At 43.3% G+C, this 71,881-nt stretch overlaps 3 protein-coding genes and 1 pseudogene across 3 annotated transcripts; all 4 read left to right on the top strand.

The window, feature by feature from the left end:
• Nucleotides 1–20,709: 20,709 nt before the first annotated feature.
• Nucleotides 20,710–21,072, top strand: LOC115846508 (V-type proton ATPase subunit F pseudogene; annotated as a pseudogene).
• Nucleotides 21,073–38,855: 17,783 nt separating this feature from the next.
• On the top strand, nucleotides 38,856–39,896 carry LOC132594551 (melanoma-associated antigen B1-like). The gene has a single exon (XM_060292789.2). The coding sequence runs from the start codon at nucleotides 38,856–38,858 to the stop codon at nucleotides 39,894–39,896; it is 1,041 nt and encodes a 346-aa protein (XP_060148772.1).
• Nucleotides 39,897–49,642: 9,746 nt separating this feature from the next.
• Nucleotides 49,643–50,701, top strand: LOC115848357 (melanoma-associated antigen B4-like). Its single transcript, XM_070044734.1, is given in 3 exon segments — nucleotides 49,643–50,500; nucleotides 50,544–50,655; nucleotides 50,658–50,701. Coding segments are annotated over 3 exon segments (1,014 nt in total).
• A 16,462-nt stretch (nucleotides 50,702–67,163) lies between these two features.
• On the top strand, nucleotides 67,164–68,198 carry LOC115850113 (melanoma-associated antigen B3-like). Its single transcript, XM_030851861.2, has one exon. The coding sequence runs from the start codon at nucleotides 67,164–67,166 to the stop codon at nucleotides 68,196–68,198; it is 1,035 nt and encodes a 344-aa protein (XP_030707721.2).
• The last annotated feature ends 3,683 nt before the right edge of the window (nucleotides 68,199–71,881 follow it).

Genomic DNA, 71,881 nt, shown 5'->3' with positions numbered 1-71,881 from the left:
TTCATGTGCCTTTTGACCATCTGTATGTCTTCCTTGGGGAAATGTCTAGGTCTTCTGCCCATTTTTTGATTGGGTTGTTTTTTTTTTTTTTGATATTGAGTTGTATGAGCTGTTTGTATATTGTGGAAATTAATCCCTCGTCAGTTGCATCATTTGCAAATATTTTCTCCCATTCCGTAGATTGTCTTTTCATTTTGTTTAGAGTTTTCTACGATATGTATATTGTAGTCTACACTAATGTGGACCTGGGAAGAGAAGGAAATCCTGAGAAACATAATTTTAACTTGGCTAAGTTGACACAATGCAAATACACCACAGCCTTTAAGTGCACTTGCTTAGGTGCCTGTCTCTGCCCCTAGAATGTGGGCTCCTGGAGGGCAGGGACCACATCGTACTTATAATCTCTCTCTAGTGCTTCATACAAAACCTGACACATAATAGGTGCTCACATATTTTTGTTGAATGATGAATGAATGAATGAACAAATGAATGAATAGGAAGAGATGATGAACACCCTCAGACATCACACTGTAAGTATTAAATATTTGGTCATATAAAAAGGGAATAAATAAGCAGGAAGAATCACTTGTTTCCAAAAGCAAATACTTAACATACCTTATATCGCCTAATCCCTTTAGGATGAGGTGAATATATTTAAGCCTATCAAAATTTTATCATGTATATAGATCTTCCACATTTAAAGATTGTGTTTATTGAGGTTCATTTGATAACTTATTATTTAGTTAAATATAATTAAGTCACCACTTTTCTGGATATATATGGCACAAAAATATTCTTTAAAATAAGCCTCAATTATATTATAAAAATAAGAGTAAATGTTGATTACTAGTTAAATACCAATTTAAATTTAGTTTCTTTTCATTTATATACGTCATATTTCAGAATCCACTAGCACAGAAGTCACTGAAGATAAATATCGCCAACCTGTCTCTGTCTGCATTTCTATTTATCACAGCTTCTCCTGGCATCAATTCAATCCCAAGTCCTGTTTTTCAGAGTGTTTTGGCCTGGTTTAAGCTCCAAAGCATCACTACCATGATCATTCCTTAATTTTCAGTCTTCAAAGGCATCATCATCTATAGCCTATACCCATCTGTAATCACATGATTAATAGGCTACAGCAGGACAGAGCCCAAACTCTATGTAGAACTGCATCCTTCATAGAGAGGCTTTAAGAATAAGTAGCCAAATTAAACTTATTCTGATCCTTATGGAAGCAAAAGTAGTACCTTGCCTTGCTGTCATTATGGGTAAGATGCACATCATGTCTCACTGATAGTCCCCAGAATATAAGTAATCTTTAGCTTTTGCTGTTTGCTGTTGGCTCATAATAAAACAAAAATTTAAAACAATAATAAAACACTTGATCCTTGACTTTCGTTGATATCTTAAGGTATGTGAAAACTTTTACAGATATGACAAACATGAGAAAGTTCTGTTTTACTAAGAACAGACTAACTGTAACCTTGGTAACTGTGGAATCATTTTTTTTTTATTTCTCTAAAAGCCTGTTGTATTTTTAATTTAATGAATCAGTTATTCTAACCCCTGGACAACTTTTCAAAATTCTTAGCAAGTAAACTTCTTTTCTAAAAGTTTGTCTCTGCATCTTCAAATAACAAGAGGGAACTAAAATTTAATGAGTGGCAACTCTGTGCTATACATAGGTTATGATGCAGTCACTCTTATTCTCATTTACAAGTGAGAACATTTAGGATCAGAAATGTTAAAAATCTCCTTAAAACTAAACAGCTAATAAATTTGAATGCCAAGACTTTAACCAGTTAAAGAGGGCAAACCTTTTATTCCCTCCATTATGTCATAATGCTTCCCTACCCACCATTACTATGGGATGGTTTCAGGATTTAGGATAAGTTTTAAGAAAGCATAGCAGTTCTTTTCCTGGTGCTTTGCATTATCCTTAGGCACAGTCATTATTCATTCATTCTTTGATTCAACAAATATTTATTGAGTACCTTATATATACCAGTCACTTCTCAAGATGCTAGAGATATAGTGATGAACAAGACAAAATCCCTATTCTTATTGAATTTCCATTCTAGTGAGGAAGACAGATATAACCACAGAAATAAAAAATAAAATGCATATAGTTTCAGGTAACTAAAGTAAAACATCACAGGGTTAAGGGATGAAAGATGATAGAGGTTAGGGGACAAATTGGGCTTTATAAATAAGGGGAAATGGGGTGCCTATAAATATTAAGCTTCTCCAACTATATAGAACTAAGATGAAAAGGATATTCCAAATAATATTCTCATCTATGCTTAATTGGCTTAAAAATAGGGATTGATTACTGTTACTATGAAATAATCAAGAAAGACTAGAAAAGAGTGAGATTTCAGAGTAATAATAATGAGAAATCTTTCAAGACTTGTATTGACCTGTCAGTATTCTGCCTCTAGTATCATCTTAGATCATACTGAAGTGTAGGAACTCTGGCTTTCCAAGTTTAGAGGTCCTCTCTCTCCAACTTTATGACTGTCTTTCCCATTGATCCTGTCCTGAAATATGATTCCCTTTAAAAACTTTAAGGACACCTTCTTTCTACTTCTGTTACAAATGACAGACTCCTAAAAGTCAGTCATTTTTTATTTTCCTTTTTTCTTTCCATAACATTCTAAATATTAACACAGAGAACCACATATGAATTAAACATTTTCATCATGACTGGGTTGAAAATGGATCAGCAAGAAAAAGAAAAACATAACCTTGACACTGTAGAGGAAATGAGATTGAAGACAATTCTTATTTTAATGTTGTTTACCAGGAAGGCAGTATAGCAAAGTGATCAAAACTCAAGTGAGTCCTAAAGCCAAATTACCTGTGTTCAAGTCCAAGGTCTGGTGATGACTTGTTATATGATTTGAACAAATTACTAGACCTTTTGGATTCCACATTCTCATCGTGATTATACATGCTCCATATGTTCATTTTAGTAAGTAAGATTAAAAAGTAATATTCTTAATGCAGCACCAGGCACTTAATAACACACTACAGATAGATATTAGTTAATATTATTTTCACCACTGATAAATAGATAGATTTAAGGACAAAAGATATCTTTCCCATCTCATCTGGGAAACTCCTTTGTGTATTTCAAAACTATGATTTAACATTCCCTTTCCTGTCAAGCCTTCTGTGATTCCTGAGGAAGACTTAGGTGTCATTTTCTTGTGCTCCCATTGTACTTTATTCCTAATTCTATGTTAGAATTGTAAAGGGATACAGGCAACTCTCTTTTCAGTGGCTATGAAATCAATTGTCTGAAGTGAAGTTTCCTAAATGCAAACCCTAAGATAAAGATTTAAGTGCAACTGATTTATTTGGGAAGTGGTCCTGAGAGAGACTGGAAAAGGGAATAGGGGAGATCAGAATAGACAAAGCCAAAGAAAGGTATGACTTCAGGTGAAGTCCCACTCAGTCTGATCCCACAGCAAGCTCTGGAGCTTACATTATAACTCAGAGTTTGTCATCCTATAAGGTGAGAAAGCTGGGCTTTCATACTACCCTATCAGTCAGTCACTGGCTAAGGGGGTGGTATGGGGCATAAACTCGAAGGTACTTCCAGCTCTCTGCAGGCAATGCTTTGAGAAAGGTCTCAGGTGGGAGCCATCAAAAACAAAGCACACAGAAGATGGGACATAGGCGCACACAAGTCAAGCAGGGAAGGAATCTGGGTGTAGTACCAGCAGTATCCTGACTCACAGTCCTTTCTTAATGAACTCCCACTATCTTAATGACTTTATTCCCAGCTCCCCTGTACTGCCGTATTACTTCTGGTTCCTGTCTCAGTACCAAGAGGGATTGGCCTTAGAAGCCCTTTTGTATAGTAAATAGCATTCTACCTGACGGCAGTAACCAGAGTGCCTTTGGCCTTAGCCTTAGAACAGTGTTGACACACCATGCAGGAGCCTCTGGTGGCTGACTTTTCTGTTTGTGTTGCTACTGAGCAGCTGCTATCGCCTGGCATTATTGCCCAAGTGTCACAATCCTTACACAGGCACTTTGCCACTCCTCCTGCCGTACTCCGACTCCTTTCCAACCTCTGTATCCGATTCTGTGGTAGCTGCTGCCTCTTCTAATCTACAGTAGCTTACACAAGGCTGTAAGTCTGGTTTCTTTCCAAGCCTACTAACCACATACACCTAGATGGCCACTTGCCTCATCTTTGTTTGAAGACTTGCTGCCCCATACTTCTTCCTAAATCATTCTATCCATTCCACTCTAGCGGTTCCACTGGGGAAAGAGAAATTGCCTTTATCCCTTCCAATTAAAAATTGAAAAGTTCTGTCTCCTTCTCTGATGTTCTTGCCATTCCACATGGGGTTGCATCATCAATTTCTCAGAGTACCAAAATCTGTCACCCGTGTCTTCTGTTTCACAGTTGGAATCTGTCCTATAAATAGAGTATTCTTATTGTTAGACAACATTTTAGAATTGAAGATTTGTGTTCAGAATTCAACAGTGTTATTTTCATATATATTATATCCATATTTAAAAATTTTTTGTCAATACTATGCAGGATTCAGCGACATTTCCCCACTATATCACCATTCTTTATTATAAAATTAGAGAGTCTCCCTAATAGTATGTAAGAAAGAAAAGAGCTGCTCAGTGATTGAAATTTATTGTATAATTTTAAAATGCCATATAAGAGAGATCTTATGTGATACTTTTGCTTAAATTCAGACTCCCTAGTCAGAAATAGATTTCCATAGGTAGATGGATAGATTAGATAGATGGATGATAGATAGATGATTTATAGCATAGATTATAATAATTTCCTTCTACTTTGTTGCTCATTTATTCTTTAATATTTATTGATTTGCTACTACAGTACAGCGGTAGGCCCTGGGAATAAAAGATGATAAAGAAACCAGAACTGCCCTTAAGGCATCATAATCTAATGGGAAAAACAGACATGAAATAATTACAATGCAGTGCTAACGGTGCCATTGGGGGGGGGGGGGAACAAGGGCAAGAGGTAGGAATGGCAAACATTTTCCAAACTACCTTTGTCTTGAATTTGTACCATGCTCTGTTCAATTAGTGAACTTATGATTGATCCTGAATCAGCTCAAGCCACACAGGCTGAGTTAGATTCTCCCTCTTTGTGGCGCCCTTAGAATTCATCACATAATCCTATATTTCTCTGCTTGTCCACCTCCCTGACTAGGCTTGGATTATCTTGAACACAGGATTTTGTCTAATTATCTTTGTATCCAAAGCATCAGTCATAATTTTTGGTACGTAGTTGCTCCTCAATAAATGTTTGTAAACTGAATGAATGACCGAATGAATGAACTAAACAAAAGATGGGGAAGAATTTCTTTGAAGTCTTTATATATAAATTTATATTTAAACTACTAAGCATCTCATACTGTCCAGCTAAAATTCTGAAACTGCAAGTGAGGTTCAGAGGATCACCTAATGTCATGGGCTGGTCTCAATTTTGTTTTCTTGTCCAAAGCTCCAGACTTCGCAAATTCGATAGAGTTGTCTCCATTCACCATGCTGAAGCTCCGTAGGGACAGAAAACAGCTGCACCTTCCAGAGCAGCTTGTGAGATGTACAGAAAAGAACTGAATATTTCCTATATCAAGAAAATGGGCTTTTAAACACTTGTTGCATCTAATTCTGGTAATGTTTGCTTTTTAAAAAAATCGTCTACATAGTTATTATTTGCTGTCTCTGCAGTACCATTACATGACTGCTGCCTCAGCCTTTTGCAAGCAGTTATGGTGAGTTTTAAAATCAAGTAGCAGTGCAGGGGTGCAATTCTCCTGGTTCTCTAATGTAGCTCGAGTTCATGCCTTAGTATTTTTTAATCCATCATTATGTGATTCTTGATGGGCTTTGTTTTTTTTTGAATTTTATTATATTTATTTTTTTATACAGCAGGTTCTTATTAGTTATCTATTTTATACATATTAGTGTATATATGTCAATCCCAGTCTCCCAATTCATCCCCCCCAACCCCCCACCGCTTTCCCCCGTTGGTGTCCATACATTTGTTCTCTACATCTGTGTCTCAAATTCTGCCCTGCTAACCGGTTCATCTGTACCATTTTTCTGGGTTCCACATATATGCGTTAATATACGATATCTGTTTTTATCATTCTGACTTACTTCACTCTATACGACAGTCTCTAGATCCATCCACGTCTCTACAAATGACCCAGTTTCGTTCCTTTTTATGGCTGAGTAATATTCCATAGTATATATGTACCACATCTTCTTTATCCTTTCGTCTGTCGATGGGCATTTAGGTTGCTTCCATGACCTGGCTATTGTAAATAGTGCTGCAATGAATATTGGGGTGCATGTTTCTTTTTGAATTATGGTTTTCTCTGGGTGTATGCCCAGTAGTGGGATTGCTGGGTCAAATGGTAATTCTATTTTTAACTTTTTAAGGAACCTCCATACTGCTCTCCATAGTGGCTGTATCCATTTGCATTCCCACCAACAGTGCAAGAGGGTTCCGTTTTCTCCACACCCTCTCCAGCAATTGTTGTTTGTAGATTTTCTGATGATGCCCATTCTAACTGGTGTGAGGTGATACCTCATTGTAGTTTTGATTTGCATTTCTCTAATAGTTATGTTGAACAGCTTTTCATGTGCTTCCTGGCCATCTGTATGTCTTATTTGAAGAAATGTCTTTTTAGGTCTTCTGCCCATTTTTGGATTGGGTTGTCTGTTTTTTTTAACATTGAGCTGCATGATCTGTTCATATATTTTGGAAATTAATCCTTTGTCCACTGATTCATTTGCAAATATTTTCTCCCATTCTGAGGGTTGTCTTTTCATCTTGTTTGTAGTTTCTTTTGCTTTGCAAAAGCTTTGAAGTTTCATTAGATCCCATTTGTTTATTTTTGTTTTTATTTCCATTACTCTAGGAGGTGGATCAAAAAAGATCTTGCTGTGATTTATGTCAAACAGTGTTCTTCCTATGTTTTCCTCTAAGAGTTTTATAGTGTCTGGTCTTACATTTAGGTTTCTAATCCATTTTGAGTTTATTGTTGTATATGGTGTTAGGGAGTGTTCTAATTTCATTCTTTTACATGTAGCTGTCCAGTTTTCCCAGCACCACTTATTGAAGAGACTGTCTTTTCTCCATTGTATATCCTCGCCTCCTTTGTCATAGATTAGTTGACCATAGGTGCGTGGGTTTATCTCTGGGCTTTCCATCCTGTTCCATTGCTCTATATTTCTGTTTTTGTGCCAGTAGCACATTGTGTTGATTACGGTAGCTTTGTAGTATAGTCTGAAGTCAGGGAGTCTGATTCCTCCAGATCCATTTTTTTCCCTCAAGACTGCTTTGGCTATTCAGGGTTTTTTTTGTGTTTGCATACAAATTTTAGGATTTTTTTGTTCTAGTTCTGTAAATAATGCCATTGGTAACTTGATAGGGATTGTATTGAATCTGTAGATTGCTTTGGGTAGTATAGTCATTTTCACAATATCGATTCTTCCAATCCCAGAATATGGTATATCTCTCCCTCTGTTGGTATCATCTTTAATTTCTTTTATCAGTGTCTTATAGTTTTCTGCATACAGGTCTTTTGTCTCCCTGGTAGGTTTATTCCTAGGTATTTTATTCTTTTTGTTGCAGTGGTAAATGGCAGTGTTTCCTTAATTTCTCTTTCAGAATTTTCATCATCAGTGTATAGGAATGCAAGAGATTTCTGTGCATTAATTTTGTATCCTGCAACTTTACCAAATTCATTGATTAGCTCTAGTAATTTTCTGGTAACATCTTTAGGATTCTCTATGTATAGTATCATGTCTTCTGCAAACAGTGGCAGTTTTACATCTTCTTTTCCAATTTGGATTCCCTTTATTTCTTTTTCTTCTCTGATTGCTGTGGCTAGGACTTCCAAAACTATGTTGAATCATAGTGGTGAGAGTGGACATCCTTGTCTTGTTCCTGATCTTAGAGGAAATGCTTTCAGTTTTTCACCATTGAGAATGATGTTTGCTGTGCGTTTGTCGTATATGGCCTTTATTATGTTGAGGTAGGTTCCCTCTATGCCCACTTTCTGGACAGCTTTTATCATACATGGGTGTTGAATTTTGTCAAAAGCTTTTTCTGCATCTATTGAGATGATCATATGGTTTTTATTCTTCAATTTGTTAATATGGTGTATCACATTCATTGATTTGCATATATTGAAGAATTCTTGCATCCCTTGGATAAATCCCACTTGATCATGGCATATGATCCTTGTAATGTCTTGTTTGGTTCTGTTTGCTAGTATTTTGTTCAGGATTTTTGCATCTATAGTCATCAGTGATATTGGTCTGTAATTTTGTTTTTTTTGTAGTATCTTTGTCTGGTTTTGGTATCAGGGTGATGGTGGCCTCATAGAATGAGTTTGGGAGTGTTCCTTCCTCTGCAGTTTTTTGGAAGAGTTTGAGAAGGATGGGTATTAGCTCTTCTGTAAGTGTTTGATAGAATTCACCTGTGAAGCCATCTGGTCCTGGGCTCTTGTTTGTTGGAAGATTTTTAATCACAGTTTCAATTTCAGTGCTTGTGATTGGTCTGTTCATATTTTCTATTTCTTCCTGATTCAGTCTTGGCAGGTTGTGCATTTCTAAGAATTTGTCCATTTCTTCCAGGTTGTCCATTTTATTGGCATAGAGTTGCTTGTAGTAATCTCTCATGATCTTTTTTATTTCTGCAGTGTCTGTTGTAACTTCTCCTTTTTCATTTCTAATTTTATTGATTTGAGTCCTGTCCCTCTTTTTCTTGATGAGTCTGACTAATGGTTTATCAATTTTGTTTATCTTCTCAGAGAACCAGCTTTTATTGATCTTTGCTATTGTTTTCTTTGTTTCTAGTTCATTTGTTTCTGCTCTGATCTTTATGATTTCTTTCCTTCTGCTAACTTAGGGTTTTGTTTGTTCTTCTTTCTCTAGTTCCTTTAGATGTAAGTTTAGATTGTTCATTTGAGATTTTGCTTGTTTCTTGAGGTAGGCCTGTGGTGCTATAAACTTCCCTCTTAGAACTGCTTTTGCTGCATCCCATAGGTTTTGGATCATCGTGTTTTCATTGTCATTTGTCTCTTGGTATTTTTCATTTCCTCTTTGATTTCTTCAGTGATCTCTTGGTTTTTGATAACGTATTGTTTAGCCTCCATGTGTTTGTGTTTTTTACATTTTATTCCCTGTAATTGATTTCTCATCTCATAGTGTTGTGGTCAGAAAAGATGCTTGATATGATTTCACTTTTCTTAAATTTACTGAGGCTTGATTTCTGACCCAAGATATGATCTATCCTGGAGAATGTTCCATGTGCACTTGAGAAGAAAGTGTAGTCTGCTGTTTTTGGATGGAATGTCCTATAAAAATGAATTAAATCTATCTGGTCTGTTGTATCATTTAAAGCTTCTGTTTCTTTATTTATTTTCATTTTGAATGATCTGTCCATTGGTGTAAGTGAGGTGTTAAAATCCCCCACTATTATTGTGTTACTGTCGATTTCCTCTTTTATAGCTGTTAGCAGTTGCCTTATGTATTGAGGTGCTCCTATGTTGGGTACATATATATATTTATAATTGTTATATCTTCTTGGATTGATCTCTTGATTATTATGTAATGTCCTTCCTTGTCTCTTGTAACATTCTTTATTTTAAAGTCTATTTTTATCTGATATGAGAATGCTACTCCAGCTTTCTTTTGATTTCCATTTGCATGGAATATCTTTTTCCATCCCCTCACTCTCAGTCTGTATGTGTCCCTAGGTCTGAAGTGGGTCTGTCGTAGACAGCATATATATGGGTCTTGTTTTTGTATACATTCAGCGAGCCTATGTCTTTTGGTTGGAGCATTTAATCCATTCACGCTTAAGCATTTAATCCGTTCACGCTTAATTATCGATATGTATGTTCCTCTCACCATTTTCTTAATTGTTTTGGGTTTGTTTCTGTAGATCCTTTTCTTCTCTTGTGTTTCCCACTTAGAGAAGTTCCTTTAGCATTTGTTGTAGAGCTGGTTTGGTGGTGCTGAATTCTCTTAGCTTTTGCTTGTCTGTAAAGCTTTTGATTTCTCCATAGAATCTCAGTGAGATCCTTGCCAGGTAGAGTAATCTTGGTTTTAGGTTCTTCCCTTTCATCACTTAAATATGTCATGCCACTCCCTTCTGGCTTGTAGAGTTTCTGCTGAGAAATCTGCTGTTAACCTTATGGGAGTTCCCTTGTATGTGATTTGTCATTTTTCCCTTGCTACTTTCAATAAGTTTTCTTTGTGTCTAATTTTTGCCAGTTTTATTACTGTGTGTCTCGGCGTGTTTCTCCTTGGGTTTATCCTGTATGGGACTCTCTATGCTTCCTGGACTTGGGTGGCTATTTCCTTTCCCATGTTAGGGAAATTTTCGACTATAATCTCTTCAAATATTTTCTCGGGTCCTTTCTCTCTCTCTTCTGCTTCTGGGACCCCTGTAATGCGAATGTTGTTGCGTTTCATGTTGTCCCAGAGGTCTCTTATGCTGTCTTCATTTCTTTTCATTCTTTTTTCTTTATTCTATTCCACAGCAGTGAATTCCACCATTCTGTCCTCCAGGTCACTTATGCATTCTTCTGCCTCAGTTATTCAGCTGTTGATTCCTTCTAGTGTATTTTTTATTTCAATTATTGTATTGTTCATCTCTGTTTGTTCTTTAATTCTTCTAGGTCTTTGTTAAACATTTCTTGCATCTTGTCAATCTTTGCCTCCATTCTTTTTCCAAGGTCCTGGATCATCTTCACTATCATTATTCTAAATTCTTTTTCTGGAAGGTTGCCTATCTCCACTTCATTTAGTTGTTTTTCTGGGGTCTTATCTTGTTCCTTCATCTGGTACATAGCCCTTTGCCTTTTCATCTTGTCTATCTTTCTGTGAATGTGGTTTTTGTTCCACAGGCTGCAAGATTGTAGTTCTTTGTGCTTCTGCTGTCTGCCCTCTGGTGTATGAGACTATCTAAGAGCCTTGTGCAAGTTTCCTGATGGGAGGGACTGGTGGTGGGTAGAGCTGACTGTTGCTCTGGTGGGCAGAGCTCATTAAAACTTTAGTCTGCTTGTCTGCTGCTGGTTGTAGCTGGGTTCCCTGCCTGTTGGTTTTTTGGCCTGAGGCCACCCAACACTGGAGCCTACCCAGTTCTTTGGTGGGGCTAATGACAGACTCTGGGAGGGCTCACGCCAAGGAGTACTTCACAGAACTTCTGCTGCCAGTGTCCTTGTCCTCACGGTGAGACACAGCCACCTCCCACCTCTGCAGGAGACCCTCCAACACTAGCAGGTAGGTCTGGTTCAGTCTCCCCTGGCTTCACTGCTCCTTCCCCTGGGTCCCGATTCACACACTACTTTGCGTCTGCCCTCCAAGAGTGGAGTCTGTTTCCCCGAGTCCTCTTGAAGTCCTGCAGTCAAATCCCACTAGGCTTCAAAGTGTGATTCTCTAGGAATTCCTCCTCCCATTGCCGGACCCCCAGGTTGGGAAGCCTGACGTGGGGCTCAGAACCTTCACTCCAGTGGGTGTGCTTCTGTGGTATAAGTGTTCTCCAGTTTGTGAGTCACCCACCCAGCAGTTAATAGGATTTGATTTTATTGTGATTGCGCCCCTCCTACCGTCTCATTGTGGCTTCTCCTTTGTCTGTGGATGTGGTGCGTCTTTTCTGGTGAGTTCCAGTGTCTTCCTGTCGATGATTGTCCAGCAGCTAGTTGTGATTCTGGTGTTTTCACAGGAGGGAGTGAGAGCATGTCCTTCTACTCCACCATCTTGAACCAATGTCTTCATGGGCTTTTGAAAGACTATTTAGGAATCAGAGTGTTGTGCTGTTGACTTTCAGGTATTGGAATATTTTTCCCCCTTTTTGAAATACAGTCTAAAAATTCTGACTGCTCGTTAGAATTGACTCTAATAACTTATAGATTCCCATCACAGAAGTTAGCTCTACAGATAATCATCCTGTTCTGCTAAGTTCCATCAACTATATTTGCCCCAAATGCCTCTTTAGAAGGTTCTAGAAAAGTGTTAGTTTGGAAGACAGATGCCTTCCTGAAATTTTTTTTTAATGACTCTAAAGGGGAAATTTAGGTTGAGAATAACCAGATAACACTTCTTTCCTTTTCCTTCAAAATAATCAGGATGTGTTTTCCAAAATTCTGGAAGTTCAGTACTCTCACCTGGAGACAAAGCTGCCTTGTGTTCATTCTGAAGCAGCTGCTCCTGGTATACCCATATGTGCAGTATCAAATGGAGCAGAAATCCAGCTAGCTTGTCCTTGCCTCATTCTCCTGTCAGTTCTGAGTGCTTCGTCTCCTTCTCTCTTTCTCTGCACTCTGGAGCACCTTCGTTTGACCCTGCCACTCCCCTGTTACTAAGCTCTTGCTGTCTGTGAAGAAGCCTGTTTGACGCCTTTCAGTTCTTGTTTGGCAGAAGAACTTCAAAATGTTCAAAAGAAACAATGGTCTAACTTGCCTAGGAAGTTAAATTTGATCATTCCCCTTGTGAAAGTGGCCTGTGATTGTATTCCAAGCTGCTAGGCTATCTCTTATTTTTTTTTAGTGGCTCAAAATTAGTAGAAAAATAAGGAAAGATCCAAAAGTTGTACTCAGAGTAAAAGTTATTTACGAGCAGCTGGTGTTCAAATGGGGGTTTAAAATGCAGTTAGCACCTGTCTTCTAAATATCTGGTAAGCATAAACTGAAATGTGTGTCTCATCTGTAAAATGGTCTGTTGCTTTTTGTGAGAAGAAATATAAGCATAAAAATACAAATAGAAAAGAATTAATTCAGTGATGATATTCTTTATTGGCTTTTTAAGTAGAAACATAACATGTAACAGGTTTTACTGAAAGGGACCTAAGATATAATTTAGACTCATGACCTCTAAGAAGATCATAGTATTTCTTCGTGATAACACAGCTGAACTGGGAACAGTGAAACTACAACTCAGGACTCCTCATCCTACTGTGCGCTTCTCACTTTAAGCATCAGGTTCAATGAATTTGCAGACTGTTTGCTAAGTTAGGGCTTCTTACACTGGGATCTTTGGAAGGGATTTGTAGATCTTCTCTAATTTCATGTAATTTTCAGTGTGAATGTGCATTTTCTTCTGGGGGGAGCATAGCTTTCAAAAGACTCAGAATAGCCCATCCCATACTCCCCCTCGCCCCGAAAAATGAGGTATAAGAACCTTTAAATTAAATAAATATTTGTTTTCTCTTAATGTAAAAATCATGGATAAATGTTTTAGTGCTGTATCTTCCTTCTCTCAGCTATCCATATATGAAGTTAGTGTAGTTTCAGTTCTAATTCAGTTGTCCATGGAGAAGGCAAAGGACCACCAAGTGAAAAAAAGTGAATCCATATACCTTGACCTTACATAATCAATCTGTTAAGAGATCTTTCATTTACACCCTCTGCCTATATATATGGTTCCCATTTCCTCACCACTTAGCCCACTAACCTCCCCCCCACCCCTCCAACTCCTTCCTGGAGGAACTGTCAAAATATCTAACTTATATATCATAGTAAGGCAGCTCTCTTAGGCAACTACTAAAGACCTGTTGGAAAAAATTAGTAAAGGGGTTTGTTTGCTCTTTTTAAATTATCCATCTAAATTCTTTATTATATATTGTTCATTATTGTAGTAATATGGTTCCCTTTTTGGCAATTTTCTTTTCTCAGCTAGTATAGCACTATTTTCTCTTCAGCTGGCTCTGATTCCACCTTCTTCTCCCACCTTCTGACTCCAGATATCCAAAAATCTTTAGTTTTTGACCTTCTTCATATGCATAATATGTTATACACATTTCCTCGGGGGTCTCATTCATTCTGAAGATTTAAATGTGTTCTCTCCACCTAGGAATCCCAAATCTTCCTCTCCAGCTTCTTTCTTAACATCTTATATTTCCAACCAGTTAGATTTAAGCCCAGTCTATTTTATATTCCTCCATCAAATATGGACCATCCCCATATATTCTCAAAGGAAATGAATCTCTCATATGCAAATTGAATCTCCCTTCTGCATTCCAAGTGTCTGACAACAATACCAACTTTTTCACTATCTCCAGATTGAGACGTTCAAACTAGTTTTTGACATCCTATTCTTTTTTATTGACAGCATCCAAGAACTATCTACATTCTGTTTGTTTTTCCCACTGGATAGCTTTTGCTTTCAGTTTATTTAATAAATAAATGTTTTTTGAGAATCCAGTAGGTACCAGGTGATTTGCTAGGTGCTATGGGGAAACCAAGATGAATAGGCTGTGTTTTAGCCCTGTAAGGAGTCACTAACGACGAGTAAGAAGCATATTTACAAATAGCTACAATGTAAGGCCTTCATAGCATTGGCAGTGGCTACCCCAACTCCAATTATGCCTTGCTATTATTGACTTCTGTCCAAATCCATAGCCATATATAGGGTTTATTTCAGACTTTTCCATTCTGCACACCTTACTTTATTTTTATTTTCTTACTTTTTCACTCATGGTCATTCTAACTACATGATTTTGATTTTGATTTTGATTTTTTTCTCTCTTTGATTTTTCCTCTCTTCTGGGTCTATGTGTAGAAGGTTATGACTCCGTAATCCTCCTGTTGATCCAGTAGAGGGTTGTTTTTTGAGCCGTGCCCTTTGGCAATCAGCATGAACCAGAGGATAGCCTGGACATTCACATTCCTACCTGAAAAGCTGATTTTAATTAACTGACGCTCCCTTTCTCCAACTCTCTTTGGATTTGAAAAGCTGAGATCATTTACTGCTTCAGCTTGGGCTGTGTTTTTCTTACTGGGGGAGATCTGCCTTTTGCAGTTATGCTAAGGATGACTTTCAAGGCCCAAGTCACGTCTGAGTATCCTTCTCTTCCCACCTGGAACACTTTGGTATGCTACAAGTGGTGATAAAGTGATCACTAGGCCCAGATTGACAAAAGGGGACCTGACTGCCCAATAAACAAAAAACTGGGCCCAGTGTTTGGTTGCCCAGGCAAAAGGCTGCCAAAGCAAAAACCTATTCTTAAAACTAGGCATATTTGTTTATATTTCTTCTGCCATTAATTAATCCATGAAAGCATCATTTTCACATCCTTTTTTTAAAACAGGAAATCCGGGCTTCCCTGGTGGCGCAGTGGTTGAGAGTCCGCCTGCCGATGCAGGGGACACGGGTTCGTGCCCCGGTCTGGGAGGATCCAACATGCCGCGTAGCGGCTGGACCCGTGAGCCATGGCCGTTGAGCCTGCGCGTCCAGAGCCTGTGCTCCGCAACGGGAGGGGCCACGACAGTGAGAGGCCCGCGTACCGCAGGAAAACGAAAAACAGGAAATCCATTTTATTCAACTCTTCTAAGATCTTATGAGTGAACAGTCGTTGAAACATGATTTTATTTTTAGGATAAGATTTTACAGATTATTTGTAAATAAAGAAGAAAAGAGAGGTAATAGCCACATTCTTGCCTTGATCTTTTGCGGTACGCGGGCCTCTCACTGCTGTGGCCTCTCCCGTTGCGGAGCACAGGTTCCGGACGCACAGGCTCAGCGGCCATGGCTCACGGGCCCAGCCGCTCCGCGGCATGTGGGATTTTCCTGGACCGGGGCACGAACCCGTGTCCTCTGCATCGACAGGCGGACTCTCAACCACTGCGCCACCAGGGAAGCCCCTTGCCTTGATCTTGTTTCTAACCTGAAAGATTATCCAATTGACTAATGAAACATAGGTGGTAAATGTAATTATCTACCTTTGAAAGCACTCCCTTTGGGGGTGGCAGGTGTGTGCATGTGCGCGCACCTGTCTGTCTCTGAGATTGCTGCTTTGCAATTTTGTATTTTATATTCTGGGAAATCTCACCTTTCAATTCTCTGTTTAGAAAACAGAAATTCAGGATCTCTTCAAATATTCATTCCTGTAACTCTGAAGTGGGGGGTGTGGAGGGGAATGAATAGGTCACTGCACTGAGAGGAATTATAAGGGTATAGTGACATCTACAGGTAGCATGTATATTGTCAAATAGGATGTGGTTACCATCTGCTGAGGAATGGACTGTTGTTAACAAGCCTCTCTCTGCCTTAAGTTTGTTCAAACATGCCTTGCCCAAGGTAATCAACACAAAAGGTTAGGACAATTAAACTGGAATAGATGACATAAGGCATCTCGCTAAAATTAAAATTTCTGTAATAAAGGGGCCTTATTTTACCTACTTTCTTATACCTAGTCTATCTTTGTTTTTGAAATGGGCAAAGCATTTTGATTAGCAGTTCATTCTGAAAATGAAATTATATATAAGCCATACCTATATAGTTGATAAAAGTAGTCACTGAAAATTCATGGAAATCACAGAGAAAGAATATGCCAATTAGAAATTCAAAAAGTCATTTTTGGCTCTCAGTGACAAAAGAACCAAAATAAAACCATTCTGTTCCAGTAAATAACCAGAAGTAACAACTCAGGTTAACATTATGTCAGAAATTATTCCTACGTTTTCTTAAGCAAAGGAGGGAGAAGAACAGTAACAGTAGGGGGTGTGGTTAATAATAAATTATAATTGAATTAGGCTCATTAGTGTCAGTTATTTTGCTATCTTTGCAAAAACAAAACAAATCAGGGAAAGGAAAAAATAAAATTTAAGCTCCTTGTAGGGTGAGATTATGTTACAGATTTTGTATTTCTCATGGTGGCTAGACATACATAGTGAATAGTTGCTCAACTGAGAAAAAAATAGAAAGATGTAAAGCTGCTTTCAAAACTCCTTATTCTAATGTCTATTAATTTAGTAGAAAAGAATGAGATGTTTAAGCGTAGTTGGGATTTAGCAGTCAAGTTGCTAAAACATCTTTTTCAGTATTCACTCTGTGCAAAGTGCTACACGAACCTACTTAAAGGTGGGAAAATCCAACTGCTTAATTAGTTCTTATTACTTCTTCATGCCTTCTTTTTATTCTTGTATCTTTCCACTTCCAATATTTACTTTAACATCAAAGAGGGATACACTAAAATATATATCTTTTCCCCAACAATTTCAAGTGTTTTTTTCCATTTCATCGCTTTTGTTTGTATGTTTTTGTTTTATAATCTAGAATATCTTTTCTTTCTCTGAATATACAACTCCTATGCAGCTCAAATGTTCCATTCTCTAAGTCTTTCCTGGATAAATCAAAATAGTTATTTATTCCTTTTTTGAATTCTCTTAACACTGTCTTATGTCACCTGTCATCTTTTACCTTGAGATTAACAATATTTATCTATTTCAGCTCTCCTTAGATATATTGAGGGCAGGAACAATCTTGAACATTTTTATTTATGCGCCTTGCATACCTTGGGTACTCAATAAATATTTGTTGAGTAAAGTAAAAGATTCATCCTGTGGAAGTTGAGTAACAATTTGAGAATTAGAGGATAAGGTAATAGTTACAAAAATGAGTTCACAAGCCTGTTAATTGGTCCCTGTTTTAAGGGGTCTTCTTTATTCCTGAAGATCTCTTTTGACATAAATCAAAATCTTAAACATAATTTAGGATTTCATTTGTGTACTTATCTGAGAAGGAAGAATAGGCTTAAACACATATGGATGACTGGAGAGAGAGGGAGGGCGATAGAGCAGTCTGAATTCCCTCCTTTTGGCATGCGAAAATATATGAATTTCCAGTGGTCACTACCAAGATTACCTGGCTAGAGCAAGTTTGCTAATAGCCCAATCAAGGAGGCTGGCTGCCAGGTGAGGCACCTTAGCAACAGGCGGCTGTAGGATGTTCTGCTAAATGGGGACCTCATCTGTCAGGGAACAGCATAGTAGAGAGGCTTCTTGGAGACCCACGAAGAACCTAGATGTATGTCCAATGATCAGATCGATATTTCAGCATTGCCACACAGAGGGCATCTTCAGCCCGTCAGTATTAGAGAGGCAGGAATAGCCACAGAGAGGGTTATTAAAGAGAGAGGAAAAAGGTGTCTCAGAGCCAGACCCTGCCAACACCTTCCATCTCAAATCTCATAGTCAGGACTGCCACTCAAGCCTGACCTGAGGATAAGGAAAGGAGATGAGATTTAAAACAACTTTGAAATTAATGCTTTAATTTGAACTAAATTTTTATACCCAGAAGTGGCCACAAAGCTAGGGAATCTTCATAAGATCATATTGCTGTACTGGAAAGGGAGATCCAACAGTACACGAGAGAAGACAGTAATTGGAAACACTGAAGCCACTTTATCTTGATTTTGCACCAAGCTGAAACTTCTCAGTAAACCCAGTTACATTAGTCAACAAAGGACTGTCTTGGTCTTCTACGGCTGCCATAACAAAATGTCATAGACCGGGTGACTTAAACAACAGAAATTTATTTTCTCAAAGTTTTGGAGGCTGGAAAATTCAAGATCAAGTTTCCGGCAGGGTTCAGTGTCTGGTGAGAGCCCTCTTTCTGTCTTGCAGATGGCCACCTTCTTGCTGAGTCCTCACGTGGCACAGAGAGAGATGGAGAGAGATGAGATCGATCTCTGGTGCTTCTTCATTTTTTATAAGGACATCAGTTCTATCAGATTAGAGCTCCACCCTTATGACCTCATTTGACCTTTACCACCTCCTTAAAGGCCTTACCTCCAATAGAGTCTCATGGTGGGGGGGGGGCGGCTAGGGTTAAACATATGACTGTAGGGGGACACAGTTCATTCCATAGCAAAGACTGCTTGCCATGAGGCACAGACTGTTTAGAGACAGAATAAAATAGAGAAAACCAGGCTAGAAAATGATTCTCGATTCCTTCCATTCCGTTCCAATGTCTGGATATTGCAATTACAAATGGAAGCAAGAGCTTTCAGGCTTCATTAAATAAATCTTGGTTATACGATCATGATTAAGATCAAAGGAACCAAAAAGCTGATTGGAAACTCAGAGGCTCAACTCTTTGTCCCCAGTGCCAGAGGTAGTTGATGCTTCCAAATCCTGGGGGACTTCTGGGGTGGGTGGATTTTCACAATAATTCAGCATGGCATAAAAGTCAAATATGTTCTTCAAAAATTGACATGGGCCATTGGTAGTCTAGAACTCAACAGTAGCAAGCCTAAACTTAATCAACAGTACATTGGAGAATATAGATAGTAGGAATTATATTGGAAATTTAAGGCCAAGTACCAAAAAAACCCCAAAGATTGCATCTGAAAACTACTTGTTAAGTCAGAATAGAAAGTCTACTCTTAAAAAAGAAATGGTCCTGACTTCCAGTTTTAGGTCTGACACATAAAGAGCTTCGAAGTACTCACAAGAAGAGCTTTGGACTTCCCTGGCAGCGTAGTGGTTAAGAATACGCCGGCCAATGCAAGAGACACACGTTCAATCCCTAGTCCGAGAAGATCCCACATGCCGCAGAACAACTAAGCCCGTGTGCCACAACTACTGAGCCTGCGCTCTAGAGCCCACGAGCCACAACTGCTGAGCCCACATGCCACAACTACTGAAGCCCGTGCGCCTAGAGCCTATGCTTCGCAACAAGAGAAGCCACCGCAATGAGAAGCCTACGCACTGCAAGGAGGAGTAGCCGACGCTTGCCTCAACTAGAGAAAGCCCGTGCACAGCAACGAAGACCCAACACAGCCAAAAATAAATAAATTTATTTTTAGAAAAAGAGAGAGCTTTCCTCAAGGTAAAAATCAACAATTCTTGTATTCATCAGAGAATGGAGCTCATAGGGAAACTCCTGCCCTCCAAACTAGAGAGACAAACAGAAAAAGCAAGGACACCAGAGGAAATTTTAGCTTCTGACACCACAATTGCAACAAAAAGTATACACAGTGTACCTCCTAGTCAGATAAATTTAAACCTCATACTACCTCAGTTCCTTTTACCCAGTACATCATGTTTGGCTATAAAAAAAATCACAAGTCGTACTAAAAGACAAAAAGCACACTCTGAATGAACAAAGGAAGCATCAGAACCAGACTCAGATATGGCAGAACCAGACTCAGATATGGAATTATCAGACTGAGAATTTAAAATAGCTACAGTTAATATGCTAAGCATTCTCAGGGAAAAAGTAGACAAATGCAAGAAAAGGTAGGTAATGTAAGCAGAGAGATGAAAACTTTAAGAAAGAATCAAAAGAAAATGCTAGAAATCAAAAACACTATAACAGAAATGATGAATGTATTTGATGGATTCACTCATAAAGAATCAGTGAACTTGAAGATAGATCAATAGAAACTTCCAAAACTGAAATACAAAAGGAAAAAAAATGAATGAAAAAGACTGAACAGAATAGTCAAGAACTGTGGGACAATTACAAAAAGTGTATATACATGTAATATCAATACCAAAAGGAGAAGAAAGAAAGGAACAGAAGAAATATTTGAAGTTTTAAAGGCTAAGAATATAAAGCAGAAACTAACACACCATTGTAAAGCACTTATACTCCAATAAAGTTGTTAAAATAAATAAAGGCTGAGAATTTTCCAAAAATAAAAGACAGACACCAAACCACACATCCAGGAAGCTCAGAGCACAACAAACAGGATAAATGCCCAAAATTTGATATCTAGGCATATCATATTCAAACTGCAGAAAATCAAAGACAAACAGAAAATCTTGAAAGAAGCCAGAGAAAATAATGTCTTACCAACAGAGGAATAAGAACAATTAAATCGAACTTATCTTCAGAAACCATCCAAGCAAAAAGAGAATAAAGTAAAATATTTGAAGTATTGCTGACTGTGAGGATGGCGGAGAGGGGGAAGCTAATTGTGGTGATGGGAGACGAGGACACGGTGACTGGCTTCCTGCTCGGTGGCATAGGGGAGCTTAACAAGAACCGCCACCCTAATTTCCTGGTGGTGGAGAAGGATACTACCATCAATGAGACGGAAGACACTTTCCGGTGGTTTCTAAATCGGGAGGACATCGGCATCATCCTCATCAACCAGTACATCGCAGAGAGATGCAGCATGTGCTCGATGCCCACCAGTGCTTCACTGCAGCGCTGCTGGAGATCCCGTCCAAGGAGCACCCCAGTGATGCTGCCAAGGACCCCATCCTGCGCAGGGCCAGGGGCATGTTCATGGCCCACGATCTGCGCTAGGGGACTCCCCACAGTCATGCAGCCTCTCCCCGGGCTTGCCATCAGCCCTTCTCTAAGATTTGAGCCTCTGAGTTCCAATTCCCTGCCCCTTCCCACTCCACTGAGAGGCTCGGTGAGGTGCTTCCAGGTTGCTGGAGCTCTGCCATTGAAATCAAGGCTGGTTAGGGTTTAAACAAAAAAAGAAAAAGAGAGGAGACACAAATTACTGGTATCAGAAATGAAAGAGGAACCAGCTCTACTAATCCCATGGACAGTAAAATGATAATAAAAGAATACAGTAGACGCTTGAACAACACAGGTTTGAACTACAGAAGTCCATTTATACACAGGTTTTTTTTTCAATAAATACTACAACACTACATGATCCACAGTTGGTTGAATCCGTGAATGCAGAACCATGGATACGGAGGGCCTACTATAAAGTTATGTGTGGATTTTTTACTGCACAAGGAGTCTGTGCCGCTAACCACCACATTGTTTAAGTGTCAACTGTATTTTGAACTCTACACCCACAAATTTGATAAAAGGTGAAATGGACCAATTCTTTGAAAGACATAATCTACCAAAACTCACACAAGGGGAAATAGGCAATCTGAGTAGACTTACAACTATTAAAGAAATTGAAATCAATAATTAATAACCTTCCAGAATAGCAAGGACCAGGCCCAAATGGTTTCACTATTGAATTTCACCAAACATCTAAGAAACAAATGATACCAATTCTCTACAATCTGTTCCAAAAAATAGATGCAGTCAGTGTGAACACCTCGTAACTCATTTTATGAGGTCAGCATTATCTAATACCAAACCCAGGCAAAGACATTACAAGAAAGGAAAACTACCAATCAATATCTCTCATGAACATAGATTCAAAAATCCTCAGCAAAATATTAGGAAATAAAATTCAACGATGTATAAAAAGGATTATACACCACAACCAAATGTGTATTCCAGGTATCCAAGGGTAGTTCAAAATTTTAAAGTCAATTAATGTAATTCATTACATCAACAGGCTGAAGCAGAAAAATCATACGATCATATTAGTGGATGCAATAAGAACATTCAACAAGATACAACACCCTTTCATGATAAACTCTCAGTAAACTAGAAATGGAGGGGAAATTTTTTCAACTTGATAAAAAACATCTTCAAAAAGACTACAATTAATATCATAATGGTGAAAAACTAGACTTTCCCCCCTAAGATGGGGAACAAGGCAAGGACGTCCCCTCTCACTACTCTTTATCAAAATTGTACAGTACAATTATAAATTGTACTGTAAACCCTATGTAATGTAATAAAAAAAGACAAGAAAAGGAAGGAAAATTTAGAAGAGGGAGTAAAACTGTCTTTGTTTGCAGGTGATGTTATTGTCTATATAGAAAAATCTCAAAAAATTGACCAAAAAACCCCTTCTGGAACTAATAAGCAATTATTGCACAGATGCAGGATTCAGGGTTAATATATGAAGGTCTACTGTTTCCTGTATATCGGCAGCGAACATTTGGAATTTGAGTATAAAAAGTAAAATACCATTTACATTAGAAGCAAAAAAATTAAAATACTTAGGTATGAATCTAACAAAATTTTATAAGGTTTATATAAGGAGAACTACAAAACTGATGAAAGAAATCAAAGATCTAAATAAATGGAGAGATATTCCATGTTCTTGGGTAGGAAGACTCGATATTGTTGAGATATTAGTTATTCCTAACATAATCTATAGGTTCAACACAATCCCAATGAAAATCCCAGAAGTTTACTTTGTGGATACCAACAAACTGGTTCTAAAGTTTATATGGAAAAGCAAAAGTTCCAGAATAACCAATTCAACACTGTAAAGGAACACAGTTGGGGGACTGGCAGTTCTCTAGTTCAAGACTTACTCTAAAGCCACAGTAATCATGACAGTGTGGTGTTGTTAAAAGAATAGACAAATCAACTTAATGGACCAAAAACCCCAGAAATAAACCCACACAAATATGAGCAACTAATTGTTGACAAAGGAGCAAAGGCAATCCAGTGGAAAAGGATAGTGTTTTCAACAAATGGGGCTTAACAACTGCCATTCATATTCAAGAAAATGAATCTAGACACTGACCTTATATCTTTTAAGAAAAGTGACTCAAAATCAATCATAGACCAAAATGTAAAATGCAAAAATATAAAACTTATAAAAATATAAAATGATAACAGAAGAGAAAATCTAGGTGACCTTGTGTTTGACAATGAGTTTTTAGATACAATACTAAAAGCATGCTCCATGAAAGAAAAAATAGCTAGGTTAGAGGTCGTTGAAGTGAAAAACTTCTGCTCTGCAAAAAACACTCTGTTAAGAGAATGCAAAGACAAGGCACAGCCAGGGAGAAAATATTTACAAAAGCATATCAGATAGAGGACTTGTATCCAAAACATATAAAGAGCACTTAAACCTCAACAACAACAACAAAATGAACAACCCAATTTAAAAGCTGGCAAAAGATCTAATCAGCTTACCAAAGTAGACATACAGATAGCAAATATGGCACATATGAAAAGATGCTGCACATCATACGTCATTAGAGAATTGTAAATTAAAACATCAATAAGATACTACTACACACCTATTAGAATGGCCAGAATCCAAAACTCTGACAACATCAAATGCTGGTGAGGATATGGAGCAACAGGAGTTCTCATTCATTGCTGGTGGAGATACAAAATGGTACAGCCACTTTGGAAGATAGTTTGGAAATTTCTTACAAAGCTAAACATAGTCTTGCCATATTTTAGCATTCATGCTCTTTGGGATTTATCCAAATGCATTGAAAATTATGTCCACATAAAAACCTACACAGGAATGTTTATAGAAGATTTATTCATAAATGTCAAAATTGGAAGGAACCAAGATGTCTTTCAGTAGGTGAATGGATAAACAAATTGTGATGCAGTCATGCATGCAATAGAATATTATTCTGTGATAACAAGAAATGAGGTATCAAGCCATGAAAAAAAATGGCGGAAACAAGCATAGTGTTACCTGAAAGAAGCCAATCTGAGGGAATTTCCTGGTGGTCCAGTGGTTAAGACTCCGTGCTTCCACTGCAGGGAGTCCAGGTTCAATCCCTGGTCGGGGAAGTAATCCTGCAAGCCACACAGCGCAGCCAAACAAAACAAAACAAAGCAGAAGAAGCCAATCTGTAAAGGCTATATATACACTGTATAATTCCACCGGCAGTTAAGTCCCCTACATATGAACAAGTTCCATTCTGAGAGCACGTTGTAAGTCCAGTTTGTTCGTAAGTCCAACAAAGTTGCCCTAGGTACCCGACTAACACAATCGGCTATATAGTGCTGTACTGTAATAGGTTTATAATACATTTGCATCTTTGAAAGTTCGCAACTTGAAGGTTCGTATGTAGGGGACTTACTGTATATGACATTCTGGAAGAGGCAAAACTATGGAAACAAAAAGATCAGTGGTTGCCAGGTGTTGAAGAAAGGGGGAAGGAGGAATAGTTGGAGCATAGGGAATTTTTTAGAGCAGTGAAACGCTTCTGTATCAGAGAGAGAGAGAGAGGAAGGGGAGGGAGGGAGGGAGGAAGGAAGGAGAAACAATTTGTATAGATCAGCATTTTCTAATAGCATTTCCTACATTAATGGACATGTTCTATATCTGTGCTGTCCAGTATGAGAGCCACATGTGACTACTGAACATTCGAGATGTGGATAGTGCAGCTAAAGAACTGAATTTTAAATTTTATTTAATTTTTATTCATTTAAATTTAAATAGTCACATGTGGCTAATGGCTACTGTATTGAACAGCACAAGTATATATACTTTTCTCAATTGTGAAAATTCAGTGTTGAAAAACATCTTTTGGGTAAGTCATTTTTGAGAGTCTACTACACTTAAAATACTAACTTTAAATATTCTGCATATTAAAAGAAGTAAAATCTGTGCTCCTCCTCCTGGAAATTTATTTGAGGGGAAATGCATGAACAATTAAGTAACAACTGAAATGTGACCTATGAAATGTAACCTCTACACATAACCTACAGACACTACTTTCAACTGTAAGTGTGAGGATATAAAGAAACTTAATTATAAGGATAGAAGTGAAAAGAGGTTAATAAATAAATGAAGTCTTTAAAAGGAATGGAAAAAGAATATTATATGTGACCTAAAACCTGTTTTTATTCTCACCTACCAAAAAATTCTAGATATTAATAGTGCCCTAGGAGGGTTTCAAGTAACATTTTGAGACATTCTTATTTTATTCATCCTGTCACAATTTGGACAGTTTGAGGCCTGTATTTTAATAAATGTCCATAGCTAGCTTAAAAATGTTCATTACTGGAGGAAAACTCAGCACTTGAATATGATCATCAAAAATTTTCAGAGAAGTTCCAGAATATCTATAGACTTCCCATTAATATGTTTAAATTTAAATGAAAAACACCTTATCTTCTGGGAAAACCTTAATTTCTAAAAGTTTAACACTTCTTAATGAAGTGCTAACAAGACATCAGTGTGGGTAACAGTGTGGCTCCAAAGTCGGCTTCTCATCAGAATCACTTGAGGCTAAAAAAATGGTTCTGAAGAACCTAGGGGCAGGACAGGAATAAAGACGCAGACATAGAGAATGGACTTGAGGACACGAGGTGGGAGAAGGGTAAGCTGAGATGAAGTGAGAGAGCGGCATGGACATATATACATTACCAAATGTAAAATAGACAGCTAGTGGGAAGCAGCCACATAGCACAAGGAGATCAGCTTGGTGCTTTGTGTCCACCTAGAGGGATGGGACAGGGAGGGTGGGAGGGAGACACAAGAGAGAGGAGATATGGGGATATATGTATAGGTATAGCTGATTCACTTTGTTATACAGCAGAAACTAACACAACAATGTAAAGCAATTATACTCCAATAAAGACGTTAAAAAAAGAAAAAATAGGGCTTCCCTGGTGGCTCAGTGGTTGAGAGTCCGCCTGCCGATGCAGGGGACGCGGGTTCGTGCCCCGGTCCGGGAGGATCCCACATGCCGCGGAGCGGCTGGGCCGGTGAGCCATGGCCGCTGAGCCTGCGCGTCCGGAGCCTGTGCTCCGCAACAGGAGAGGCCACAACGGTGAGAGGCCCGCGTACCGCAAAAAATAAATAAATAAATAAAATAAAAAATAACAAAAATTTTAATTCTCTGTGAAGAAAAAAAAACAAAAAATCTCGATTCCAAGGCTGCTCTTGGGTTACAGTGGGCCTAGAAATCTGTATTCTCAGTAACTCCCCAAGTGATTTCAATTATGGGGGGTATGGTACCCATTCTTTTTAAGAGCTCACAATTTCTGTTACCCATTGCTTTGCCTCAGCTAATGCTGAGACTGGAAAGAACCCACCGCTTCCCCAGTATCCTGTCATTTTGTTTTACTTCCAGTGTTCCCGTTTCCCATCCCACTCGCTGCAAAACACACAAATCCACTTTCCCCCTACATCACTTGTATGACTCTCAGCAGCATGACTGTGCATTCTAGATATGTGAATGGACTCTGAATTTAACAAAGATCTCCTTTAATTTAAACAGAGCTCTAATTTAAAACAGTGCTCCTTTAATTTCAACACCTATTCATTTATATTGTAATATCTTTGTACCTTTTATTTATCATTTGATATTGATCTGGATTTTGAATCCTTAGTGTTTTTTTGTCATTACTCTTAGTGTGGAGTCCATTTTGTTCTTTAAATAGCTTACCTATGTCTTCACCTTCTGTGGAGTACTGAAAGCCAGGGAAGTCTTGGTTCTATCGATTTGGACCTGGATGCACATTTGATAAAATCCAGAACTTAAGGCCCCATCTCTTTAGATCACAGACAGTTGATCTAGACTTCTAGCTTTCAGTCGCAAATGTCACATTAAATCCAACTCATTAACTAAATATCTGACAAATGTAGGCCACTTGGTCATTGGGTGTTTAGTAGATATTAAAGTCTGGAGAAAAATTACGTTCTACATTCTACACGTCAATCGCTGAGAAAGCCTGAAGTTCAAATCCTGACGGTGGATTTTTGTTTCCGTTTATTCTTGCTCTCTGAATACCCTATGCAATTTTTAAGCTATTTTCTCTGTAGGGTTCTTCTTTTAAAAGAAAAATCATTGTCAATGGCTTAAACAAAGTCCTGCAGTAATCAAAGCAGTATATAGTCATTCGATGAAGAAAAGTAGGGAGGAATAATTAAAAGGGCAGCATTCTTTTCTTGGGGCTGAGTTTCTTCACCCATCTGCAAACTGAAAAGAACTAACTAGGTGGTAGGAGTCTGCCATTGTTCACTAGGTGGTTTGTGTATGCCAAGCTGAGATTTTTTTCAGAGTCTTCCAAAATTGCCTAATAACTAATAGAAAGAATAGTTTGATGACAGCAGATGTCTCTGAGTAGTGGAGATTATATTGTTATTTTTCTTTGTGCTGTTCCTACTTCCCTCCCTCTCTATAACGATCACTTTAAGCATTAATATTTTTGAATAGATTTTTACAATGAAATGGAAAAACCAGTTAGAAGAATCATAAGAATGATTTTCTAAAATTAAACTGGAATTTTGAAAAACTGATAATCCTCTTAAACATTGATTGAGTTGTTTTTTTTGTTTGTTTTTGTTTTTGCGGTATGCGGGCCTCTCACTGTTGTGGCCTCTCCCGCTGAGTTTTAGTTTATGCCAAATGTCTCTCAAAGGTGAACTCGCTAAACACCAGTACTTCTGACTCTATGTAATGTATTATCCTTAATTGACATTGATATTCTATAGAAGAGTTTTATGCTTTCATGATTTCCTGAAAATGAAAGTAAGTTTTTCACCTTTCTGTAAGCAAAAAGTTCTTCTAATTCCTTAGATTTTTAAAAGCTACCACCTAAAGAAAGCATAGAAGTTATCTTTTTTTTTTTTTTTTTTTTTTTGGCGGTACGCGGGCCTCTCACTGCTGTGGCCTCTCCCGCTGCAGAGCGCAGGCTCCGGACGCGCAGGCTCAGCGGCCATGGCTCACGGGCCCAGCCGCTCCACGGCATGTGGGATCTTCCCGGACCGGGGCATGAACCCGTGTCCCCTGCATCGGCAGGCGGACTCTCAACCACTGCACCACCAGGGAAGCCCCTGATGGAGATGTTTTTATTTTGACCTGGGTTTCTTGCTCTATAATGAAAGAATGGTATTTGGTAGCACATAATTATAAAACTTGAAGTTGTCTCCCAATATCAATGGATACTCTAAAGGTGTGTTTTCAAATGAAAAGATTTTTAGTAAAGTCACAAAGCCCTGTTACAGTTCCCTGATGAATAATTTTATAATATTTTAAAATCATATGCATATCCAAATATCATAGAGGGACATATTTAAGTACTAAAATCCCATTGAAGAGGCATTGCTAAAATATATGCCGGAGGCACAGGTTTCAGAAATGGTTATATTTAATATCTTTATTAATTAGCTAGTACATGACTAAAACAGTATTTTAACGACAGTCATGAGTTTTGTTCCACTGAGAGATGAAGACACTAATGAATACTGAAATTACCCAAGAGATGCACTAATATAGCTCTAAATATGTTACTTATATGCTGTTTTTTTTAAATGTCCGCTATCTTGAGCCACCATCCTGTTTCTCTTTTATTTGAAATCCTTTGAAATACAGCATTTAAGAAAGTAGCTTGCTCAGATCAACGTACTTCTAATTATCTGTACACCCTAAGTCCAAATCACAAGATAAAGGCTGGGTTTGCATTATAGCTTTGCCTAGGAAATTGCTTTAGTTTTTAAATTTATTTGAACTGTAAAGAGGAAAACGGATGTGTGTTTTTAGCTGTACTCCTCTAGACTTCTGCAGGCATCTCTGGGTCATTGCTCTCAGCCCCTGTCTCTATTCCCTGCCTTTGTCTTTCCCAGATCAACTATGTGTGTCTTCTGCAGGAACATGGCCTGCACCAGTTTCTGAACTAAACACTGTAAGAATAGCAGAAAGAATACCAATAACCTCAATCCTAACATCTGGAGAAGTCCAGAATCAGGTCTTTTGAAAGACACAGTACCCTATACCACTTGGATGAATTGCAGGCACTTGTGTAGCTTCCTTATTACTGTGTTCCCCTGCCACTTCCACTATGTAAAACCAGTTTATAAGATAGAATTTCTCCCTTGTGGTTTCCAAACATTCCCATTCTCCACTGAGCCTGAATACCTACCCTGTAGTCACACCTTTATTTTATTTTTTTTAATTTTTATATTTTTGCGTTACGCGGGCCTCTCACTGTTGTGGCCTCTCCCATTGCGAAGCACAGGCTCCGGACGCGCAGGCTCAGCGGCCATGGCTCATGGGCCTAGCTGCTCTGCGGCATGTGGGATCTTCCTGGACCGGAGCACGAACCTGTGTGCCCTGCATAGGCAGGCGGACTCTCAACCACTGCGCCACCAGGGAAGCCCCACACCTTTTCTGATTAGGTCCCCTACAGCTGGGCTAGCTCTAGCATATTTTCCCCCTGGAGGTTTGGGTACTTACAAAATACTCTCCTTTAAGTAGCTGTAACATAGTAGTATTCTTTGGGAAATTTAGGATGACCCATGTTTAACATGACGCTTAGAGTATGTCTCTCAATGATCAGGCATCTCAAGCAAGTTTTGGATGTGGTTGCATCCTATTGACTCTAAATTGAAATTTTGGAAAAGTATCAAGAGTTGATATTTCATGTCACTTATTAAGGTCTTTGTGCTTTAGATATCATCTTTATTGGCACTAAGGCAGCCATTTTGTTTTGAAAATGTGCCTGGCCGGTCTTCCTGCCCCATCCAAGGGCCACTATACTGTAACTGAAAACATTCAGAAAAACATAAGCTGAGGATCTGCCAGGAACATCATAGACAGCATCTCCAAAATGTTCTGTGTTGAAGTCCTGAGATTCGATGTGAAAAAAAAAATGGCAGGAGGACATGCTTTTCATGGTCAAATATGTTAAGAAAACTCATCATGCTATATTATCCCTCTTGGAGTTTCTCAGTGCGTATTGGCATATTGAGGGCTTTGGGAAGTCTTGCAGTGAAAACAAAACCAGAAACTAAAACTTACTCAACTTTATTTAAATAATTTGCCTTTTTTGGAAGAGCACCTATTATTACTTCACAGGCCCTGTTTTTGAAAATACTGATGTAAACACCACTCCAGCACTGATTAGGGGGTATATTTGATTGCCTGTAACAATGTCTCAGCAAGACATGCAGGCACAGTCTGACGTTCCACCTGTCATTTTTGTCACTCTCTCCCCAATAGGTCCCTGGCATGCCCTCAAACTTGCTTTTCACTGAGTACCATGATTTCTCCAAATACCTCCCATATGAACTGAGAATAATATAACTCCAGAAGAGAGGAACCCCAGAGGCCTGCTGCACCCCTGCCCCGAGACCTGGGAGGCCCAGACAGTTTCAAGCTAAGGACCCTTACTTCGCCCTCAGGTAGGTTTGCCAGACATCCTGTTAATAAAAAAACAGGTCCTATATTTCTTTGTCCAGTGTTATTTTCTCCTCAGACGACTCAAGGAAGTGAGGCCTGAAGGGGATGAATGACCCCAGTTAGGCAGAGGGAGGAATTCCATACTCTGTCAGGAGTCAAGGTGAAGAACCGGCATGAGCGGTGAGGGGACTACTTACCCCAGAAGAGAGGGTGTCCCCCAGAGTCAAGGCCCTGCTGTCAACCTTGGGAGGACCCAGACAGAGGTGACCATATGAGATGTCTCCATCACTTCCTTGTAGGAGTCTCAGAGAGATGAAGGCCTCGATCTGAAGGGAGATGGCCTCAGGTCAGTAGACTGAGTGTCCCAGGAACTGCTAGGAGTCACAGTGAGGACCCTGAGTGAGGACTGAGGGGAATACTCTAATACCAGTGCACCTAATAGAGCCCATTTCTCCCTGCCCTACTGTGAACCCTGGGAAGTCTCCAACTGGGTTGGCCGGCTGAGCTGTGAAATGCCTTCTCAGTTCCTTCTTCAAGTACTTGTGGAACAAACAGGACAGGAGACTTGTGAGGCCCTAGAACACTGCCCTTAGGAAAAGTCTGGTGGAGTTGGCCTTCATCAGAGCAAATAAAATTGAGTTTACCAGCTGACAGCACTTATATCTTCCTCCTCTTCTTTAGCCTGTGGTGGCCCATTGCCATGCCTTCTACCCACACTCCTGCCTACTGGTACCAACAAGAGCGGTCATGCCTCAGTATCAGAAGCAGTGGTGCTGCACGCATGAGCAATGCTTTCAGGCCCTCAAGGAGACCCAAAGACTCAAAGTCAGGAGTGTTCATAGGCATCTCATCAAGCAGGACTCCAGTGGTCAAATAGAGGAACAAAGTCAGAGAACCATACACTTTGCCAGACACTAAGAAGTTGCCCAACACACTCTTGCCTAGAAAGTGGTTTTGGTGGTGAATTCCCTGGTTCTCAGTTATCGAGTTAAAGAGCCCATCACAAAGGCAGACATGGTGAATAATGCCCTAAAAAAATGATGAGGAGCATTTCACTTCCTGGGATCCTTAGGGGAGCCTCTGAGCACATGGAGCTGGTCTTTGAGGTTGATGTGAAAGAAGTGCACCACTCCTATGTCCGTCTCAGAAAACTGGACCTCACCTAAGATGAGAGGCTGAGTTATGTAAAGGGCATGCAGAAGATCAGCCCCCTTGTGACTGTTCTGAGCCTATTCATGAAGGGCAAGTATATCACTGTGCGAGGGATGGGATGTGTCCTGTGCTCTTGTGCCAGAGCAGGAGAACACAGTATGCAAATTAAATGTTTCATTCACATCGTCTTCAGGGAGTTTCTGAGAAATAAGTGTAATTCTCCTTTGAGGCAAGATGGTAAGAAGCCACTGGGCACCTTTGCACTGGGCTGGGAGGGTCAGAGCCCTCTCCTTCAAAAGGGCATTCAAATTAAGTTATCGTGTTTAATCTGATAAACTCTATACGAGTTCTGGGTTTTTGGTGATGGTTAAATTAATGAAAAGAAGGGTAGTTTAGATGGAAGGGCTGCTTGTAGGGAGGGAAGTTGGTGATCCTTGACACAGACTTAGGGGGTTTGTGTTGTATCTAACTGGGAAAGTATATCTTATACCCATATTGAATAATTTATCATGTAATAGGGAAATACTACTTAGCTTTTCTTGCTAATTGGCATTTTGGATGATTGGGTTTTCTTTGTTCTAGGTTGCCACATATTTTCTGGCTTCTCCTGGAGTTTTAAAAAAAAAAACCAACCCCAGCAGAGTGGGTGGTATCATGGGGTCCAAATTAATCATAGTAATAAATGCCACGTTGAAGTCTCAACACAGGCCAGTCACTGTGCCAGACACTTAACACATATTAACCACCTTTCACTAGTTCTACAAGACAGAGCTTGGCAAACCCACTTCATAGATGCAGAGCCCGGTGCTCACAGAGTTTAGTAATGCACCCAAATTCATATGGCTGTTAAGGGACAGGTTTGAAACTAGATCCTGGGTCTGGATTAATCAAGAGCCCACACTATTCCAATTCTCCAAGGCTGAGGCCCACCTTGTGTTTCTTATATTCAGTTTTCCTCTTTCTTCTTAAAAATGCATCTCAGGCAATAAATAAAAGAAAAACTGTGCTCATGCTACTGGGTTGGAATACATTCCCAGAGCAATATGAATACCAATGTAAATGACAGGCATGAATAAAGAAAAGAAAGGTAATACTCAGTGACTGATCATCTTCATATGCAGTGTCAGATAACCTCAAAAGATCAGGGGCTCACAAAATCATCCTGGACAGCCCCTTCCCCATAAAATATAAATCTGTCAGAACAGAATTTACATGAGGCTCTTGGGTCTGGCTGGTGAAGAGAAGGAAAATATCAGTGTATTTTTCCCCTGATACAATACCACCTGTCTGGAACTCCTGCCTTATGCTTTAGCTTCCCCATCTCACATCGCTCCTAAGGCAGGGACCAAGGTTTGCAGAGGGGAAACTGCTCAGGTGTTTGCAAGGATGAGGTATTTCTCAGGAAACCTTTAATCCAAGAGCCAGGAGCCAAGCGGATTGCCTCAATACTAGAGGGCTTAGAAGACCAACACCCCAGAATACAGGGAGTCACACCTAGACAGGCTTCCACCTGCTGTTGGATTTAGAGAGCCTCAGATAGAGCTGTCAGGCTGAGCATGCCCTCACGTATTCTTCAGACTTCTCAGGGACTTAAGAGCCTTGGCCTAAAAACAATGGAAGGAGATAAGCAGAAAGAGTCCCAGTCTTCGATAGATATGAAGGTAGGGACCCTGACTGAGGAATGATGGAAGGACCCAGCCAGAACAGGGGGTTTTCTGTAAAGTCTGACTCAGGCCATCAACCCTTGGAAGTCCAGAACAGTCCTGGCTGGATGCGGCTCATCCTGGCTTCCAGCTGGAGGTCTCCAGAACGGGAGTACCTTGATTTGATGCGAGCAGCCTCAAGTTAGCAGACAGTGGAGTCCCTAGGCTGGTCAGGTATCTGACCAGACTCTGAATGAGAATGAGGGAACCACACACCCCAGAACAGAGAAGTCCCACAAATCCCCCGAATGCTGTCAGCCCTGGGATGCCCAGGACAGATGTTTGAGGTAGAAGAACCCCCTCAGTCTCCCTGAGGAGTCTCATGGAGTTGAGGACCCTGGACTAGTGGGACAGACACTGATCTACAGAGAGAAAACTCAGGCCTAAACCAGAGTCAAGAAAATTACCTGGCTGTTATGAGGGGACCCCCAAAAGCAGAGGGGGCCAAATAGAATTCTGTACAGGTCTTAGCCCTGGGAGACCCAGAAGAGCTACCACTGAGTCATCCCCTCATTCCACCCGTGTGTTGTAGTTTATCTTATGACAGGGCCGAAAGTAAGCTCATCACACGAGATGAATTGTGCCGAAGCACAGAAGTAGAGGGCTGCCGCTCGCTCAGGCAAAACAGCCCCGTCTGTCCTGCTGTGGTAGCTTTTATTAAAGCATTATCTAGGTTTACACTTTAAGACTTGTTTTCTTAACGTTTCAGAAATGCCAAAGCAGCAACCTATGTTTTTATTAATTATACAAGCAATAATTGGCTTTCTTGAGAACCTGCCGTGCTTCGTCCTTGAGCGCAAAAGCAGCACAAAGTTCCCACCATTATTTTGATTATACTGAAGTAGCACAAGGACATTTCCTTGTGTTCCCACCACTCTGATTATACTGAGGACATCTCATGGATTAGTGCCCAAAGCACTCAATGCTTCTTCGCAGGCCCCCGGTTTGCCGCGGGGGGGCGGGGGGGCTCAAAGCATTCAGGACTGTTCACAGCTCTGGCTTATTCGCATGCCCCCGGTTTGCCGGGGGGGCTCAAAGCAGTCAGCACTGTTTGCAGTTCTGGCTTATTCGCCAGTCCCCAGTTTGCTGGGGGCGGGCTCATGGGTCACGTCTCCCTTCCATGTCCTCACTTATTCCACTACACCGTGTGATCTCAGGGAGGGAAGGGCCTCATCTAGCAGGATCGGACTCCAGTTCTGCAGAGGGGGACGTCTTGGCCATAACCAGAGTCAAGGTGAGGACCCTCAGTGCTAATGAGGGGGTCTCTCCCCCAAGGAGGGAGGCTCACAGGGTGGCGCCCGTCTTGTCAGGCAGAGATGGTCGGAGCAGCGCCCTGACTTACCCCCACTAGGGCCTCGGGGAGGTGAGGGCTTGGTTCGGAGGCTGGAGGACCCAGGACCGTAGAGGGAGGGGTCCCGGGCTCTGATAGACGGCACCGACAGGACGCAGGGACCGTTGACCCCTGAACAGTGGGCATCCCCGCAGAGTCCCGCCCCTGCCGTCAGCCCTCGGAGACCCCACGCAGCGCCGGATGCGGCTCCCCCCGACTTCTGCTTCGGAAGCGAGGAGCCCGACCGGGAGCCGCGGCGTTTGTTCGTCCGAGCGTGGATTTTCAGGACTCGTCCGGAGCCACGGTGAGGACCTGAATGTAGCCTGAAGGGACCTTCCCTCCCCTCTCCCCACTTAAGAAAGGTAACCCCCCCGCCTCCCGCCCCTGCCTGCCATCAGCAGCGTGGGACCCTGATCTGACGTATATGCCAGAGGAGTTGCCGTCTGGAGGGCCTCAGAGAGTGTAGGGCCTTTGTCTAGAGGGGCCGGCTTCTTAGGCAAAGGGTGTAGTCTTGTCCCCAGCAGGTGGAAAGTGGGACCTTCAGAGCTGACGAGGGTCCCTCCTTCCTAAAGGCGTGACTGCACGGGGCCCCCTCCCGCCTTCACTCGCGCGATGCTCTAGAGTAATTCAGGCTGAGAGAACCCCTCATTTCTGCCTGGGGTGGGAAGTGGGGTTGGGGGCTAGGGGACGTTCGGGTAGAGAAAGGCCTTTATGGAAAGGGGGCAGGACTTCCCTGGCGGTCCAGTGGTTAAGACTCCTCGCTTCCACTGCAGGGGGCGCACGTTCGATCCCTGGTGGGGGAACTAAGATCCCACATGCCACATAGTGGGGCCAAAAAGAAAGGGCGGGGGCGTGGACCAAGAGGGTGTTCTGTACTCTAAGTGAAATAAGTCAGAGAGAGAAAAACAAATACTGTATGATTTCATTTACACGTGGAAGCTGAAAAAACAAATGAACAAACAACAGAACAGGAACAGTTATAGACACAGGAAACAAACAGGTGGTTGGGGGGAGGAGAGAAATTAGGTGAGGACAATTAAGAGATACAAACTACCAGTTACGAAGTAAATGCGTAAAGGGTGTGAAATGTAAAACAAGAGGTAGTTGGATGGATGGATGGATGGATGGATGGATGGATGGATGGATGGATAGATAAGGCATTCCCATTAAGCTTAGGGAGGAGACTTGGCCCTAAAAGAAGCAGAGGTAGGACCATCAGTGTTAGTAAGCAGACCTCTCGTGAAAACAGGGAACTGCACAAATCAGCAGCCCTGCTCTCAGACCTGGGAGTCCCCAGATAAGGTAGCCGGGATGTGGAGCCCCCGACTTCTAGCTACTCAAAGAGGTGAGAGCTGCGGTCTGAGGCATGTAGATTCGGGTCAGTGGAGGGAGGAATCCCAAACCCTACCCGGACTGGACGCCAGAGTCCTGAATGAGGACTGAGGGAGCCACCAACTCCAGAACAGTGGGGTCGGAGAGTCCCACCCTTGCTGTTACCAGGCGTAGCCGAGCCCCAGATCAGCTTTGGCAGAATGAGGCTCAGTCTGACTGTAAGCTCAGGTCCCAGGAAGATGAGGACCTTTTCTGACGGTCATGGGCTCACGTCAGCAGAGGGCAAAGTCCCAGGCAGGGTTCAGAGTCAAGGTGAAGATCCTGAGTGAGGAAATGGAGACTGCTCCATACACAGTGGAGAGAGCTGCATCTCATGCCGCCCCTGCCGTTAGCCCCGGGAGGCCCAGGGCAGAGCTGGCAGGCTCAGGTGCCCCCTGACTTCTGCCTGTGGGGTCTGAGGGAGATGAGGGCCTTGGTTTAAGGGCTGGCTCCCCGGTTCAGCAGAAGAAGAGGAGTCCCAGGCCATGATCGATGTCAAGGCACAAATTCTATGTGAGGAATGAGACAACCGACTCCCCCAGAACAGAGGACACCCCACAAAGTGCCACGTCTGCCTTCGCCCTGGAGAGCCAGGTTTAGAGCTCTCAGGCTGAATTGCCCTCTCAGTTCCTCCAAGGGTGGTCTCAGGGACGTCAGGGTTTGGGTCTAATGGGAGAGGCCTCATTCAACATAGGGAAGAAGCCTGGTTCCTAACGAGAGTCAAGGTGGTAACACCGAGTGAACATGAGGGAGCCCCACCCAGAAAGAAGTGAACCACATAGAATCTCATCCCTACTCTCAGACCTGGGAGGGAGACTCAAGCATGGTGACCTGATGAATATCACTCATGTTTTCCCGGACCATGGCAGGGAGGTGAGGAACCTCCTTGATGGGAGTATGGGCTCAGGTGAGCAGCCAGAGGATTTCCAGGTAATGCCAGGAACCAAGGAGAGGACCCTGAGAATTGAGGGGACCACCTACACCACAATAGTGAGGGCCACAGAATCTCTTCCTGCCTGTCAGCATTGCAAGTCCACACACAGTTGTAGCTTGAGAGACAAGAAAATTTTCTTTCTAGCGGGTCTCGGGGAGTTGGGGGCCTTAGTGTGAGGGGATAGACGTCAAGTCAAGACACAGAGGATGTCCAAGTCCTGCTGTGCGTCAGGGTGAGGACACTGAGGGATGATGTAGATGCAGACCCACCCAAAGCAGTGGGGGCCCACAAACTCCCACCCCCCTCAGCCCTGGGAAACCCCAGGTAGAGGTAGCCTGATGTGTCACCCCTCACTTCGGGCCCCAGGGACCCAGGCAGATGTGGGCCTTGATCTGAGGCCAGAAGACTCAGGTGGGCTGAGGGAGGAGCGTAGATGCCGTCTGAGTGAGGGCGAAAGAGGCCAACGATGCCGCAACAGTGGGGTCCCGTGGAGTCCAGCCCCTGCTACCAACCCAGGGAGGGCATGGACGGGGATGACTGGCAGTGGCTCACCCTTTCTTTCATCTTGGGGATCTCAGGAAGGTGAGAATCTTAATGTAATGCAAGCGAACTCAGATCAGCGGAGGGAGGATTTCCGGGATTTGCCAGGACTCACGGAGAAGATGCTGAGGACTGTGGGGGGAAGTCCACCCCGTGCCAGCGGGGACCGCGCAGAGTCCCTTTCCATTGTCGTTCCTAGAGGCGCCCCCGGGCACAGATGTGAGGCAGAAGTGCCCATCAGTTCCCCACTCGGAACTCACAGGGAAGTCAGCATCTTGGTGTGATGGGTCAGCAGAGGGAGGAACCGTAGACCCTCCCCTGAGTGAGAAATGGGGACCGTGAGGGAGGACCACACGTTATAGGGCCTCAGCCTGCCTGCTGCAGTTTTCAGCCTCTGGAGACTAGGGGCGCTGTGGCCAGATAAGGCCATCGTCACTTCCACTGTTCGGTCTCAGGGAGCTGTGGGCCGTACTGTGAGGAAATGTCCTCAAGTCAAGAGAGAAAGGAGCCCCCAGATCCTCCCAGGAGACCCAGTGGGGACTGTGAATGACGACTGAAGGTAGCACACCCCCCTTCCACCGAATCAAAGGCATAATAAAGAGTCCTGCCCAGGCCTCTGCTCAGCCCTTGAAAGCCCAGAGCATGGTTGTCAGGCGGAGGCTCCTCATTTCTTTGTATCATTTCTAAGGGAGACGAGATCCTTCGTCTGAAGGTGCCGCACCAGGGGCAGCAGGAGGGGTCCCAGACCCTTGGTGTCGACAAGATGAGGACGCTGAATGGTTGAGGAGCAACGAGTTCAGGACAGAGCAGGCCCCACACAACTGTCAGCGCTGTGCACCCCGACAGTGTCCATGACTCAGTTCCTTCTCGTGGGCCCCAGGGAGCTCTGAGGTGTCACCTTTAGAGCAGCACAGGAAAGAGGTCCCGGCCCTACCAAGAGTCGATGTGACAATCCTGTTTGTGAACGAAAGGGACCCTTGGAACCCAGAGAGGGCCTACCCTACCAGGATCTGTGGTCACCGCCGTCAGCCACAGGCAGGGCTGGCAGGCTGTAGCCTGAGGCGCACTCACTCTCGCTTCTTACCCTGGGTTCTCGGGACAGGCTGACCAAGAACAAGAGCCTAGTGGTTCCTAGAGCAGTGCCCTCAAGGAAACGTGCAGAGCGGCCTTCTTCAAGTCAGGGTGGGACCTCCCTGCTGAAGGTGCTCACACCCTCTCACCTTCCCTCCTCCAGGTTCCAGCATCACCTGCTCTCCTGCCCACTCCCCCGCTTGCTGTCCCTGCCCATAGTCATGCCTCGGGGGCAGAAGAGTAAGCTCCGTGCCCGTGAGAAGCGCCACCAGGCCCGGAGGGAGACCCAGAATCACGGGGGTGCTCAGGCCACTGCAGCACAGAGAGAAGAGTCGCCCTCGTGCCCCTCTTCTCCTTCTCAGGGTACTCCCCCGAGCTCCCCTGCTGCTGGCACTCGCCAGGAGCCTCAGGGAGCCCCAGCCACTAGCTCTCGTGCTGCAGGGGTTTCAGGCCCAGGATCTGATGTGCGCGCCAAGGGCCCGGTTCAGGCAAGGAAAAGTTCCTCCCGCGCCTCAGCCTCTGGTGAGAGCTTTCAGAGAGATCCTCTGATCAAGAAGGTGGGAAGGTTGACAGAATTCCTGCTGGAGAGGTATACAGTGGAAGAGCCCATTATAAAGGCAGACTTGCTGAAGCTTGTGAACAAAAGGTACAAAGGGAAGTTCCCTGAGATCCTCAGGAGAGCTGCTGAGTGCGTTCAGCTGATCTTTGGTCTTGAGTTGAAGGAAGTCAAGCCGGGTGGTGATTCCTATACCCTTGGCAGCAAGCTACATGTCAGCGACGATGGGCGTCGGAGCAGTGGCTGGCGGTTCCGGAAGAATGGGCTTCTGATGCTTCTCCTCGGTGTGATCTTCTTGCATGGCGACCGTGCCTCTGCGGAGGAGATCTGGGAATTCCTGAATGGTTTGGGTGTTTATGTTGGAAGGTGTCACATAATCTTTGGGGAGCCCAGGAAGCTTATCACAGAAGATCTGGTGCAGGAAAAGTATCTGGTGTATCGTCAGGTGCGCGACAGCAATCCCCTGCGCTATGAGTTCCTGTGGGGCCGGAGAGCCCGCGCTGAAACCAGCAAGATGAAAGTCCTGGAGTTTGTGGCCAGGGTGGCTGGTACCGTCCCCAGTGCCTTTCCAGCCCATTATGAAAAGGCTTTGAGAGATGAGGAAGAGAGAGCCCGATCCCAAGCCAGAGCTGCAGCCAGGGCTGGTACTCGAGTCAAGGCCAGTGCGCCTTCCAAGGTCACGTCTAGCAGTTCCTCCCACCCTTAGTGAGGTCTGAGGCAGCTTCTTCACTTTGTGTTTGACCAACGCTGCCAACCTTTTCAGTAGTGAGAGGCTAAGCTGGGGCTGGAAAGCTCATAATGTATATCTTCTTTGTGTTCCTGTTTTACACTAGTATCTTTCAAATGTTTCTTTCACTAGAATGTTTCTTTAGATTCAGAATCCAAGTTTATAAATGACATGGATCACATATTTGTTGTTGTTTATCAGGTTGAAGCGTAAGAGTTTAGGTACCGTGTAGTACGATGTGAAAACTCCTTGCATCTTTCTGGGGTTCTGGACTGAGATAATATGGCATTGGAATAGGAATTTTCTCGGAAATGTGAAAGAATGCTGTGGTTTTAAAATGGATGAAAGCAAAGTAAAGTTTAGTCAAATTTTGGTTTGTCTTATTCGCCTTTGTCTTTCTCTTTGTAAAATTCAAAGATATACACCTAGATGTCCTTAGCTTATTCAAGAATGCCGACAAAATTGGATAGTAATAAGTTACATTCCTCACTCAGTGCCTCATTGATTCCCATCTGTAATTGAGCATCTGCTCTTTGGAAGGTTCTGTGCTGGTAGTGATGATGCTAAGATAAAAAAGACCCTGCACCTGCCTGTAGATGTTGAGAGTATAAGAGCAGCTATTATATAAGGAAGGTGGTGTGATGGAAAAACCCAGTGAGGATGGTGGGGAGAGAGTCCAGTTGAGAGCAGTGAAGTATAAATTCTCTTAGCCAGAACACTTTGAGGTTTGGTTATTTTGCAAATCCCTCCTTGGGAGGTAATTTTAAGTTGGCTGCGTGGTGGGCTAGATGAGGCTGTGATAATGGTGAGCAGGGGTCCAGTGCTTTTGCCCCGGTGCAGGTGAACACGGTGCACAAACAAACCAGGTGTTTTATGCAGATTGTCTCCTTTGTGGTGGGATGCTGAGAAGCCCCTGTGCTGGCACTCTGTGCCCTGGGCTGGAGGAGCCCCAGCCCGCTCCATTAATTAGTTATCGGGTTTTTCTAATTGGAGTATAATTGCTTTACAATGTTGTGTTAGTTTCTGCTGTGCAACGAAGTGAATCATCTACACGTATACATATATCCCCTCCCTGCTGGACTTCCCTCCACCCATCTAGGTGGTCACAGAGCACCAAGCTGAGCTCCCTGTGCTGTACAGCAGGTTCCCACTAGCTGTCTATTTGACACATGGTAGTGCACATAGGTCAATCCTAATCTCCCAATTCATGCCACCCCCCCTTCCCCCGTGTCCACATGTCCGTTCTCTATATCTGCATCTCTGTTCCTGCCCTGCAAAGAGGTTCAACTGTACCAGTTATCTAGATTCCACATATATGCGTTAATATATGAGATTTGTTTGTCTTGAGTGTAATCTGGCAGAACTCCTAAATGGGCCCAGATTTTGGTGGTGATGAAACACGTGAAAATCGGCGGGGTTTTGGGAGGCAGGGGAATTATTGGTCCTTGACACAAATTCTATAAGGTTTGATTTGCATCCTGGTGGAACCCCTGCCTCCACAAATGAAACAACATATTCTCTGATAGGGAAAATGTACTCAGGGTTACTTGCTAAGGAGCACTTTGGTTAATTCATCTTTCTTTGTCCTAGAGGCCCGCATAGTCTCTGACATCTCCTGGATAAAATGAAAAATTCCTAGAGATGAGGGTATCTCTAGGACAGAGAAGACCAGTCTCTTCTGGTATGAAAATAAGCATCATAATGACTGCCATGCATGAAAGACCCAGACATCGCCAGCCACTGTGCCAGGTGCTTTACATATATCACATATGTTCTGACAGTTCTATAAGAGGAGGCTTATCAGACCCACTTGGCAGACAAAGAACTTGCAGTATTCTCCGGACTGGTAAAGTGACAGAACCGGGAGTACAGCCCGGTCTGAATTCCTCCAGAGCCCATACTGTTCCACTCCTCCCAGCCTGAGGCAGCCCTTCTGTCTCTTAATCCATTTCTCCTCTCACTGCTCCGTGACGTCTCTCAGGCAATAAGAAAGAGGAACTTGTAGCCAAAATATTAAAAGCAGGCCTAAAGAAGGAAGGTGAACATGAGAACCAGACACCATTTGGGGATTGTCTGTGGGCTTCATTTACCTAGGATCCTCCTGCCCCTCGCCCCAGGCTTCCCTGAGAGCTGATTGCCCCGGTCCCGGCACGGGGGTCCAGTCCCAGCACTTTGCGGCATCACAGCGCCCTGCCCCTGGGTCTTCCCCAGTGTGCCCTCGTGTCCAGACTGGAAGCTGACCTGCTGGCCAGCTCTTCTCTGCATCTTCCTCTGGAGGCTGCACTCAGCTCCCGGACGAACGGACAGCCCATATGCCCTGCCCTCCCCTGACTCGGAGCATCCCGACTCCCCGCAGATCCCATTCGTCACCGTGGACCCCTGGGACAGCAGCTGCCCTTTCCATGTATCTGTTCACTTCAGACAGTGACGTTTACACACCTCCTCATCCCCACTGGGTGCCTCCACCACATTCTCAGTGTTTGCAAGCCTGCTGGTGACGAGACTCTGATTTGGTATGGACTCTACAGGGCCTTGGCTTATAACCCCAAGGCTAGGGAGGCCTTGTTTGAAACAACGTGATATTTGCAGTAGGATTTTAATGAAGTGTCTTCTTTGAATCTGGCCACTGAATCCATACACTGATGAGTGAACTTAATTAAGGGGTCCAAAACCAAAGCCTTCTTCCTAAGTGGTAAAGGAGGAGGGACCAAGGAAATCACTGTGTAAACAAACATCTGCTGAGGCTGAATTCCTAAAAACCCATCTTGGAGTCCTTCTTGGAGGTGGAAAATGGTTCTTTGGCAGACATGCTAGCTTTGAATAACAAGGAAAAGTAATTCACCATCCTCCCAGTAATCCTTGTCTGTATCGGTCCCAGGGGAGATGCTGTTTGTTCAATATGCTTAATGGCACCTGTTCAGGTGTTCAGGTATGTTCAGTCAGGTGATGGGTGGCTATGATTTTGACCATGCAACCAGAAGTTAGGAGAAAATTCCCAGCCTACTGAGGTTACACAGGTTATTGCAATTGGCAATGCAGAAAGGTACTGGTGAAAGCCCTCTCTGCTGAGATGTACAGGGTACTTTTGGAAATTAGATGGAATCCTGTATTTGAAAACATGTCTTACATAGTATGCACAAGAAAAACTTGGTGAATTTCAAGGTAAATTTGGCCTTCTCAGAAACTCCTCCAACTAACTAAGAGGGTTGTTGTCATAAGCAATTGCAGTAGTTGCTCTTTATTGAGCACACACTATACACCAGTTTATGGGAGACTGCAAACCTCATCCACATCCTGTCTTGCTCTCCTTGGGTTCCTGGGGAGACTATATTCCCAGTCCACTATATGTAATTAGGAAGGGTCACCTCCAGACCAAGGCACGAGGGAGTCAGTATGGCACCTCTGTGCTTTCTCTTCCATTCAGCAGCAAACAGAGAGAGCCCGTGTTGAGGTGTGGAGCCACGCGACGTACATAGCCGGGATCTCGGAGTCATCTGTGAGCGGTGAGCCTCTGCCAACCTTCATCAGATTTTATGTGCACAAGAAACAGACTTTTGTAGTGTTAAGTCATTCAGATATCAGGTTTTCTCTGTTGCATCAGTTAGCAGTTACTTAATCCGAGTGATACACAACTACTATTTCTTCTCTTAGGCTCATTTAAATGTTTTAATGACAGAGTTAATCATAGCATATATATTCTTCTTATACAAGCTTCTTACACACATAAATCACAATCTCCCCCCTTACAACATTGCTCGAAAATTCAGCCCCCTTTTCAAAAGTAACCACAATTAACTGTCTGGTGTGTGTCATTCTAAAGCTGATTTGAGGCTTCTTTGTACATAGATGTGCTACAAAAATATGTTGAATTTTTAAAAACACAGGGGCCACAGTGTACATATAGTTCTGTGACTTGCTCTTGTAACTTAATGGAAGTGAATGCAAGATCTTTCTGTGACAGCTTGTAAGACCCACCTCACGTTTTAAAACTGTCATCACCATTAGAAAAGGTCCCAGCCAGCCCTCTGGTCCTAAGCTACAGCGTGAAGTAGAGCCCCTCAGCCAACCTGTAGATCTGTGAGAACAAACAGTTGTTGTGTTAGGATGCTACGTTTTGTGGCTCTGCATTGGGCAGTGGAAGTTTACTAATAAGTACATTAAGGGCTAGCAGTTCATATTTTAATTTTTTATGTTCTTTGTCTTCCACAGGGAGCACATACTATTCCTAAAAATATTTTTAAGGTTAAGAAAAATAAACTTCAAAAGGCATGGGAAATTCTAATTACAGACGTTAGGGAAGCCTTTAAAATGGGAAAAATAAGCAAATAATTTACAAAAGAAGAGTGAAGTGACGCATGATTATTTCTCCTACAGAATGAAAACAAAAAGATTACCTATAGACTATTCTCTCTCCAGCTGGTGGATTGATAAAGAGAAATTTTATATCAGAGGATAAGTTCCTGATAGTTCATGAGTTTCAACATAGTTCTGGAGCACGTTTATCTCGCACCATCTAGAAAGGCGATATGTAGTACGTAAGAGCGTGAGATTCTGGAACCAGACACCTGGTCTTTCAATCCCAGCGCTACCATTTACTAGTTGTGTAATCTTGGGTAAATTCCGTAACCTCTTTGTGCCTCTTTTCTTATCTGTAAAATTGTGATGGTAATAATACCTAACTATAAGATTATTTTGTGAATTAAGTGTAGGGCATTCAGCACGGTGCCCACGAATTCATAAGCGTTATATATGTGTTATCTATTATTTTATTATCAAAGCATTTTGCTGAGTTTTCATTGAAGGATTAATTGACATTTAATACAGGAAGAATATGGGCCCTATAGATAACCTTAACACTTAAAAACTACAATGTAGAAATACTAACCTCTGAGAGGGAATCTGTCACATCTGTAGTCCCTAAAGCACTATCAGATGATTGCCATTAATATTAATTAGGTCAATAAAAAGTATTAATGTTTAAGTACAAGCCATGGTTATCAGAAAAACTTATTAGCCTTAATACTTCACTCCCCATTTGTATAGGATAAATGAGGTAATTCAAAAGAGAGAGATTTTATTTTTTATCATTAGTAAATAGCTAAGCAGTGAAGAACTGAGGAACTCAGCTTTGACCACATCTTGGACTAAGTGAGATTTAAGAATTGTTTGGTATCCAAGGATACCTCTTAATGTAATTTCTGTAAATCTGAGAAGAAAAGAGATTGTGATGATCTCATTTGAGAGTAATATGTGGAAGAAGGACCAGAATACGTTGGAAATGCTGCCTAATCAAAGCGTTGTTTTCATGTATATTTTATAGTTTTTAAGTGATTTTTTTAGCTTAATGTTTTGTAGCTGGAACATTTTATGTCATAATTACTAGTCTCATCAGAGATTTCATTTTTATTTATACAGATATGTGGAATCTATGATTAGATGTGTGCATTTAGGCCAGTTGGACCTCCTTTATTTTACATCAATGTACTTTTGGAATTTGGAATTCTCCTTTTTCAAGTATAATGCATGTATATCTGGCACAGCTTCCTGCTTGACTCTATTGTTGTGCCTTATGTAAAATGACATTTAGTTTGCTTCTCATTGATTAGAATCAATAACATAAGTCATAATTATGTCCTGGAATAATATGCATTTCTAGTCTGGCTGCACTGTAGGTGGTGGGATATGGCCTGGGAAGCTAATCATCCTTTATCATTTCTTTCCACTTGGGAGAGGACACCCAGAACGCTAAACAATCAACTTCGTAACTGAATATATAGGATAAAGTTGTTTATAAATTGGGGTCTCTTGTACTAAGGGGAAATATTGAGACCACTCTTTTTGCAAAACATAAATGGAGAACTAAGGCAAAGATAATTCAATCAGAATTTATGTCATCACCTCAAGATTTCAAGCCAAACCACAAGACTAGTACACTGAAATGTGTATATGTGTTGTGATGTCAATGTCCAATTCAAGTTAACTCTACATTTTATTGATCTGATGAGCACATTTGTTTGCTAAAGCCAAAAGACAATGCAGGTTCCCTGTCAGACTGTTACGATTGAGAGACCCCCTAAATTGTTTGGACTTATTGGCTTAATTATTCCACATTTGGGAATCCATGGAAGGGTCTCTGTTCTGGAACACTGAAGCATGTGAGACTGTTGTGACTGTTCTCTCCTTTGCAAAATATTCTGCTGCCTTGGCTTCTGTATTAGTCAAGATAAGCTAGGTTATGTTAGAGTGTCAAATTAATCCTGAAATCTCAGTGTTTTACCACATCAAAGGTTTATTTCTCAACCACACTACATGTTCAATGGTTATGGGGGAGGGAGGGGCATTTGGGGGTTTTCTCTGGGGCTTACCTATTCACTGAGGCAGGGGAGAGTGGACAGAGAGTCTCTAAAGGGCTGTTCTTTCATTCAGCCAAACCCATCACTTCTTCTCCCATTTCATTGGCTGAAACCAGTCATAAATCCTCGGTTAGCCTCAAGGGGTCTGAAAAATGGAGCTCTCCATGTGCCTGAGAAGAAGGAATATAGAATTGGGTTTGGCGAGCACAGCACTGTCTGCTACAGTTTTTAAGACACTGCCCTGTCCTGGTTCTTCTGCCTCTCAATCTGTTTTTTCTCTGCCTCCTCAATGGACTTCTTTTCCGTCACCCCTTGGGGAACTGGTGCTCCCCAAGTTACCATATCCGGTCCACTATTTTTTTTCTCCCCACATCTATCCCCAGGTAACTTCATCCACTCCTCCAGTTCTAACTGCAAACTATCTGCTGCTAACTTCCAGATCTATTATCCCAAGCCCTGACCTACCCACAAAGCTTTAAACATAAATCCAACGATGACTGATTCAAGGATATCTCAAACTCAATGTGAAAAAAGATAAACACATGATTTTTTTTCCCAACCTCATTCGTCCTCTTCCTGTATTCTTTGTCCCAGTTAGTGGCAGCATCGTATTTCCAAGTCTAGATTCCTCCCTATCATTCCCACCTCTTAATTTTGTACGCCATCTTAGCTAGGCTGTGCTGCACAGTTGTTTAGTCAGTTATCAGTCTAGATATCCACTGTAAGGTATTTTTTAGATGTGATTAATAGTTACATCTGTAGGCTCTGAGTAAAGCAGATTGCCACCCATATTGTGACTGGGCCTCGTGCAATCAGTTGAGGGCCCCAAGAACAAGGACTGAGGTTTCCTGAAGGAATTCAGCCTCAAGACTGCAACACAGGGACTTCCCTGGTGGTCCAGTGGCTAAGACTCCGTGCTCCCAATTCCGGGGGCCCCGGTTCGATCCCTGGTCAGGGAACTAGATCCCACATGCATGCTGCAACTAAGAGTTCCCATGCCGCGACTAAAGATCCCGCATGCCACAACGAGGAGCCGGCGCAGCCAAAATAAATATATAAATATTAAAAAAAAAAAAAAAGACTGCAACACAGAAACCCTGCCTGAGTTTCCAGTATGCCTGCCCTGCTATACAGACCTTGGACTCAAGACTGTAACATCTGAGTTTCTAACCTGCTGGCTTGCTCTATGAATTTTAGCGCCCTGACTTCCCCCAGCTAGGGCCTCGGGGAGGTGAGGGCTTGGTTCGGAGGCTGGAGGACTCGAGACCATGGGGGGGGGGGGTCCCAGGCTCTGATAGACGGCACCGGCAGGATGCAGGGACCGCTGGCCCCTGACCATTGGGCGTACCCGCAGAGTCCCGCCCCTGCCGTCAGCCCTCGGAGACCCCACGCCGCGCCGGATGCGGCTCCCCCCGACTTCCGCTTCGGAAGCGAGGAGCCCGACCGGGAGCCGCGGCGTTTGTTCGTCCGAGCGTGGGTTTTCAGGACTCGTCCGGAGCCACGGTGAGGACCTGAATGTAGCCTGAAGGGACCTTCCCTCCCCCCTCCCCCCATAGCAAAGGTGACCCACCTGCATCCCACCCCTGCGATCTTGTTCTTGGAGGCCCCAGCAGAGCTATCGGGCTGAATTCGGCCTAGGATGTCTCAGGCAGAAGGCTTTGGTCTGTGAGAGTAGCGCTGATTCTACAAATGGAGAAGGTCTAAGTCCTAGATGAGGGCCCTGAGTGCTAGTGAGCAGACCTCGACCCACAAAGCGGGCCACAGTGAGCAGCGCCCCTGCTCTCAGCTCTAGGAGGCCCTAGCAGGGTAGACAGATGTTGAGTGACCTAAATTCCCCTCTAGTGATGAAGGGAAATGAGGGCTACCTCATGACTCCTAAACTCAGGAGAGGAGGCTCCGGGCGGAGCTGGCAGGCTGTGGTGCCCCCTCATCTCCTCTGGAGATGGTCTCAGGGAGATGAGAGCCTTGGTCTAATGGAATAAGCCCAATTCCGCAAAGGGACCTAGTCCTCAACAGCATTCATGGTTGTGACACCGAGTGAGGATGGGGGCCCCTCCCACAAGAAACGGGGCAGCATAAAGCACCAGCCCTGTTTTCAGGCTTGGGAGAATTGGGTATTTTGACATGAGTTGCATTCACTTATTCCCAGGACATCTCAGGGAGGTGAGAGACCAGGTCAAAGGGGGCAGCCTCGGGTTGGCAGGGGAGGATTTCAGGTTATGCCAGGTGTCATGGTGAGAACCTTGAGGACTGTGGGGATGTCCCACATGAAAGCATTCAGGCCACAAAGAATCCTCACTGGGAGACCTCAAGCATAGATGTCAGGCAGAAATGCCCATCAGTTCCCACTACAGGCTAACAGGGAAATAAGGGTCTTGGTCTGAGGAGAGTGGTCCCATGTCAGCAGAGGGAGAAATCTTAGACCCTATCAGGAGGCACATTTAGACCTTGAATTGGGATCTTGTGTGGGACCACAAGGACTTCAGCCTGCCTGCAACAGCTTTCATTCTTGGGAGACCACGTTTAGTTAGATACGGTCATCTTCACTTCCTCCTATTGGGACACAGGCTGGTTTGGCTCTTACTCTCATATAGGCGTCAATTCAGGCAAAAGTTGAGCTTCTCTACCAGGAGCCCAATTGAGGAACCTGAGTGAGGACTCAAAGTGTCCAGCCCAACCCTTGGATTTCAGCCCAAGAAATCTCTGGGAAGGACTGTCAGGTAGAGCGTCTGCTTCACTTCTTTATATCACGTCTAAGAGAGGTGAGGTCCTTAGTCTGAAGGTGCATCCACCAGTCAGCAAATGGAGAGTAGTGGTTCCAAGCCTTTAAAGGAGCCAAGGTGAGGACCTTGAATGATGATCGCAATGAACTCAGGATAGAAAGGACCCTACTGAACTCGCAGCTCTGGTGTCCCCTGGCAGGGAGGTGGACTGAGGCACCCCTTCACTTCCTTCTCCTGGATCGCAGGGAGGTTTGAGGTGTCAGCTTAAGAGTAGCAGCGGGGAGGGTGCCCAGGCTCTGCAGAGACCTGACATGATAATATTGAAGATGAACCGAGAGGACCCCACTGCCAGCACCTGTTGTCACCTGAGTAAATCCAAGGCAGGGCTGATAGGATGTAGAGTAAAACTCTAAGGCCTCTGTGTTTCCTCTATGGGATTCTGGGAGGACAGGCTGACCGGGAAAACAGGAACCTTGTGGGTTCCCAGAGCAGTGCCCTCAAGGAAACTTGCAGGGGCAGCCTTTGATAAAGCCAAGGTGGAATCTCCCTACTTTAAGGTGCTCACGTCATCTCATTCTCCAGCCTCCAGGTGTCCAAATCACCTGTCATTGGCCCACACTCCTGTCTGCTGTCCCTGACCACAGCCACCATGCCTCGTGGTCAGAAGAGTAAGCTCCGTGCTCGTGAGGAACGCCGCCGTAACAGAGGTGAGACCCAAGGTCTTAATGCTCAGGCCACCACAGCAGGGGTAGAAGAGACCACTTCCTCACCCGTTTCTGTTTCTCAGGGTACTCTCCCGAGCTCCGCTGCTGCTGGCACTCGCCAGGAGCCTCAGGGAGCCCCAGCCACTAGCTCTCGTGATGCAGGGGTTTCATGCCCAGGATATGATGTACGTGCCAAGGGCCAAGTTGAGGAAAGTAAAAATTCCTCCCAGGCCTCAACCTCCAGTGATCCTGGAAAGGATCTTGTAACCAGGAAGGCAGGGATGTTGGTGCAGTTCATGCTGTGTAAATATAAGATAAAGGAGCCCATTAAAAAGGGAGAAAAGCTGAAGATTGTCAACAAAAGGTATAGGGAGCACTTCCCCGAGATCCCCAGGAGAGCCTCCGAGTGCATGGAGCTGGTCTTTGGCCTAGAATTGAAGGAAGTCAAGCCCAACAGTCATTCCTATGCCCTTGTCGGCAAGCTAGATCTCACCGATGATGGGCGTCGGAGCAGTGGCGGGCGGTTTCGGAAGAATGGGCCCCTGATGCCTCTCCTCGGTGTGATCTTCTTGCATGGCGACCGCGCCTCTGAGGAGGAGATCTGGGAATCCCTGAATGTTTTGGGTGTTTTTGATGGAAAGAGGCACTTCATCTTGGTGGAGCCCAGGAAGCTTATCACAGAAGATTTGGTGCAGGAAAGGTGCCTGGAGTACCACCAGGTGCCCAGCAGCGATCCGCCATGCTCTGAGTTCCTGTGGGGCCTGAGAGCCCGCGCTGAAACCAGCAAGATGAAAGTGCTGGAGGTTCTGGATGCGGAACCAGAACTGTATCTCCATGGATCTGGAGATCCACGATACGGTCCCCACTGCCTTCCCACCCCACAATGAAGAGGCTTTGAGAGATGAGGGAGAGAGAGCCCGAGCCAGGGCTGCAGCCAGGGCTGGCACTACTGCCACTGCCGTGCGCATTCCAGGGCCACATCCAGCCTCTCCTCACACCCCTAGTGAGGTCTGAAGCCCACCCATTCTTCACTTTGTGGTTGGAAAAGCCTGTTAACCAGTGTTCCTGATATGCTTAAATAACTTGTTGACTTTTTTCCTGCATTTTTAATTGGTGTTCCTTTCAACAGAAAGTTTATTTAGATTCAGAATATAAGTATATGAATGACATGGATCACACACTTATTGCTGTTTGTCAGATTTAGGAGGAAGAATTCTGTTGTTTGAAATACAAATTGGAAATCCTTAAATCACTTTTGTGGTCCAGAACAAGAATAACATCACTTTAGGATAAGAATATCCTTGGAAACATGAAAGAACAGCACGCTAAAATAGGATCAGAAGATAGCTAGGTAGCTAGATGGAGAGATAAGATAGATAAGACAGATAGAGAGCTAAAGGCAAAGTTGATCAATTCTTCGTTTGCCTTACTCCATTTAGTCTTTCTTTTGTAAATTTAAAAGATATATCCTGGATTTGCTTATGGTTTTCAAGAATGTTTGAGAATACAAATTATAGCAAATGATTTGTTCATGACTCTTATTTTACACAAACATTAACTGAGCATCTGCTCTTAAGAAGTCTCTGTGCTCGTACTGGGGATGTTTAATCAAAAAAGTCCTAGCCTCTGCCCATGCAATTACAGTTTCTCAGAGAAGCTATTATTGTATGGAAAAGGGTGAGATACTCTCTACTTCAAGAAGAGCAAGTAAAAAAGGGTAAAGAGAGGGTGGAGAGAACATATTCCTTAGTTTTCATTGTTGAAAGCAGAATTTTGGCTGATTGGGAGGATTTTTTCCGGCTAGAATGCTGCATATTCTCTGACATATCTTAGATGTAAAAAAAAAAAAAAAAAATCCCAGCTGGATTGATGGTAACGTCTGAGGTCAAGATAATCATAGTAATAACCGCCATTCCCTAGCGTCTCAATACAAGACAGGCACAGTGACAGCTGCTTTCCATACATTACATATATTCCACCAGTCCTACAAGACAGGTCTTATCAAACTCACTTCACAGTGAAGATCCTGAGGCTCATAGAGTTAGAGTTTGGTCATGTGCCAAAATTCATAAGGCTAGTAAATGACAGGGGTGGGACTAGACTCCTGGTCTAAATTACTGTAGAGCTCATACTGGTCTACTCCTCCTACCCTGAGACACATCCTGTGTCTTTTATTTCAGTTGTTTTCTCAGTACTTCAAACTTTGTCTTAGGTGATAAAAAGAATGGCCTTGTGCTCAAACTACTGGATTGGAATACGTAGCCAGAGCAGTAAGAATACCAAAATATTTGAGAGGTATAAATAAATGAAAGAGACAATATTCGGTGACAGTATAAGCATCTACATTTGCGATGTTAGATAACCTCAAAAGACTAGGGGCTCTCAAAATCATCCTCACAGTCCCTTCCCTGTAGAAAGTAAATCTATCAGAACAGAAGTGACGTGGGAATCTTCATCTGGCTGATGAGATAGAATAGATCAGTGTACTTTTTTTCCCTGACAGGCTACCACCACCTGTTCTGGGACTCCTGCCTTGTGCTACAGCTTCCCCATCTCACATTACTCCTGGGCCAGGGACCCATTCTCTGTAAGGTTTGCAGAGCGAAAACTGCTCAAGAGTTTGCAGAGATGTGGAATTTCCTAAGCAGGCTTTAATCCAAGAGATAGAAAGCAAGATGAGGGCCCCGTGTAGGAGGACTGAGGAGACCAAAGCCCAGAATATTGGGGGGTGGTCATTGGGACACCAGTCCTGTCTGCTATCAGACACAGAGGGTCTCAGGCAGACCTGTTAGGCTAACCGTACCCTCACTTATTCTTCAGGCTTCTTGGGGCCATAAGAAATTTGTCTAAGGGCAGAGTTCTCAGGTTGGTAGAGGAGAGAGTGTGAGTCTCTCACAGAAATGACAGTGATAAACCTGAATAAAGACCCAGCCAGAACAGTAGGATCCCATAAAGTCCCATCCCCTTTGGCAGCCCCTTGAGGTGCAGAACAGTCCTGGCTGCTTGTGACTAACACTTTCAACTCAGGTCGCGGGAAGGTGGGGACTCTGGGGATCAGCAGAGCCCTCAGCCTTAGATCAGCAGAGAATGGAGCCCCAGGAAGTGTGCAGAGTCATAGTGAAGACCCTGTCTGTGGACATGGGGACCACTCAGTCCACCACTGTCAGGGCTACACTTAGCCCCTCCTCTGCTGTTAGCCCTGGGAGGCATAGGCAAGAGCTGGCAGGGTCAAGTGCCCCCTGACTTCTGCCTGGAGGGTGTCAGGGAGGGGAGGACCTTGGTTTATAGGCTGGCTGTTCAGCAGAGAGTGGAATCCCAGGCGTGACAGTGTCAAAGTAAAAGTCCTGTATGAGGAGTGTGGCAACCAACTACCCCGTTACAGATACATCCTTAGAAAGTCCCGTGTCTGTAATTGGCCTGGGGAGGCAATAGACAGGGCTTTCAGACTAAGTTTATCCCTTATTGCCTGAAGGAAGATGGTTTCAGGGACTTAAAGTCCTTGGACTGATGGGGGAGGCCTCATTCAGCAGAGGAAGGGTACCCAGTTCCTAACTGGAGTCAACATGATGACAGTGACTGACAATGAAAGGATCTCTCCCAGAAAGAAGGGGACCACATAGAGCACTGTCCCTGTTGTCAGACCTGAGGCTATGTCACTTAGGCATGGTGACATGATGCGTCATACTCACTTCCTCCCAGAGCTCTCATGGAGGTAAGGAACCTCATTAAAAACCAGTGTGCTCAGTGGCCCTCCTTAGGATCTCAGGGAATTGTTCCCTGTACATTTTGTTGACAACCTTCAGCATGTCTGCCTCCATAATGGGCTCTTTTATATTTCTGCAGTAGGAATTGCCTGCCGATGCAGGGGACACGGGGTCGTGCCCCTGTCCGGGAAGATCCCACATGCCGCAGAGCGGCTGGGCCCGTGAGCCATGGCCGCTGAGCCTGCGCGTCCCGAGCCTGTGCTCCGCGACGGGAGAGGCCACAACAGTGAGAGGCCCGCGTACCCGAAAAAAAAAAAAAAAAAAAGCTCATATTTTGTTTTATTTGGGGTTGTAGTCAGAGCATAGTGCATAGTATACAGTAGGTACCTTATATTTAATCAATAAAGGCCGAAAGAAAGACTATAAATAAGGGAAAGATCGTCAATTTGTGGTTTGCCTAAATCCTTCTCATGTTTCTTCTTGTAAAAGTAGAAGTCATACACCTGGATTTGCTTAGATTATTCAGGAATGTAGGATAAATTAAATTTTAATGGATTAGGCCACATGCTTACTCCTTTTTAATTTCCCAATCATTAATCGAGAATGAGCTCTTAGGAAGGCATCATACTAGTACTGTGGATGCTTCCCCCCGCCACCCCCCAGAAAAAGCCCCCAAACAGCAACCACCACAAAAACAAGATCTAGCCCCTGCCCATTGAATTTTAGAGTCTAGGAGCTGCTATTATATAAAAAGATGGTGGATGCGCTCTATGACCTAAAGAACAAGTAAACAGTAGGGTTTAAGAGGGCAGGCAGTTGGAGCTGAAAGCAATCAAGTGTAAATGGCCTGAGGCAAGGCAGTTTGGCGCCTTAGGAAAATGCAAAGCCTTCAGTGAGAAGTAATTTCAAGTGAGGTTGCCTGGTGGGCTAGATGAGACTGTGGGAGTGGTGAGCCCGGCCAGAGCCTCAGATGGAGGGCCTCAGAGAATCCAGAATCCACTGGGCTGGCAGTCTTTACCCTGGGTTGGGGGAGCCAGAGACCTCGCCATTAAAAGCGTACTCAATTATTCTATCTTGTGTGTAATTTGGCAAATTCTAGGCAAGTTCTAGATTTTTGTTGGTAGTTAAATAAGTGGAAATAATGGTTATTTAGAAGAAAGGGTAGCGGGGAGGGAAGATACTGGTCAAGGACAAAAATTCTAAGGACTTTGAGTTGTTTCCAACTAGGAAAGATTCTCCCACAAGCGCATTATGTATTATATCCTCTGGTGTGGATATTACATGATTGTCCTTGCTAGGCAGCATTTTAGTTAATTGCGATTTCTTTGTCTTGCTGTTTGGTTAATGTGCTCAAGCTCACGGGGCTAGTGAAACAGCAGGTAAAACAATTGATCAGCTTAAACTGGTTTTGCCTCCTTAAATAGGTTGCTGATTAATCAAACCTTGTGTTATTTTACAGAGACAGAACTGCACATCTCCAGGAAGCAACCCATGACCCCAGGATGACCCTGGAACCAAGATCTTCAGTCTGCAGAACTCAGAGAACAGAAATGTTGTCTGGAGAGCCCGTGACAATCCTTCAATTAAGGAAAATCTGGCCTCCAGCAGCATGAGTAGCTTATATGGACTAATTCAAGACTAGCCAATTAGCTTCCAAGTTTGAAATTACCCTGACCCCTTAAATTTCACCCAGACCGCTGGATTGAGGTGAGATTTGAGAGCCTTGTCTCCTGTGTTAGTCAGCCTTGCAGTAAAGCTCTTTTCTCAAAAACTGTTGCCATAGTGTTGGCTTCTGTGCACACAGGGCAGTGAGCCCTTGTTCAGTAAGTTTTGGCAACCCAGGTGAGATTTAGGTCTTGTGACTGCCTGCCTGAGGCACTGTAGCCCCTGGCAGAGTGTGGGCCCTCAGCACCAACCTTGCGTAGCCACCTAGACTGAAATTGTCTAGAAGGTCGGCTCTTGGGTTCCTGCTTCCCCGCCATGGCACTCCAGGCTCCTCGGGCTACTTTCACTTTTGAGAAAAGAAACAGCTCCTGGATCAGACGTCTTTTGGGTGAGTAACCTTGTTAAAATGTGCCTGTACCTAAATTGTCTAATAATCTCATCGGAATTGTGGGTTAGAGTCCTGCCTGGGGGAGTTTTTTTTTGCTCGGGATAGAGTCCAGGTTAGAGTCCTAAGGCTAGGATCGTGGGCTAGAGTTCCACCCTAAGAGAGACAGTACAAAAGGTTACAGCTGCTGAGGTACTCAAAGGATTGGGTTAAAGTCCCAGGCCTTTGGATTTGTTTGCCTATGTTTGTTTAGGTCTGACTGTTATATCTGTTAGGATTGGCTAATGGGAGTTGGCTATTGGATGACTGTGGCAAAACTTTATTAAACCTGATTGATATTAATGAGGGTCCTCTGACTCAGGAGATAAAAGACCTTGCTCCTGGACTGGAAACCTTGCTTTACAGGGTGATGGGGTTTTTCACCCATGCGTAAGATGATTGCCCAGAGGTGGTGTTACACGTGTATATTCCTTTTTTGTTTTTTTGTTGCTTTATTGGAGAATAGTTGATTTACAATGTTGTGTTAGTTTCAGGTGTACAGCAAAGTGAGTCAGTTATACATATACATATATTCGTTCATTTTCAGATTCTTTTCTCATACAAATTATCACAGAATATTGAGCAGAGTCCCCTGTGCTATACAGTAGGTCCTCGTTGGTTATCTGTCTTATATATAGTAGTGTGTATGTTAATCCCAAGCTCCTGATTTATCCATTCCCCCCCGCCCCACGTTTCCCCTTTGGTAACCGTAAGTTTGTTTTCGATATCTGTAAGTCTGTTTCTGTTTTGTAAGTAAGTTCATTTGTGTCATTTTTAAAAATTAGATTCCACATATGAGTGATATATGATATTTGTCTTTCTGTCTGACTTATTTCACTTAGTGTGATAATCTCTAGGTTCGTCCCCGTTGCTGCAGATGGCATTCTTTCTTTCTTTTTTATGACTGAGTAATATTCCGTTTTATATATGTACCACGTAGTTTTTATCCATTCCTCTGTCGATGGACATTTAGGTTGCTTCCATGTCTTGGCTATTGCAAATAGTGCTGCAGTGAACATTGGGGTGTGTGTACCTTTGCAAATTATGGTTTTCTTTGGATATGTGCACAGGAGTGGGATTGCTGGATCACATGGTATTTTTTATTTTATTTTATTGGAGTATAGTTGATTTACAATGTGTTAGTTTTAGGTGTACAGCAAAGTGATTCAGTCACACATATACATATATTCGTTCATTTTCAGATTCTTTTCTCATACAGATTATCACAGAATATTGAGCAGAGTCCCCTGTGCTATACAGTAGGTCCTCGTTGGTTATCTGTCTTATATATAGTAGTGGGCGTGTTAATCCCGAGCTCCTGATTTATCCATTCCCCCCCACCCCATGTTTCCCCTTTGGTAACCATAAGTTTGTTTTCGATATCTGTAAGTCTTTTTCTGTTTTGTAAATAAGTTCATTTGTGTCATTTTGTTTTTCAACACATTTTTTTTAACATCTTTATTGGAGTATAATTGCTTTACAATGGTGTTTTAGTTTCTGCTTTATAACAAAGTGAACCAGCTATACATATACATATAGCCCCATATCTCTTCCCTCTTGCATGTCCCCTACATTGGCAGGCAGATTCTTAACCACTGCACCACCAGGGAAGTCCCGGAATAAAGTTTTTATCTCAAAAGGCAGTGTGATAGTATTGGCTTCTATGCATGTCAGGCAGTGAGCCCTTGCTGGGTAACACTAGTAAATGACAGGCCTGGGACTAGACTCCTGGTCTGAATTCCTCTAGATCTCACACTGTTATACTCCTCTTGGCCTAAAGCAGAGCTTGTATTCCTTGACACTCAAATGTATCTTGGGATAAAGATAAGGACTGTGTGGCTAAAGAACGGGATTGGAATCTATCCAAAGCATTGAAGAATACCTCAGTAAATGCCAGTTAGGAATAAGAAGGAGGAACAGGAATAAGGAGAAGAAACAGATGCTGCTCAGTGACAATAGGATCATCTCTATATGCAGTGTCACATAACCTCAATCAGGGGAAGCACAAAACCATCCTGGACAGCTCCTTTCCTTTAGAAGTATGCGTATATCTCAGACACTGTGGGTTGGGTTCTAGGTCACCGCAATAATGCGAATATTGCAATAAAGTAAATCGCACGAAATTTTGGGTTTCCCAGTGCTTATAAAAGTTGTTAATCCTATTGTACACGTACTAGACAGTGTCTAAAAAAAATGTACACATCTTAATTTAAAAATACAAAACAGTGGGCTTCCCTGGTGGCACAGTGGTTGAGAGTCCGCCTGCCAGTGCAGGGGACACGGGTTTGTGCCCCGGTCCGGGAAGATCCCACATGCCACGGAGCGGCTGGGCCCGTGAGCCATGGCCGCTGAGCCTGCGTGTCCGGAGCCTGTGCTCTGCAATGGGAGAGGCCACAACAGTGAGAGTCCCGCGTACCGCAAAAAACAAACAAACAAAAAAACAAAAAACAAAAACAGTTACAAGAATAACAAAGATAACTGAGCAGAGAACCATAAGAAAATAATGAAAAAGTTTAAAATATTTCAAGAATTAACAAAATGTGGCACAGGGACCCCACGTGAACACATGGTGTTGGGAAAACGGCACCCATTCACATGTTCAATGCACGGTAACCACAAACTTACAATTCATAATAAAACAGAATATCTGTGAAGCATGATTAAGTGAAATACGATAAAAAGAGGTATGCCTATAAATCAATTAAAACAAGTCACAGAAGAGGCTAATTCTGGCTATTGAAAAGGACAGATTAGCATTATTTTTCTCTGGGAGCCCACCCCTGTCCTGGGCCCCCTGCCTTATGTTGCATTTTCCCCATCTCACGTCAAGTCTGGGACATGAAACTACAAGGTTTGCATTAGGTACGCTGCTCAAGAGTTTGCAGGGATGTGGCATTCCCCAGGAACCTTTTAATCCAAGAGATAGACAAAAGGAACACCCCCCCCCCCGAAATGAGTGAGGACTGGAGAGACAACCACGCCAAAATATAGGTCATTCAGAGACCTGCCCAAACGTGCTCTCAGACCTAGAATGCCCAGGCAGGGCATCCTCTCTTATAAGTCTCATAGTTTTCAGTGAGGTCAAAGTCTTGGTCTAAGAAGAACAGCCTCAGTTCAGTAGAGGGAGAAGCTCAGGTTGGAGGGTCAGGGAGGATCCGGTCCCGGGACTGGCCAGGAGTATGGTGGGGTCCCTGAGTGAGGAAAGAGGTATCACTAGACCCACAAATGAGGGGGCTTTACAGACCCCTGCCCCCATTCTTAACCACGAGAGGCCCCAGGCAGAGCCATAGGGATGAGAAGCCTCCTCATTTCTGTCTGTCTGGTCTCGGCGAGGGAAGGGCTTTGTCTATCAGGATCAGGTCCCAGTTCTGCAAGGGAAGGGGTCTTGGCCATAACCAGACAAACCAGGGTCAAGGTAAGGACCTCAGTGCTAATGAGAGCGTCTCTCTCCCAAGGAGGGAGGCTCACAGGGTGGCGCCCTTCTTGTCAGGCAGAGATGGTCAGAGCAACGCCCTGCCTTCCCCACTAGGGACTCGAGGAGGTGAGGGCTTTGTTTGGAGGCTGAAGGACTCGGGACCACAGAGGGAGGGGTCACGGGCTCTAATAGATGGCCCGGAGAGACCCGCGAGGGAGGATCATGGGACGGCTGACCTCTGAACCCCGGGATCCCATAGAGCCCTGCGCGTCCCGTCAGCCGTTGGAACCCCGCACGAGGCAGCCGCAGCCGGTAGTGGCTCCCACACTTCCGCTCCGGGGGCGGAGCCGGACGGTTGTTCACGGCGTTTGTTCGGCCAAGGGCGGATTCCCAGGACTGCTCTGCAGTCAAGGTGAGGACCTGAATGCAGACCCAAGGGATCCTTCCCCCCTCCCATAACAAAGGTTACCCCCACAAATCCCGCCTCTGTGATCGAAAGTGGAAGGTTCCTGAAAAACTGTTAGGCTGAGTTCTGCCTGGAAATTCTCAAGGGGGAAAGCCTTAATCTAAGAGAGAATTTCCTGATTCTGTAAATCAAGGAAACCTAGGCCCTAACTGAAGTCAAGGCGGGAGGTGGGGTGGGGGGCGGGGGGAGGGGCGGGGCCTGAGCGCTAATGAGGGAGTAGAGATGGCAACAAAGCTGCACCCATGCACTCAGTTCCCGGAGCCTCCAGGCCGGGGTGGTCATATATAGCAGGCCCAGACTTCCCCCCCACCCCCAGGAGCTCAAGGAGGTGAAACTTGTAGGCACAGTTCAGTAAAGGGAGGAGTCCCAGGCTCTGACAGATTCCAAGATGGGCACCCTGTATGTAGGACCTAGGGACCACCGGCTCCAGAACACTGGAGTACCACAGACCCCCGCCCCTGCTGTCAGCTGTCAGAGACCCTGAGTAGTTGTGGCCGGATGTGAGTCATCCTGACTTCGGCTTCAGAGGTTCCAGGAAGTGAGAACTTTCATCTGAGGGCCATGCCTCCGGCGGCCAAGAGAAAATTTCCAGTACTGGTCTGGAGTCAAGGTGAAGACTTTGAGTGGGGAGTGAGAGGTGCCACTCAGCCCATAACAAACTGCACTAAGTCGCGCTGCTGCTGTAGGCCCTGGAAAGCCCCAACAGAGCCATCAAACTGAGTTCTGCCTGAGATGTCTCGGGGCTGGGAGGGCCTAGGTCTAGGGAGTAGCTCCATCTTGCAGATGGAGGATACCTAGGTCCTAACTGAGGTGAAGGTGAGGGCCCTAAATACTGATGAGGGGGCCTCTCCCCATTTAGGGGTGGCATCACAAAGCAGCACCCCTACACTTGTGGGAGGCTCCAGCCAGGGGTAGTCATATATGTAGGACCCTGACTTCCCCCTCTAGGGACTCAGGGAATTGAGGGCTTTGCTCTGAGGCTGGACTACCCAGGTTATTGGTGGGAGGAGTCCTAAGTCCTACACAGAGTTCAGGTCAGAGACCTGAGTGAGGACTAAGGTGAACACCGACTCTAAAATGTAGGGTCTCATAAATTCTGCCCGTGTTCTGAGTAGAAACCAAGAGTATCTGTCAAGCTGAAGCACTCTTCTCATTTGTCTGGAGAGTTCAGAGATGTGAGGGTGTTGGACTAATTGAATAGCCTCAAATCTGCAGAGGGAAGAAACCCAGGGCTTTATAGGAGTCAGGGTGAGGACCCTGAAAGAACAGTGATGATACCACTCACCCACAAACAGAGGAGACAACAGGGAGTGCCCCCCTCCTTGCTTGCAGCGCTGGGTAGCCCAGGTATGGAAGTCAGGTGTGTGTGAGCCCTCCTTTATTTCTTTTTTTTTTTAATATCTTTATTGGGGTATAATTACTTTACAATGGTGTGTTAGTTTCTTCTTTATAACAAAGTGAATCAGTTATACATATACATATGTTCCCATATCTCTTCCCCCTTGCGTCTCCCTCCCTCCCACCCTCCCTATCCCACCCCTCCAGGCGGTCACAAAGCACTGAGCGGATATCCCTGTGCTATGTGGCTGCTTCCCACCAGCTATCTACCTTACGTTTGGTAGTGTATATATGTCCATGCCTCTCTCTCGCTTTGTCACAGCTCACCCTTCCCCCTCCCCATATCCTCAAGTCCGTGCTCCAGTAGGTCTGTGTCTTTATTCCTGTCTTACCCCTAGGTTCTTCATGACATTTTTTTTTCTTAAATTCCATATATATGCGTTAGCATACGGTATTTGTCTTTCTCTTTCTGACTTACTTCACTCTGTATGACACACTCTAGGTCTATCCACCTCATTACAAATAGCTCAATTGCATTTCTTTTTATGGCTCAGTAATATTCCATTGTATATATGTGCCACATCTTCTTTATCCATTCATCCGATGATGGGCACTTAGGTTGTTTCCATCTCTGGGCTATTGTAAATAGAGCTGCAATGAACATTTTGGTACATGACTCTTTTTGAATTATGGTTTTCTCAGGGTATGTGCCCAGTAGTGGGATTGCTGGGTCATATGGTAGTTCTATTTGTAGTTTTTTAAGGAACCTCTATACTGTTCTCCATAGTGGCTGTACCAATTCACATTCCCACCAGCAGTGCAGGAATGTTCCCATTTCTCCACACCCTCTCCAGCATTTATTGTTTCTAGATTTTTTGATGATGGTCATTCTGACTGGTGTGAGATGATATCTCATTGTAGTTTTGATTTGCATTTCTCTAATGATTAATGATGTTGAGCATTCTTTCATGTGTTTGTTGGCAGTCTGTATATCTTCTTTGGAGAAATGTCTATTTAGGTCTTCTGCCCATTTTTGGATTGGGTTGTTTGTTTTTTTGTTATTGAGCTGCATGAGCTGCTTGTAAATTTTGGAGATTAATCCTTTGTCAGTTGCTTCATTTGCAAATACTTTCTCCCATTCTGAGGGTTGTCTTTTGGTTTTGTTTATGGTTTCCTTTGCTGCGTGAAAGCTTTGAAGTTTCATTAGGTCCCGTTTGTTTATTTTTGTTTTTATTTCCATTTCTCTAGGAGGCAGGTCCAAAAGGATCTTGCTGTGATTTATGTCATAGAGTGTTCTGCCTATGTTTTCCTCTAAGAGTTTGATAGTTTCTGGCCTTACATTTAGGTCTTTAATCCATTTTGAGCTTATTTTTGTGTATGGTGTTAGAGAGTGATCTAATCTCATACTTTTATATGTACCTGTCCAGTTTTCCCAGCACCACTTATTGAAGAGGCTGTCCTTTCTCCACTGTACATCCCTGCCTCCTTGATCAAACATAAGGTGACTATGTGTGTGTGGGTTTATCTCTGGGCTTTCTATCCTGTTCCATTGATCTATCTTTCTGTTTTTGTGCCAGTACCATACTGTCTTGATTACTGTAGCTTTGTAGTATAGTCTGAAGTCAGGGAGCCTGATTCCTCCAGCTCCGTTTTTCGTTCTCAAGATTGCTTTGGCTGTTTGGGGTCTTTTGTGTTTCCATACAAATTGTGAAATTTTTTGTTCTAGTTCTGTGAAAAATGCCAGTGGTAGTTGGATAGGGATTGCATTGAATCTGTAGATTGCTTTGGGTAGTAGAGTCATTTTCACAATGTTGATTCTTCCAATCCAAGAACATGGTATATCTCTCCATCTATTTGTATCATCTTTAATTTCTCTCATCAGTGTCTTATAATTTTCTGAATACAGGTCTTGTGTCTCCTTAGGTAGGTTTATTCCTAGATATTTTATTCTTTTTGTTGCAATGGTAAATGGGAGTGTTTTCTTGATTTCACTTTCAGATTTTTCATCATTAGTGTATAGGAATGCCAGAGATTTCTGTGCATTAATTTTGTATCCTGCAACTTTACCAAATTCATTGATTAGCTCTAGTAGTTTTCTGGTAGCATCTTTAGGATTCTCTATGTATAGTATCATGTCATCTGCAAACAGTGACAGCTTTAGTTCTTCTTTTCCAATTTGGATTCCTTTTATTTCCTTTTCTTCTCTGTGGCTAAAACTTCCAAAATTATATTGAATAAGAGTGGTGAGAGTGGGCAACCTTGTCTTGTTCCTGATCTTAGTGGAAATGCTTTCAGTTTTTCACCATTGAGGTTGATGTTGGCTGTGGGTTTGTCATATATGGCCTTTATTATGTTGAGGAAAGTTCCCTCTATGCCTACTTTCTGCAGGGTTTTTATCATAAATGGGTGTTGAATTTTGTCAAAAGCTTTCTCTGCATCTCTTGAGATGATCATATCATTTTTCTCCTTCAATTTGTTAATATGGTGTATCACATTGATTGATTTGCGTATATTGAAGAATCCTTGCATTCCTGGAATAAACCCCCCTTGATCATGGTGTGTGATCCTTTTAATGTGCTGTTGGATTCTGTTTGCTAGTATTTTGTCGAGGATTTTTGCATCCAGGTTCATCAGTGATATTGGCCTGTAGTTTTCTTTCTTTGTGACATCCTTGTCTGGTTTTGGTATCAAGGTGATGGTGGCCTCATAAAATGAATTTGGGAGTGTTCCTCCCTCTGCTATATTTTGAAAGAGTTTGAGAAGGGTAGGTGTTAGCTCTTCTCTAAATGTTTGATAGAATTCTCCTGTGAAGCCATCTGGTCTTGGGCTTTTGTTTGTTGGAAGATTTTTAATCATAGTTTCAATTTCACTGCTTGTGATTTGTCTGTTCATATTTTCTGTTTCTTCCTGATTCAGTCTTGACAGGTTGTGCGTTTCTACAAATTTGTCCATTTCTTCCAGGTTGTCCATTTTATTGGCATAGAGTTGCTTGTAGTAATCTCTGATGACCTTCTGTATTTCTGCAGTGTCAGTTGTTACTTCTCCTTTTTCATTTCTAATTCTGTTGATTTGAGTCTTCTCCCTTTTTTTCTTGATGAGTCCGGCTAATGGTTTATCAATTTTGTTTATCTTCTCAAAGAACCAGCTTTTAGTTTTATTGATCTTTGCTATTGTTTCCTTCATTTCTTTTTCATTTATTTCTGATCTGATTTTTATGATTTCTTTCCTTCTGATAACTTTGCGGTTTCTTTTTCTTCTTTTTGTAATTGCTTTAGGTGCAAGGTTAGGTTGTTTATTTGAGTTGTTTCCTGTTTCTTAAGGTGGGCTTGTATTGCTATAAACTTCCCTCTTAGAACTGCTTTTGCTCCATCCCATAGGTTTTGGGTCGTCATGTCTCCATTGTCATTTGTTTCTAGGTATTTTTTTATTTCCTCTTTGATTTCTTCAGTGATCACTTTGTTATTAAGTAGTGTATTGTTTAGCCTCCATGTGTTTGTATTTTTTACAGATCTTTTCCTGTAATTGATATCTAGTCTCATGGCGTTGTGGTCGGAAAAGATACTTGATACAATTTCAATTTTCTTAAATTTACCAAGGCTTGGTTTGTGACCCAAGATATGATCTATCCTGGAGAATGTTCCATGAGCACTTGAGAAAAATGTGTATTCTGTTGTTTTTGGATGGAGTGTCCTATTAATATCAATTAAGTCCATCTTGTTTAATGTATCATTTAAAGCTTGTGTTTCCTTATTTATTTTCATTTTGGATGATCTGTCCATTGGTGTAAGTGAGGTGTTAAAGTCCCCTACTATTATTGCGTTACTGTCGATTTCCTCTTTTATAGCTGTTAGCAGTTGCCTTATGTATTGAGGTGCTCTTATGTTGGGTGCATAAATATTTACAATTGTTACATCTTCTTCTTAGATCGATCCCTTTATCATTATGTAGTGTCCTTCTTTGTCTCTTCTAATAGTCTTTATTTTAAAGTCTATTTTTTCTGATATGAGAATTGCTACTCCATCTTTCTTTTGGTTTCCATTTGCATGGAATATCTTTTTCCATCCCCTTACTTTCAGTCTGTATGTGTCTCTAGGTCTGAAGTGGGTCTCTTGTAGACAGCATATATATGGGTCTTGTTTTTGTATCCATTTAGCCAATCTCTGTCTTTTGGTGGGAGCACTTAGTCCATTTACATTTAAGGTAATTATCGATATGTATGTTCTTATTCCCATTTTCTAAATTTGTTTTGGGCTCGTTATTGTAGGTCTTTTCCTTCTCTTGTGTTTCTTGCCTAGAGAAGTTTCTTTAGCATTTCTTGTAAAGCTGCTTTGGTGGTGCTGAACTCTCTCAGCTTTTGCTTGTCTGTAAAGGTTTTAATTTCTCCATCAAATCTGAATGAGATCCTTGCTGGGTAGAGTAATCTTGGTTGCAGGTTCTTCTCCTTCATCACTTTCAATATGTCCTGCCACTCCCTTCTGGCTTACAGAGTTTCTGCTGAGAGATCAGCTGTTAACCTTATGGGGATTCCCTTGTGTGTTATTTGTTGTTTTTCCCTTGCTGCTTTTAATATGCTTTCTTTGTATTTAATTTTTGACAGTTTGATTAATATGTGTCTTGGCGTATTTCTCCTTGGATTTATCCTGTATGGGACTCTCTGTGCTTCCTGGACTTGATTAACTATTTCCTTTCCCATATGAGGGAAGTTTTCAACTATAATCTCTTCAAATATTTTCTCCGTCCCTTTCTTTTTCTCTTCTTCTTCTGGAACCCCTATAATTCGAATGTTGGTGCATTTAATGTTGTCCCAGAGGTCTCTGAGACTGTCCTCAGTTCTTTTCATTCTTTTTTCTTTATTCTGCTCTGCAGTAGTTATTTCCACTATTTTATCTTCCAGGTCACTTATCCGTTCTTCTGCCTCAGTTATTCTGCTATTGGTCCCATCTAGAGTCTTTTTCATTTCATTTATTGTGTTGTTCATCATTGTTTGTTTCATCTTTAGTTCTTCTAGGTCCTTGTTAAATGTTTCTTGCATTTTGTCCATTCTATTTCCAAGATTTTGGATCATCTTTACTATCATTATTGTGAATTCTTTTTCAGGTAGACTGCCTATTTCCTCTTCACTTGTTCGGTCTGGTGCATTTTTATCTTGCTCCTTCATCTGCCGTGTGTTTTTCTGTCTTCTCATTCTGCTTATCTTACTATGTTTGGGGTCTCCTTTTTGCAGGCTGCAGGTTCGTAGTTCCTGTTGTTTTTGATGTCTGTCCCCAGTGGCTAAGGTTGGTTCAGTGGGTTGTGTAGGCTTCCTGGTGGAGGGGACTAGTGCCTGTGTTATGGTGGATGAGGCTGGATCTTGTCTTTCTGGTGGGCAGGTCCGCGTCTGGTGGTGTGTTTTGGGGTGTCTTTGGCCTTATTATGATTTTAGGCAGCCTCTCTGCCAATGGGTGGGCTTGTGTACCTGTTTTGCTAGTTGTTTGGCATAGGGTGTCCAGCACTGTAGCTTGCTGGTCGTTGAGTGAAGCTGGGTGCTGGTGTTGAGATGGAGATCTCTGGGAGATTTTCCCCGTTTGATATTATGTGGAGCCTGGAGGTCTCTTGTGGACCAGTGTCCTGAAGTTGGCTCTCCCACCTCAGAGGCACAGCACTGACTCCTGGCCGCAGCACCGAGAGCCTTTCATCCACACAGCTCCTCATTTTGGGATGATTCGTTGTCTATTCAGGTATTCCACAGATGCGGGGTACATCAAGTTGATTGTGGAGATTTAATCCGCTGCTCCTGAGGCTGCTGGGAGAGATTTCCCTTTCTCTTCTTTGTTTGCACAGCTCCTGGGTTTCCCCTCCTTTATTTCTGATGGTATCAGATTGGTGAGAGCCAAGGCAAGGACCCTGAATGAGGACTGAGGACCCCAAGGAGCCCAGGACAGAGTCCCATAGAGCTGTCAGCTGTGGGTGCCCCCTGGCAGGGGTGCTGGGCTGAGGTGCCCCTTCCCTTCTTCTTAAGGTATCCCAGGAAGATGAGGACCTGGGTCTGAGGTATAAATTTAGAGCAGCACAGAGGAGGGGGCCCAGGCCCTGCCCAAAGTTGATATGATGGTCCTGCATATGAACTGAGGGGACCCCAATGCTCCAGAGTAGAGGGGGCTCCACAAGGACTAGATAATTGCCCACTGCTGCTCTCAGCCCCAATAAGCACCAGGCAGGGCTGGCAGGCTGCAGCCTGAGGCTCACTTTAATTATTTCCATAGGGTTCTTAGAGGAGAGGACAGGGTGATCAGAACAGGAGTCCTGTGTGTTCGTAGAGCAGGGCCAACATGGAAACCTGAAGAGCGGCCCTCTTAAAGGCAGGGTGGTACCTCCCTGCTGTAGGCACTCACACCCTCTCATCCTCTCGCATCTCTGCCAGATCACCCCGCTGTCCTACCTGCGTTCCTGCCTTTTGTCCCTGACCACAGTCACCATGCCTCGGGGGCGGAAGAGTAAGCTCCGCACCCGTGAGAGACGCCGCCAGGCCCAAAGTGGGACCCAGGGTCTGACGGGTGCTCAGGCCACTGCAGCTGAGGAGGAAGCCGCCTCGTCTTCATGTCCTTCTCCTCTAGGGGTTACTACTCGGAGAAAGCTGGGTGCTAAGTCACGTAGCACTCTCAAGAGTCCTCAGAGGGCCCTAGCCACCACCACTAATCCTGCAGGTGTTTCTCCCGCAAGATCAAACAAAGGAGCCAAAGGCCAAATGAAGAAAAAGCACAGTTCCTCTCAGGCCCCCGTCTCCGCCGTGCGGTCTCGAAAAGGCCCTCTAAGGAGGACAGCGAGTGTGTTGGTGCAGTTCCTGGTGCACATGTATAAAATGAAAAAGCCTGTTAGGAAAGCACATATGCTGAAGTTTATCGCTAAGAAGTACCAAAATCGATTCCCTGAGATCCTCAGAAGAGCTTCCTTCAGCATGGAGATGCTATTTGGTGTTGACTTAAAGGAGGTCGACCGTACCAAGCATACTTATACCTTTGTCAGCAAAATGGCTCTCCCCAACGATGGGACCATGAGCCGTGGCAGCGGGTTACCCAAGACCGGTCTCCTGATGTACATTCTGGCTGTGATCCTCATGAAGGGCAACTGCGCCACAGAGGAGAATATCTGGGAATTCCTGAATAAGATGAGAGTCTATGCTGGGAAGAGGCACTTCATATTTGGGGAGCCCAAGAAGCTCATCACCCAAGATTGGGTGAAGCTGAAGTATTTGGAATACCGGCAAGTGACCAACAGTGATCCAGCGCGCTACGAGTTCCTGTGGGGCCCGAGAGCACATGCCGAAACCAGCAAGATGAAAGTCCTGGAGTTCCTGGCCAAGGTCAATCACACCGTCCCCAGTGCCTTCCAGTCTTGGTATGAAGAGGCTTTGAAAGATGAGGAAGAGAGAGCCCAAGCCAGTGGATGTTCCAGTGTTCTGTCCAGCTCCTCCCACACAGAATCTGAGGCAAATTCTGCACTTTGTGGCTGAAGAGAGCATTCAATATTTCAAGTAGTGTAGGGCTGGGTGTGACAGAGGGAACACTGTATAATACCTTTGTGTTCCTGTTCTGTATGGGGAATTTGGAAATACGTCTTTGTTTTTTGCTGTTTTTCAAACGTTACTCCTAAATGAAATTTTATTTAGTGTGTTAGAATGTAAGTTTATGAATTACATCAGTCATACTTACTGCTGTTTATCAGGTTTAAGAATAAGAGTTTTGCTGTTTTGTAAAAACTTATTGGGAAAACTTCCATCTTATTTAGTAATTTGGTGGAAGATAACATGGCATTGCAATATGCAATTCCTTGAAAATGTGAAAAAGTTAAGTATAGTATAGTATACTGTATGTAGTATAGTATAGAAAAAGTAAGATGGTCAATATTTGGTTTACTAATTCCTTTTACTCTGTTTTATAAAATTAGAAATAACAGTATGTGCTTGGCTCATTCAAAAATGTAGAATTAAATCATAATAAATTAGACCTCATGCTCACAGGCTCGTTTATTCCCCAAACATGAATTGAGCATCTGCTCTTAGAAGGCTCCTTGCTAGTACTGTGAGAGCTGAGAAGAAGGAGACCTAGCCACTGACCATAAAATTATAGAGCCGAGAAGCAGCTATCATATAAAGAAAATGGTGATGTATACTCTAAGACCAAAAGGTCAAATGAAAAGACAGGATAAGAAAGGAGAAGGGGTGGTTTCACATGATAGCAGTCAAATGTAAATTCCCTGATGCAAGGCAGTGGTGGGCCTTGGGAAAAGTGTAAGTCCTTCAGTGGGAGGAAATTATAAGTTAGGTGCGTGGTGGGCTAGATGAGACTGATAATTTTGAGCAGGGGCCAGATCCTCAGATGGTGGGCCGTACAGTTGAAAGACAAAGCCTGGAATGGGAAACTGCCCTTAGCAGTTACAGGCACACTTCATTTTGTTGTGCTTTGCTTTATTGTATTTCACAGATAGTGCTTTTTCTTTTCTTTTTTTAACAAATTGAAGGTTTGTGTCAACCTTGCTTCCAGCACGTCTTTCAGCGCCATTTTTCCAACAAGGTATTCTCACGTCATGTCTCTGTGTCACATTTTGGTAATTCTCACAATATTTCACACCTTCACCAGCAAAAAGATGGACTCGCTGAAGGCTCAGATGATGGTTAGCATTTTTTAGCAGAAAGGTATTTTTTAATTAAGGTATGTACATTGTTCCTTGACATAATGCTATTGCACGCTTAATAGGCTGCAGTATAGTGTAAACATAAATTTTATAAGAGCACTGGGAAACCAAAAAATTCTTGTGACTCACTTTATTGTACTATTCACTTTATTTTGGGGGTCTGGAACCAAACCTGCAATATCTTCGAGGTCTCCTTGTACTTTGGGGTTGTGGGTAAATCAGAGAGAAATCACCTGAGGCAGGAATAGAATGTGTACTGTGCTCTTGTCCCAGTGCAGGTGAACACTATGCAAATTAGATGTTTTATTCACGCTGTCATGTCTCCAGGGAGTTTCTGAGAAATAAGGGTGGTACTCCCCTGAGGGGTGGGGGTGCCCAGAAGCCACTGGTCTGGCACTCTTTGCCCTAGTTGGGGGAGCCAGAGCCCATTCCACTAAAAAAAATCATTCAAATTAAGTTATCTTGATTGTAATTTGGCAAACTCTAGGCAAGGAATAGATATTCGTGGGTGGTTAAATGAATGAAAGTGGGAGTGGTTTATAAAGAAGGGCAGCTGAGAGGGAGGTACGTTTTAGGTCCGTGAAACATTTTAGAGCTTCGTGTTACATCTACTGAGGAAGTCTACCTCATGTTGACCTTGAATGACATACTCTAACAGGGAAATACTAGTTTTCCTTGCTAAGCAGGATTTTGCCTGATAGGGGTTTCTTTGCCCTAGAGCCCTGCTTATTCTCTGGCATCTCCTGGATTGAAAGTTAAATCTCAGTGTAGTGGGTTGAAACTCCAGGGGACAAATTAATCATAGTAAGAACTGGCATCCTTGAAAGTCTCAGTACCGGCCAGGCAATGGGCCAGGCACTTCACAAGCATTATATAAATTCTATCAGTCCCCAAGACAGAGCTTCTCAAACCCATTTCACAGATGAAAAGACCGAGGCTCACAGAGTTTGGTAATGTGTTCAATTTCACACAGCTGTTAAGTGACAGTGTTGGAACTAGACTCCTGGCCTAACTAAGTCTGACGCCCACACTTTTCCATTACTCCCAGCCCGAGGCCAACTTTGTGTTCCTTAATTCACCTTACTTCTCACTCACTACAAAATATATCTCAGGTGATAAAAAGGAGGACTCTGTGCCCAAAACACTGGATGGGAATACATAAGCACAGCAATAAGCGTCTCAAAATAGTTGAAAAGGGTGAAGAAAGCAGAGGAAGATATTTAGTGACAGTATGATCATCTACATATCCAAAGTCAGATAACCTCAAAAGATCAGGGGCTCAGAAAATCATGCTGGACAGCCCTTCGCATTTGGAAGTTAAATCTATTCAAAGAGAAGTTACATAAAAGGCTAAGTCTTGCTGGTAAAGAGAAGGGAAAAACCAATGTATTTTTTTTCTTTGACAGCACATCCATCCTGCCTTGCGTTACAACTTCCCTACTTCACATCACTCCTGGGACGGAGACCCAGTCTCTGAAGGGTTTGCAATAGGGAAACCGGTCAAGAGTGTGCAGGGATGGGCCCTTTCCCAGGAAGCCTTTAATCAAGAAACAGGAGCCACGATGAAAGGCCCCTTACGGGTGGCCTGGGGAGAGCAACATGCCAGGCAAAGTTGTCAGCCTGAGCATGCCCTCACTTACTCTTCAGGGTTCTCAGGGACTTGTGAGTCCTACCTAGGAGGATGAGCTCAGGTCAGTAGAGGGAGGAGTCCCAGTCTCTGCCACATGTGGTGGTGAGGACCCTGAATGAGGAATGAAGGAAGCACACCCGCCACCCCCGAACAGTGTGTCCCATGGACTCCTGACCCTGCCGTCAGCCCTCAGAGTCCCCAGACAGCCTTGGCAAGATGTGGCTGAACCTGATTTCCACGTAAGAGGTTGAGAAAGTGAAGACTTTGGCCTGAGGTTGGCCAACTCAGGTCAGTAGAGATAGGATTTCCAAGGTGCGCCAGGAGGAAGGTGAGCACCCTGAAGAGTTCAGGGCCCACCAAACCCATATCAGCGGAGACCTCACAGAATCCTCCCTGTTGCCGTGACAGATCCTGGTGTAAATGTCAGGAAGAGACGGCCTCATATCCTTCTCGGGGATCACAGAGAAGTGCAGAACTTGGTTTGAGGGGGAGGTCCCAGGGCAGCAGAGGGGGGAATCTTAGGCCTTCACGTGAGTCAGATTTAGGGTACTGAGTTAGAACCCTGAGTGGGATCACCATCATATGGTCTCAACCTGCCTGATACAGTTGTCACTCATGGCATGGCAGGTGTGGCCAAGTAAGGCCACCCTCACCTCCTCCTATTGGATCTCAGGGAAATAAGAGCCTTTCTCTGAAGAAATGTCTTCAGGTCGAGAAAGAGGAGAGCCTCAGACCCTGCCAGGAGTCAAATCAAGGAAACTGAGTGAGGACTGAGAGGCCCACCCACTCTTGCATAGAGGGGAAAACTGGCCCTGCACCTGCACTCAAGACTTAAATCCCCAGGGAAGGGTGTGAGGCTGAGCAACAACCAC

The sequence above is a fragment of the Globicephala melas genome, chromosome X, assembly GCF_963455315.2.
Source record: "Globicephala melas chromosome X, mGloMel1.2, whole genome shotgun sequence".
Classification (NCBI taxonomy): Eukaryota; Metazoa; Chordata; class Mammalia; order Artiodactyla; family Delphinidae; genus Globicephala; species Globicephala melas.
This window is presented reverse-complemented; position numbering and strand designations above follow the sequence as displayed.

What these genes read in the sequence shown, in the direction of transcription:
- LOC132594551 (XM_060292789.2), top strand. Translation starts at nt 38,856, where the DNA reads ATGCCTCGGGGGCAGAAGAGTAAGCTCCGTGCCCGTGAGAAGCGCCAC.
- LOC115850113 (XM_030851861.2), top strand. Translation starts at nt 67,164, where the DNA reads ATGCCTCGGGGGCGGAAGAGTAAGCTCCGCACCCGTGAGAGACGCCGC.